The following is a 70,894-nucleotide window of genomic DNA, read 5'->3' as shown; positions in this document are numbered from 1 at the left end:
ATTGAACCCGGCCCTTGTTGCTGCCAACTCTGACGGGCAGAAGGGTTACATTTTTGGGGGCTCGTCCGGGATAGCCTGGGTCAGTACCCCTCGCAAGCACCTGTTGAGTGATCCACTACATTGGGAAACAATTTATATTTTTTTTGTTTTGTTTGTGCTTATATTTTGAGGAAATTACTGTTTGTATAATGGCTAATATGTCAGGTTTGTTGGGCCCTGGCTCAGCAGCTTCTAGCTCAGGGACTGCAGCCTCGGCTGATGATTGGACAAAAGCTCTGGGGCAAATATTGGAAAAGGTTGTGCTGCCCCATGCTGAGTCAGACTCTTGTCGTAAGTTAAGATTATTTGCTGGGGAGGAGGAGTTTGAACCCTGGTTAGAGCATACCACTGAAATGCTGCAAGAGTGGGCCGTACCAGATGCAGAAAAGCGAAGATGCCTTATAGAGAGCCTTGGCGGCCCAGCATTAGATGTGATTCGCACCCTGAAGCTCATTGACCCTGGGGTCAGTGTGAAGGACTGCCTAGAGGCCCTTGAACACAACTTTGGGAGCGTAGAGGGCCCTGAAGACAGCTACTGTAAGTTCCTTAATTCCCGACAACAAAAGGGCGAGAAGGCTTCAGCCTACATACAGAGACTGGAGAGACTGCTTCAGAGAGCTGTCATGAGGGGAGCAGTGACTGCTGAGCAGATGGATCAGACCAGACTGGCTCAAATTGTAAGAGGAACTCAGTATCAGAACCCGATTCTACTTCATCTCCAGCTAAGAGAACGACAGGAACATCCCCCAAGTTACTCCCAGCTGATAAAAGAGGTCCGAGAGGAGGAAGAAAGGCAGGCTGCCAGTGAGTTTTGGGAAGCCCAAACATCGGAGCCAGGCAGCACAACACCACTGCAAACGGCCAGTGTACTGATGGTGAGCACCAGAGAGGAACTTGCCCAACAAATGCAGGTCCTGACGGAACGGATAGCTGAGCTGCAAAGTACCGTTGACCGAGTTAAGACTTCCAGGAATAAGAAGCCTCAAACTGTGGCGATTGAGAAGCCCGCACTTAGAGCCACCATCCCCCCCAGGCGAAGGGGAAAAGGTCAATTCTTCTGCTACCGATGTGGTCAGGATGGACACAGTGCTGCCAAGTGCCGTAATGAAGAAAACCCCTCCTTAGTGTATGGAAAGCTGAGGATCAGTTGGGAGAGATCCGGTAGCTGCCAGAGGGTCTGGGGACGGGGACCCCCCAGGTCTGCAGGATTTGAAGATTCCCCCAGAAAAGACTGTCCAGCTGGGATCCCTGCAGGACTGATAGGGCCTCGAGCAGAGGTCACGGTGAGGATTGAAGGGGTGGAGTGTAAAGCAGTGCTTGACACTGGATCTCAAGTGACTATTATATTTCAGTCATTCTACCAACAGATGCTTAGGCACCTGCCTATACAGCCACTGACTGGCCTTGGCCTGTGTGGCCTCAGCATGGATGAATACCCCTATCAAGGGTATGTCATAGTGCACCTGGAATTCCCAGAGGAGGTTGCTGGGGTAAGAGAAGAGGTAGACACAGCTGCCTTAATATGCCCTGACCCTAAAGGGACCTCTGATGTGTCTGTGCTGATAGGGACCAACTCCAGTCTCTTCAAGGTACTCGCGGATTACTGCAGAAGGCGGGCTGGGGACCAGTACCTGAATACCCTGATGATCCATACGCTTTGTGCTGAAGCCTATAGGAAAATTGAGAGCGCTAAAAGGGACACATCTGAGCTACCGCTTGGGGCACTGAAGTACGCGGGCACAACCCCCTTAGTAGTGCCTGCAAGGACGGAGCAAGAAGTGCTTGTCATGAGCACCTGGCTGAAAGGCAGTAAAGGGACGTTAGCAATGATAGAGCAGGGAGGAGAGCTCCCTGAAGGAGTGTTGGTCCCCAGTGGAGTCATAACCCTACCTGCTGAAGCCCAGGAAGGGGTGACTATACTGATTGCTAATGAAACGAGTCGTGATGTTGTTGTGAAGCAAGGACAAAAGATAGCAGACCTCTTTGAGCCTGAGTCGATTGTAAAACCCCAGTGTGAAACTCAAGTTCCGACAATAGACCCAGCAAAGTTTGACTTTGGAGATTCACCAGTGTCCGAGGACTGGAAAGATCGCCTGAGGAAGAAACTTTGTGAAAGATCCAAGGTGTTCTCACTGCATGAGTGGGATGTGGGATGTGCAAAAGGAGTAGAGCACAATATCAGACTACATGACTCTCGACCTTTCAGGGAGAGATCTAGGAAGATTGCTCTCTCTGAGATGGAAGATGTGCGACATCATCTTCAGGAGCTGGCTGCGAATGGCATCATTACAGAGTCCTGTAGCCCATACGCCTCACCCATTGTGGTAGTCCGCAAAAAGAATGGGAAAATCCGGATGTGTATTGACTACCGCACCCTAAACAGCCGTACTGTGGTCGACCAGTACACTATGCCTCGAGTGCAAGATGCCTTAGACTGTTTGCTGGGAAGCCAGTGGTTCTCTGTGTTGGATCTTCGAAGTGGATACTACCAGATCCCTCTGGGAGAAGAAGATAAGGAGAAGACAGCCTTCATCTGCCCATTAGGGTTTTATCAGTTCGAACGCATGCCCCAAGGGATTTCTGGAGCACCTGCCACCTTTCAACGTCTCATGGAGAAAGTTGTGGGAGACATGAATTTACTGCAAGTGTTAGTTTATTTGGATGACCTGATTGTGTTTGGAAGAACCTTAGAGGAGCATGAAGAAAGACTTCTTAAAGTGCTTGATAGGTTGGAGGATTATGGTCTGAAGCTTTCAATTGACAAATGCCAGTTCTGCAGAACCTCAGTGAAGTATGTGGGTCACATTGTGTCCCAAGAAGGTGTGAGTACTGATCCTGATAAAATAGAAGCACTCACTACATGGCCACGTCCAAATAACTACAGAGAACTCAAGACCTTTCTTGGATTTAGTGGCTACTACCGCAGATTTGTGAAAAACTATGCTACGATTGTAAAGCCTCTGAATGATCTTACCAGGGGACATCATTCCAGCAAGAACAAATCTAAGTCCAAGAATAAGGGGAGGTCCCCAAAGCCTCCTGTGCAGAGACACAATGGCCCCTTTGCACCATTTGGGCCACGGTGGGATGAGAGATGTGAAAGGGCTTTTCGAGAAATCATTACTTGCCTAACTCATGCTCCAGTCCTAGTTTTTGCTGACCCAAGCAAACCATTTATCCTGCATACTGATGCCAGTTTGGAGGGTCTGGGAGCAGTCCTGTACCAGGAAGTGGAAGGCAAATGTAAACCTGTAGCCTTTGCCAGCCGAGGATTGTCTGATAGTGAAACTCGCTATCCCACCCACAAGCTGGAATTTTTGGCCTTGAAATGGGCCATCACTGAGAAATTTCGAGACTACTTGTATGGTGCTCAGTTCCAGGTGTGGACAGACAACAATCCACTGACTTATGTGTTAACAAGTGCTAAGCTGGATGCTACAGGGCAGAGATGGGTGGCTGCCTTGGCTAGCTATGAGTTCAGCATTCAGTACCGATCAGGGAGAAGCAATGTAGATGCAGATGCATTGTCCAGGCGTCCGCAGGCTCCAGAAGTTGCTGTGATACCCACAGATGGAGTGAGAGCTATCTGCAGTGTGAGTCGCCGAGAGCCAGAGGCCCGTGAGGGCTTTCAGGGATGTGTTGCAGAAGCTGTGGGCCTGCCCCCTGAATGCATGCCTTCTGCTTCAGTGAACTATATTGCATTAGACCAATCTCCTTTGCCCATGCTCAATGCGGCTGACTGGCAAGAAGCCCAGCGGCAAGATATTGACATTCGTGATACACTACTTGCCAAAAGGGAGGGGCGAAGCCCAGCTGCGGTTGTCCCACCTAACCCGGAGGGTAAACTACTATTGAGAGAATGGACCAAACTAAAACTGATTCAGGGAGTGCTACACCGAATGACCACTGACCCTTTACAAAAACAACGAGCACAACTAGTACTGCCAAAAAAGTACAGAGCCCTGGCCATGAGGGCCCTGCATGATGACTTTGGGCATTTAGGGATGGAGAGGACCCTGGAACTTATTCGTAGTAGGTTCTATTGGCCCCGAATGGCTGAAGATGTTCACAGGAAATGTGAGACTTGCGCTCGATGTGTTCAAAGGAAAACTCTGCCCACGAGGGCTGCATATCTCAAGAACATCACCAGCAACAAACCTTTGGAGTTGGTATGCATTGATTTCTTGTCTGTAGAGGTAGACAAGAGGAATGTTGGAAACATTCTAGTAGTGACTGACCATTTTACACGGTATGCACAAGCATATCCCACACGTGATCAGAGGTCCACCACCGTTGCTCGAGTATTGTGGGACAAATATTTCTCAGTCTATGGATTCCCGGCTCGGATACACTCTGATCAGGGGCGGGATTTTGAGAGTCACCTTCTGAAGGAGGTGCTGAAGATAGCAGGAATTAAAAAGTCTAGGACAACGCCTTATCACCCCCAAGGTGATCCTCAGCCAGAGAGGTTCAATCGAACCCTATTAGATATGTTGGGAACTTTGCGACCAGAGCAGAAGGCAACCTGGAGCCAGCATGTCACATTTCTGGTGCATGCCTACAATGCCACAAAGAACGATGCTACGGGAGTCACCCCATATCTCTTGATGTTTGGGCGAGAACCAAGATTACCCATAGACTTGTGCTTTGGTGTATCAGAGGATGGAGATAGCTATGAAACTCATCAGCAATATGTATCCCGACTAAGAGAAAAGCTGCGGGATGCTTATCGCTTAGCTACCGCTGCGGCTCGGAAGAACGCAGACCGCAACAAACATCGATATGATGCTAGAGTGCGTTCGCAGGAGCTCCAGCCGGGGGACAGAGTCCTGCTGCGAAATTTGGGTATTGCTGGCAAACACAAGATAGCTGACAGATGGAAGGCAATACCTTACCTGGTGATGGAAAAGCTGGGAGATCTGCCGGTCTACAAGATCAAACCTGAAGACGGTCCAGGGCAAATAAAGAGGGTGCATAGAAACCTTTTGCTCCCTGTGGGGGAATTGGTAAGCACCCCTTATGAGATGGGCCACGGCAGGGCCGCCGGGCAGAACAGAGGTGCTAGACCAAAGCCGCCATCCAACACAGACAGTGGGCCCCCTGCAGCTAACTTACCCCTATTCTGCACATCTGAGAGTGAGTCTGAGGAGGAAGACACAACCCTGGTGTATCCTGGGATGGAGACAAGATTTCAGTCTCGATCAGCTGAACCAAACGAGAGTTTTCCCTCTTCCGCCCTAAACCCAATGGCGGAACTATTTAGGCCCCTTTCTGATACCCCGGTGCTGCTGATGAGACCCCCCTGTGATGACACACACAGGTTACTGGACAATGGGGACAGACAGGTAGAGGATGTCCTGGGCACCTTGGACCCTCCAGCGTTAGAACTAGGAGTGCAGGGGCCTACGCCAGTAGCCGAGGGACCCTCCAGGGAAGCCTCTCCATCCGTCACTCAAGAGGACGTTCCCCCTACCTCGGCAACAGAGATTCTCAATAGACGAGACAGGGTGATAAGACCAGTGAAACGGTTAACTTATGATGCACCTGGGGTGACTAGTGAGGAGCCAATACATTTAGCACACAGGCTTGTGGAAGCTAAAGTGGGCTTCCTGAGGCCCTTTGGAGGAAACCAATGAGTTGGTATAAAGGGAGTGTGATTTGTCGGGACGACAAAGTCTCGGCTGGGGGGAGGATGTAAGCAGTGTCAGGATGAGCTCCACCCTGACATCTGGTGGTGAGGTGTGGCAAGTTGTGGAAAAGAACTTCAGGGGCCGATGTCATTTGCATAGGCACACCCACCACGCCTAGAATGAGACCATAGCTGCTCAAATGGTCACTTTGGCTGCTGTGGGATCCCCAGCGTCTCTGTTATTGGGGCAGGAAGAATAAATTGTTATTACCCTGATTATGGGAACTGTGCTTGGAACTGTACGTGGCCTTTTGTTATGATGGAGGGATTCACCATCAACTAAGTAGCACTCACTAGGCAAGGGTCATGGGTTCCAAAACTGTGTGAATAGAGAGAGGCTGGGGACAAGTATTAATACTTGGTGGCATGGGCCCCTTGGTGAGGGCCTTCCATGTTAATTGCACTTCCTCCTCTCTCCACTGTGGAATATCAGAGCTAATTTTGATTTCATTAGAAGTCTAGTTATAGGCTGCTGAGCTCACTTTGGGCTGACAGTGCACCAGCACTGGGGCTCCCCTACTACAAGCTGAATTCACCTAAGAGCTGAAATCACTGAGTGTTGTGTTAAGTAGTGGGGGAGCCTGAAGATATATTGTGGAGCAGTTTGCGGCACGGCTGGTGAAGCAGTTCGACGCGGAGCAGTGTGTGGATGGCAGGAGCTGCTTGTGGGTCGTGGAGCTGAGCGAAGGAGATCGTGGGGCAGCTGGCGGAGCGGAGCGCAGCTGAGCGAAGGAGTTCGTGGGGCAGCTGGTGGAGCGGAGCGCAGCTGAGCGAAGGAGTTCGTGGGGTGGCTGGCGGAGCGGAGCGCAGCGGAGCGAAGGAGTTTGTGGGGCGGCTGGCGGAGCGGAGCGCCGCTATGGAGCTATGGGGCGGTCAGCTTCAGATCATGTAAGGTGCCTCTTACCCCCGTCCCATTTCCACCCAGGTTGGGAGGTAAAGCTCCGCAGATAAACTTTCGAACTCTGGGGCTGCCCTGACCAGGGACAGAGACTTTTGGGGCATTGGACTTTTGGGACTTTGGGTGATTTGGGGTTGCTGGACTCAAGAACCAAAGGGAAAAGGGCATGCCCCAATTTGCCTGGGGTGGGTTTTTTTTTGCTCATGGGTTGTGTTATGAATCCTGTTGGTGGTGTTTCCCCAATATAATGCCACATTGTTTCTCTCTGTTATTAAAAGACTTTTGCTACACTCAGGCTATGTGCTTGCGAGAGGGGAAGTATTGCGTCTTGGAGGCGCCCAGCGGGGGTGGTATATATTTGTCCCAGGTCACTGGGTGGGGGCTCGAGCCGGTTTGCATTGTGTTATTGGAATGGGATCCCCTAGATATTGAACCCGGCCCTTGTTGCTGCCAACTCTGACGGGCAGAAGGGTTACACTTGGGGCCAGCAACTCTGGAGGGGAGGCTTCTGCCAAAGGTAACCGGTTTTCTTTAATTCTGTGTGATTTCTCTGTAAGAAGGGGAAAGCCTTGCACTGAGATTAGACAATTTTGGCCTGTCCTAATTGGGAGCAGCCCCAGGGAGACAGCCTAACCCAGTGGTGAGTGTGTTACAAGTTTCTCTCACTGCCTAGCCACAGAGGCTGTGGCTTGTTACAGCCGACGATGTCAGAGGCTTGGTTCTTTAGTTCATGAAAGGGCAGCTGATGTTTTCAGCTCTGGAGGTCCCCAGTTCAGTCCCCAATGTATCAGCCCTGATTCCAGTTGCCGGCACGTCTCAGAAAGGGCCCCAAGGGTGCAGAGCAGGGGGCTGACACCAGCTGACCAGGTGCTAGGGCTGGACACCCACGGGCAAAGAGGCAGCCGTGAGGAAGATCCTCACAGGAGCGGGGCCAGGCAGGATCACATGAGGTCTCTAACCAGTAAGACCAGGGTCAGTCAAAGGCCTCCCCCTGGCTTGTCCAGGATGTGTCATTGCTGGGTGAAATTCCCCAACATTGCTGGGTGAAATTTCCCCCCCCCCACCCCAGTGTGTGTGGTGTGGGGGGGAAGCACTCAACAAAGACCCCTCCAGCCAGGCAGGGAGTGAGGCTTGTCTTGTGCATTTGTTCCCATACTCAGCCCCATGGCACGTGATCTCTCACCCTGCTCTCTCCCATGTTCCAGGACCTGCTGTTCTGCTCTGGGTCTGGATCCTGCGCTCCACCCTGGTCCTGCTCCTCGTGACGTCTGCCCTGATCATCCCCTGCATCATGGAGAAAAGAGCCGTCGCTCAGCCTGACCAGGAGCGACAGGAGAGGCCTGCGGGGAAGGGCAGGGGAGAGCCCCCATATATTGAGGGGAATGGTGGGGAGGAGGAGAAAGAAGAGGAGGCTGGAGGTTCTGGGGGCCCGTGATGGTCCCTGGGGGGACCCGGGGCAGTGAGGCACTTCACTACCAGCTGCTCCTGGCATGAGGAAGCCTTGTCTGTGCCCGCCAGGGATCAGCTTTCCGACTCCCCTGGCTACAGGCCACACAAGCTGTGCCCTCTAGGCCTCGTGGGGTGGCCTCTCTCTAGGTTGGCAATAGGCACACTCCAGCCCCCAGCCCTCCAAGCGTCCTGCTGCAGCACCCAGCCCCTGTCCCGCAGGGCACTCACAGCAGTCACAGATCCGCTGCTCCCAAAGGAACAGGGCCCCCAGCTGACCAGCTCCACCTCCAATCACTGCCCTGATCAACACACAGCCCTAGATCCCTTCATAGTGACACCAAGGACAAGTGATTTCACAGAGTGTAGAGATTCGAGGGGTAGCAAGGAGAGGGGTTGGAAAGAAATGGTTCCATGGCCAATAAAATCAAACCACCTTGACTAGAGCCTAGACTCACTGAACGAGATTCTTTTCTGTCTGGTAGAGCAACGCTCACCCCACAGTCCTTCCGGGGTTTTACTCCAGGCTTGGCTGTGATCTCCTGTTCCTGAGACTGTCAGCCACCTCCTGGGTGAAAGGGAGCTCTTGTCCCCTCTCCTCTTTCTTTCTAGGTTCAGACCATTGTCTCTTCCCAGAGGAGGTGTCTCTTCGCAGACTTACCCTCGGGGTCCTTTGTCCTAGGCTTGGTCTACACTATCAGTGTATGTCAGTCTAACTACATCGATCAAGGGTGTGGAAAATCCACATCCCTGAGCTACGCAGTTATACTGACCTATCCCACAGTGCAGACAGCACTGTGTCGACAGGAGGGCTTCTCCCTTTGGCCCAGCTCCCACCTCTCGTGGAGGTGGAGTACCTACGCTGAGCTCTCTCATAGGTAGCGTCTTCTCTAAGCAGCACTGTAAGTGTAGCCAAGCCCTTTGTAGATTCTCAGGCCTGCACCTGGCCCAGACAGTGAATATAGCCTGTCTCCACGGCTGGGCTTTGTTCTGTGTGCTGATTGGCTCAGCCGAAGGGATTGCCATGGTGCAGGAGATGAGCTTTTCTTCAACACTTCTGGAGCCTAATCTCTCACTTTTCACATCTCTCTTAAGCTATGTCCCATACAAACACCCTGCAGCAATGAAGATGCCCAGTGCGCTACGGACTCTTGGTAGAGACCTCTGAGGCCACCCTTTGGTGAGCTATTGTGCATATATCTCACCCAGGGGATCCCATAAAACTCTGTGCACCCCTCTGCCCTCGGTCAGTTGGCACCAAGAAGTTCCTGGGTCACCGGGGCAGACCAGGGGGGCTGGGATTAGAGAGGGGTCTGTGGGCTGCGTAACTGTGCAGCGATGTGTCCATGAGACTCGGGGCCGGGGGAGAAACTCACTAATGAGACTAGATGGGGGGGGGGGTAACTGATAAACATGGGGCAACAAGGAGTAGCTCCAAGAAGCAGCCCGCAGGCGCTCCTCTGTGGTGAGATCTGAACTTTATCTGAGGGCGTCTTCACTGGCAACGTTAAAGCGCTCTAAAAACCCACCTCCACGCAGGGAATAGCACGGAGGAGCACGGCTCCCAGCGCTGGTGCACTGTCTACACTGGCACTTCACAGCGCTGAAACTTGCAGGGCTCAGGGGGGTGTTTTTTCACACCCCTGAGTGAGAAACTTGCAGCGCTGTAAAGTGCCAGTGTAGACAAGCCCTTAAAGACAGAGCCCTGAACGGTGAGTGTGACTGAGTGCCTTTCTTAAAGGGACATGCACTGTTTCTGAGATTTCCCCAGCAGCCAGCTCACATTGTCTGTCTCTCGCTCTCTCTCTCTCACACACACACACACAGTCTCTTTCACACTCACCTCCCAACACATACTCCTATTATTGTTGTTGTTACTTCTTCGTACTTCCTGTAATGCACATATATTCTCTGTAATTTTATTCTTTCAAAGTGTGTGATTTTAGTGTTTTGACTGGTTTGTGCATTTCATATTTTTCATTTCTCTTCCCCTTAAATTTAATGCTTTGAGTAGTGAGTTCTAAAAGGCCTAACCTGTCCTGGCTGGAGTAATTATCCCTATGGTAACTTTTTAAAAATATATATTCTATCTAGTTTTTTTGTTTCTACTGATGGCACACATAGGCACATACCTCGGTGCACATAACAAAATTTATTCTGCACATGGATGGAAAAAATTAGAGGGAACATTGCTATGGCAGCTCCCGCTCTCTGTGCCCATGTCCTGGAGAGACTGCGAGGAGACTACGTAAAATGGCCCTCCCGCACACACCTCAGTCCATGCTCTTCAGTCACACTGCTCTGTGTGTGTGTGTAAATACAGAGGAACCCCACGGCTTGCAACAGTGTCATTCTGGGATCATGCTCCTGTCCCCAGGACAGAGTCCGGCCCCGTGTGTGAGCAGTGACACATTCACTTCATAAGGGTTTAATTTTCATTCCTGCAGGCCTGGCCTGGGGAGAGGGAGCCGGATCCAGCAGGAGAGAGCTGTGGGCCTGACCCAAAGGGTGCTGTTTGCTTGCCCTCCCTGGGGCTGTGTGTCTATAAATACTGCTAGGACCGAGGGGATGGGGTTGGGGTTGGGGGAGGAGACACTCCTGTGCTGGGAACAGGGACCACAGCCTGCAACCACAGCCCACGCTCTGTGCTCATCTCAAGCACAGTGCGGGGCTCTGTTTAGAACTAGGCTTGGATGGATGAGATTGTTATTGGTAAATATCAGTAAACATCAAGTTCCCTGCATGCACACAAACCCACAAGAAAATATTTCCATCGATAATAATCATACATTTGCAGATAAGCAAAATAAGAGAAATGCTGCTCGAGACATTGTTAGAGGTTGATTTTGGGATATTTACTGTATATTTTGACATGTGATTATGCCAATTTGTGTCTTAATGGTTAGAAAGCTTTAACTTTTTGCATCTCAACATCTACTGCCATTAAATAATTATTGTCTGACCCCCCCTTTAATTCCCTCCACTGTGAAATATAAATCAATAAATATAAAAACGTTGCTGAAAACCCATGATTTTAACCAGTAGTGGACATTTAAACTGATAACAAAAATTTAAAAACCCTTAAAAATCAACATTGACATTGTCAAAATTATAAAGAAAAAAAATTAAAAATTGAGTTCTACGAAGCCTATTTATAATCCAGGGCTGGGACCTGCGGGAGCCACCCTGGGGCATCCTCCAGAAACAGACACAGCACATATTATGGGGTCAGTCGTGACTCAGCCACACACACACCCCAACTGGTGTCCCAGCACTTCCATTGTGATCTGCCCATGTGATTTCAAACACCACATTTATCTTTGGCCTTTCCTCCTTGTTCTGGTGGTAACAGCTAGGGAGCAATTGCCGTAGCATGTCTTTCACCCGCTAGGACTCACAACCACCTCTCGAGAATGGGAATCTTGAAGGAGGCTTCCCCAACACTAGCATGATTACAGGCTTCAGCACTGTCTTCAGCAGATCAAAGGACAGCTGGTGACACCAGAGCCCTTTTAACTGATGGCCTGGCTGACTGGTTAAGGCGATGGACTGCTAATCCGTTGTGCTCTGTATGGCTGCATTCGAACCCCCCTTGTGGTCATTGGCCTTTGCTTCTTATCTTGGCCATGGCCAGGTTATTCCTCCATTGCTCTTCTGGTCCTTCCTGCCAAAGCAACTCTTACAATAAACAGCAGAAGAAAAACTTCCAACAAAACGGATGCCATAGCATGGCTTGTACTAAGCGGAACTTGAATCTTGCTTGAAAGACTGGGATTGCCAAGGCTGATTCCCCACTCTGGCACAAGGTGGGGGCCCGATAGGATTCAAAAAATTAATACTGGCCACTCCAGGCTTGTATTCAACTCCCAAGGTTACAGCTTCTCTCTGACCTTGGATGGATAGATGCTGCCACCACCCAAGTGCAGAACCCCTTTGAGAGCCCAGGAAGGCGCACTTGTGAATTCCTTCCTCTGGGGTACCCTCAAGCCCTTTCACCCCCACCCACTCCGGAGAAGAGTTGAGAAAGAAAACAAAGGAAATTAGTTGTTGCCCCCAGCTAATTAAACAACATGCACAAACCTCTTAGGACACCAAAAATTCAATCCTGTTCTTAAAAAAAGTACATTTTATTAGAAACAAAAAGAAAGAAAATACATCTGGAACTTAGGCTTTTGCTAGATTTTAAAAGAGCAATTCCAAAAATTAAGCACCCAAAATAGCTTTCTTGGGGGTTCAGCTTAAAGGTTACAAGCAAACAAAAGCACCTGGGGTTAGCACAGAGGAGTCCACTAGCCATAAGAAATAAACAGAAATAAACCTAATTGTGTCTTTCTAAACATTCCTGATCTACTTACACATCTGGGGGTTCCAAATAAGTTGTTCTAGGTATGATCTGATGCTCTCTGATCATATCTGGCTTAAAGCTTCTCATAGCATAACTGCTCCTCGTCCCCCTCTTTCCTGGAGAACAACATCAGACGTTTTTTCCCCATTTTAAAAAGTTCTAGCCTTCCCATTGGCTCTTTTGGTCAGGTGCCCACTCCCTTTCCTTTACCTGGGGGACTTTTTAAGCCTTTACAGGTAAAGCAAGCAGAGAACAGCCACCAAGAGGGACTTTATAGGTAACTGGCTGTCTGGGCGTCCATAAAAAGGAGCTCCCCCCACCTTCATTTATCACAAGGACTCTTACTAGATATCTCTGCACCACTGCAGGCTTTAATGGCTATGTCTTGTATTCCTGACTTTGGCTGATCAAAGGACAGCTGGTGGCAATGGGGTCCTTTCGCATGATGAGTTAGCCAAGTCATTAAAGCAATGGACTGGTAATCTCGTGTGTTTTGAATGTGTGGGTACAAATCTGTCCTTTGTTTTAACTCCATCTTTTGGCTGTGATGGCTATTGGGTCCTTCCTCCATTCCTCTTCTGCCCCTTCCTGCCAAAGCAACTCTTACAGTGACCAAACGAAGAACAGCTCCCAACAAAGTGGTTGTTTTTTTTGTCAGTGGGGACTCATGCAGGAATCCTCTACACCCTGCCATGCCTAGTAACATGCATTTGCCTCCCCCAGGTATTTCCCCAGAGCCCCATGTAACTTTGTTTGTCTGGCGAGTTCTTTGAAATAGTCCTTTGAAGCTCATAATGCTTCTGGAGGTTTACACTGGCCACGCCTCCCCCCTAGAGAAATTTTGTACGACCCCCAATAATACAGAAACTTTGCATTTTTAATACAATGGACTCCAAAGTGACTTACCCTTAATTCAGGTAGGTTCGCCCAGGATGTGCCAGGACATTGCCAGATCTGTCCCGCACCCTAAACGCTAACATTCCCTGAGAGGGGTGCTTGTATCCCACAATGCACTGCAAAAAGCCCACACAAGACAACGTGCCTGATGGTGGCATGAGGGATGCTGGGATGACGACCCCGGAGCCACACACCTCTTGCCGATGCAGCCTGTTGCTGTGGAAACGCCCAGCGCTGGTAAAGGCGATGAAGTGTGCACACGCGCTAGTGCCCTGGCAGTGCTGGCACCAGCAATGTTCCCATGAACACTTTTTGTGTATCAACAAAAGGGGTCAGAGCGGACGGCGTGCAGTAAAATACTGCTCCCTGAAGATGAAGCGAGGAGGAGAGAAGAGGTGTTGTGTAGTCTAGGACAGATGTGTACAGTCCAAAGGCTGTTCTGTTCCTTGTGCTTCTCCTGAGATGATTCCCTGCACAGGAGGAGATGCTCCCCTGCTGGCCTGTTCTAGCATCATAGAATATCAGGGTTGGAAGGGACCTCAGGAGGTCATCTCGTCCAACCCCTGCTCAAAGCAGGGCCAAACCCCACTTTTTGCCCCAGATCCCTAAATGGCTCCCTCAAGGATTGAACTCACAATCCTGGGTTTAGCAGACCAATGCTCAAACTACTGAGCTATCCCTCCCCCCCGCCCCCCCAGCTGAGTGAATGCAGCTCCCCAGAAGGGAAACAAGCTCCATCACTTCGTGTCTTCACTGCACTCTCTGAGAGGAGCCATACGTTCGCCTCGGCTCAATTCAGCTGCAGTGTAGCACTCCCAAGGGAACCAGAAAAGGCTTGAAGCTCTTGTTTGTTTTGTGGATACTAAGTTTAATAAGACTCCACTATTCAAACCGCCCCTGCTCCAGGAGCGTAAGATTTGGTGAGCCCAGACAGGAGAGGCTGAATTGCAATGATCTGATCTCTCCAAGAGAGGAACCCACCAAACTGCTGCAGACTGCTCCAGAGAAAGCTGCCAGGGAAGACTTCATTGGTTGCAAGTGCTATGGCTGGGAGAGAGTTAAAAGACCAGTAGTGGAGGTAGGAGGACTCTGATACCAGCTAAAGGATGAGCATTTAAGAGAAGTCTGTGACTCCCTGGGCATTTCTGGGACACATTACAGTGAAACTGCAGCCAAAAGCTCTTTGACCTTACCCAAATATATCAGAATTCATTTCAATAGTGAAGAGCCAAACCTGCTGGAAAATCAGGGATTGTCTTACATTGCTGGCATTAAGAGAGAAGATTTTACAAGCCATTGGTACAGCAAAAGAGGAGCAAAAGATCTGTCAATCCCATCCCAGAAAAGAAAACCAGTGTTAAAGAAAGACTTTAAAATAACAGGACAGTTTAGGAACTCCCTGCAAAAGGACAGGCTAAACCAAAGCAGTTTGGCTTATCAAATTGCAAATGGTGTTCCCAAGGGGACCACTGAGACAGAGATAATGGAAACTGTAATCAGGGCAGTTTGCCCAGGATTGAGCTTCAGGAGCTAGCTGGAGTGAAAAACTAAGCTGAGCCTGCCAAAATTGTGTACCCCCTTTCCCAGATCATTAATGAATATGCTGAACAGCACCGGTCCCAGTACAGATCATAGAATCATAGAATCATAGAATATCAGGGTTGGAAGGGACCTCAGGAGGTCATCTAGTCCAACCCCCTGCTCAAAAGCAGGACCCATCCCCAATTAAATCATCCCAGCCAGGGCTTTGTCAAGCCTGACCTTAAAAACTTCTAAGGAAGGAGATTCCACCACCTCCCTAGGCAATGCGTTCCAGTGTTTCACCACCCTCCTAGTGAAAAAGTTTTTCCTAATATCCAACCTAAACCTCCCCCACTGCAACTTGAGACCATTACTCCTTGTCCTGTCCTCTTCCACCACCGAGAATAATCTAGAACCATCCTCTCTGGAATCACCTCTCAGGTAGTTGAAAGCAGCTATCAAATCCCCCCTCATTCTTCTCTTCCGCAGACTAAACAATCCCAGTTCCCTCAGCCTCTCCTCATAAGTCATGTGTTCCAGACCCCTAATCATTTTTGTTGCCCTTCGCTGGACTCTTTCCAATTTATCCACATCCTTCTTGTAGTGTGGGGCCCAAAACTGGACACAGTGCTCCAGATGAGGCCTCACCAATGTCGAATAGAGGGGGACGATCACGTCCCTTGATCCGCTCGCTATGCCCCTACTTATACATCCCAAAATGCCATTGGCCTTCTTGGCAACAAGGGCACACTGCTGACTCCTATCCAGCTTCTCGTCCACTGTCACCCCTAGGTCCTTTTCCGCAGAACTGCTGCCTAGTCATTCGGTCCCTAGTCTGTAGCTGTGCATTGGGTTCTTCCGTCCTAAGTGCAGGACCCTGCACTTATCCTTATTGAATCTCATCAGATTTCTTTTGGCCCAATCCTCCAATTTGTCTAGGTCCCACTGTATCCTATCCCTGCCCTCCAGTGTATCTACCACTCCTCCCAGTTTAGTATCATCCGCAAATTTGCTGAGAGTGCAATCCACAGCATCCTCCAGATCATTTATGACGATATTGAACAAAACCGGCCCCAGGACCGACCCCTGGGGCACTCCACTTGACACCGGCTGCCAACTAGACATGGAGCCATTGATCACTACCCATTGAGCCCGACAATCTAGCCAGCTTTCTACCCACCTTGTAGTTCATTCATCCAGCCCGTACTTCTTTAACTTGCTGACAAGAATACTGTGGGAGACCGTGTCAAAAGCTTTGCTAAAGTCAAGAAACAATACATCCACTGCTTTCCCTTCATCCACAGAACCAGTAATCTCATCATAGAAGGCAATTAGATTAGTCAGGCATGACCTTCCCTTGGTGAATCCATGCTGACTGTTCCTGATCACTTTCCTCTCATGTAAGTGCTTCAGGATTGATTCTTTGAGGACCTGCTCCATGATTTTTCCGGGGACTGAAGTGAGGCTGACTGGCCTGTAGTTCCCAGGATCCTCCTTCTTCCCTTTTTTAAAGATTGGCACTACATTAACCTTTTTCCAGTCATCCGGGACTTCCCCGGTTCGCCATGAGTTTTCAAAGATAATGGCCAATGGCTCTGCAATCACAGCCGCCAGTTCCTTTAGCACTCTCGGATGCAACTCGTCCGGCCCCATGGACTTGTGCACGTCCAGCTTTTCTAAATAGTCCCTAACCACCTCTTTCTCCACAGAGGGCTGGCCATCTATTCCCCATGTTGTGATGCCCAGCGCAGCAGTCTGGGAGCTGACCTTGTTCGTGAAGACAGAGGCAAAAAAAGCATTAAGTACATTAGCTTTTTCCATATCCTCTGTCACTAGGTTGCCTCCCTCATTCATTAAGGGGCCCACACTTTCCTTGGCTTTCTTCTTGTTGCCAACATACCTGAAGAAACCCTTCTTGTTACTCTTAACATCTCTCGCTAGCTGCAGCTCCAGGTGCGATTTGGCTCTCCTAATTTCATTCCTACATGCCCGAGCAATATTTTTATACTCTTCCCTGGTCATATGTCCAACCTTCCACTTCTTGTAAGCTTCTTTTTTATGCTTAAGATCTGCTAGGATTTCACCGTTAAGCCAAGCTGGTCGCCTGCCATATTTACTGTTCTTTCGACACATCGGGATGGTTTGTCCCTGTAACCTCAACAGGGATTCCTTGAAATACAGCCAGCTCTCCTGGGGACCTTGCTATTTACCTCTCTCCACTCCGAAAACTGACCATTTATTTATTTAGTAGACTAAATCTGCGATGCACAATCCTTCACAGTTAACAGAGATAATAATGTGCTAACCTACATCTCCACCACTGCCAGGCTGAACCCCATAGTGCACTGGTGGGTTGCAGAATTAGCTGACTTTAACTTCATACAGTAGAAAACCTGAGTTCTGAACATCAGAGTTATGAACTGACCAGCCAACCATGCACCTTATTTGGAACCTGAAGTTCACAATCAGGCAGCAGCAACAGAGAGAGAAAAAACAAATACACTACAGTAGTGTATTAAACATAAATTGCTAAAAAAATAAAGGGAAAGCAGGATTTTTCTTCTGCATAGTAAAGTTTCAAAGCTCTATTAAGTCAATGCTCAGGTGTAAACTTTTGAAAGAACAACCATAACATTTTGTTCAGCATTACGAACATTTCAGAGTAACGAACAACCTCCTTTCCCAAGGTGTTCGTAACTCTGAGGTTCTACTGCAGTTAAATATCATCTAGGGAAATCTAATGCTTTATCAGGAATTCCCCTTGATATTGAGAGGATGCACAGAATACACAGAAGAGACGAACACAGGTGTTGTTAAAGCAGTCAAACTCCTTGGATATACAAACTGATGGCAAGGTGTCCAGGTTAGCAGTTATTACTACCAATCCTTTGACAGTAAAAGTCTCCTTCATGGGCATTACATCCACCATAAAACTTATTCCAGGAGAAGACATTTTGGCACCTCAGAAGAAAGATCCAGCTATTGCTAAAATGCTTCCGTATAAGTTTTTGGGGCACAAACCAAATACCAAGAGAACACAGGAGGATGTTGTACATCGAACATTGTGTCACTAGAGTTTGTATGTGCACCAAGCAAAAGAAACCTCACCAGCGTACCAGATTTCATCTAACTACCATAGTTACAACAAGTACCAGGGGGTAGGCGTGTTAGTCTGTATCCACAAAAACAACAAGGAGTCTGGTGGCACCTTACTTCCTTAGTTACAACAGAAGCATTTGTACTTTTATCCATAGGCTTCTTCCATCTAGGAAGAATCAAAGAAAGATTTGAATACATCTGAGCCTCGGTGGATCACTTTACTTGGTTTGTCAAAGTCTACCCTACCACCAAAAACTCAGGAAAGACAGTGACAGACAAGATCTTCAATTAGTTTGTTTTGAGATTTGATTTCCCCAAAAGAATCCATCGTCAATAAGGAGCAGAGTTTGAAAATAGTTTCTTTTCCAAAGGGTAGAGTACTACAGTAAGATTTAAACTTCTCCCATAACCCCATACCACCCACAGGGCAATGGGCAAGTAGAAAGGCTGAATCGAATTCTGCTGGCTACATGGATAACCTTGCCAGAAGAACAAAAATCAGACTGGAAGGACTCCCTTAATAAGACCATAAGACCATCAATGCCTATAACTGTACACAAAATGATGCTATGAGTTCCCACCCTTCTATTTATTATCTTGAAGATAATCACATTTGTCTATTGTCATTGCATTTGCTCTACCTATGAACTCTGAATCTGCACCTAGGAACCATAAAGAATATGCTGAGAGACAGAAACAGCAATTGAAAGACGTTTATGAACTGGCCTCAATATGTTCTCAAAACTCTGCTATTCGTGGTAAGAATCATTATGGTCAGAAAGTGTATGGTGCTGCCCTCTGGCCAGGGGACAGGAGTACTTGTCAGGAAGGGGACCAGGCAAACTAACATCCTATTGGGAAGATAAAATTCATGTTAGAACATGAAAGGAAAGGGGAGAGTTCACAGAGTAAAGGCAGAGGGTGGAGAAGGAGGTGATAGAGTTTGTCACCACAAGTTTTGGCTTCTCTGGGTTTTCTTGCCCTTGGATATGACACTGTGCTGCACAGCACCACTGCAGAAGATACAGAGATCAAGGTAAATCAGCAAAACTGGAAATCTAAGGGCGAGTCTCTGCTAGAAACGCTACAGTGGCACAGATGCACCGATGCAGCTGCTCCACTGTAGCGCATCTGGTGAAGATGCTCTATGCTGATGGGAGAGCGCTCTCCTGTCAGCATAATAAGTCCACCCCTGCGAGAGCTATGTTGGCGGGAGAGCACTGTCTACACAGGGGGTTAAGGTCGGTATAACTATGTCACTCAGAGGGTGTGGATTAATCACACCCCTGAGTGATGTGAGTGATACTGAAGTAGGCTGTAGTGTAGACCAAGCCTCAATAAGGACAGAATTTGGACTCCAGTGATTCTGACAGTGAGAGCGAAGACAAACAACATGGTACCCATGGCATGGTGACTCTGAATTCAGAGGCAGAAACATTCCTTCCACAGCTGGGAAATGGGGATGTTGTTGATCTTGTAAACTTGAAGACAGATGACTAGTCTGATGTGACATCCACATCGGCCAATGAAAGACATGAATGGCAAAATGTGACCATGGACCCGGAAACCATCAGTGCACAAGAGGACAGATCTCGAGAACAATCCATTGTCACCTGAGGTCCTCTGACTAGAGAGGGAAGAGCCCCCCAGACACTGACCTATGAACTTACTCATCAGTGTCTAATTCCAGCTACTGGTGAATGCACCATGGCTTTATCCTTGTGTTTACATGCTGTACCTAGTACCTATTCCTGTATCTTATCCTGCATTCTCTCCAAGATTAATGTAAATGAAGAGACATTGGCTTCTGGTTTGGATATTGCTCTAGAAAAGGGGTCGATAGCGCTACATAGTTAGTTTTATGTTTCTTGAGTAGACGTTTTTTATGTCTAATGACTTTGTCTTACATGGTTATACCGCTTACCATGTGGGAGCTGGTATTTCATAAGATTTGAGGATCTCTGGGAATGTAAACTGTTCAGAACTGGCTATTTGGTTGGGCGATGGAACAACCCTTGACACTGACATTTTCTGCTTAATGTGAATTAAACCAAAGAGAGATGCAAAAGTTTCCAGATCTGATGAAAAAGGAGCAAGACAAAAGCTCATCTGAGACTGAAAGCACGAGCTTGTGGAAGTCGTAGGTGTCTGCTAATAAGAGCAGACAAATGGCTGGACGGAATGTTTTATATTTTGTTAATGGGAATATTTGGGGGATATTATATTTCCACAGGAGGAGTGTAGCACTGATACGGGAATGTCAGGGTTCTACATACCTGCATCCTGTATCTCTAAGGCTGTGTCCTGTCCCTTTAAGGGTTTGGAGATCTGCTAGCGAGGCTAAAGAGGAACAGTGGGGATGCAAGCTGCACCCCCAGGAGGGTTTCTGTCATTCTCCAGGGGGACCCAGCGGGTTGCAGCCTGCGTTTGTTTGGGGAGTTGGACATTAAGTTTAATAAAATTCCATTTTTAAAACCATCCCTGGTCTGGCAGTGTAACACATGCTCTGACCACCAGACCCCTACAGTCCCAGATCCAGCAGAGTTGGGGGTAACAGCTTGCACCCAGATTCTGGTCTGGTCAGGTTGGTGGAATTAACACAGCTCATCCCCCCAGTTCCCCTGGCTGTCCCCTGTGCAGCACAGAGACGTGGGCAGCAGTTGATGGGGATGTGGTTTGTTGGGAGTGGCAGGGACCTTGGTTTGCTCTCCCTGAGCATCACAGGCTCCCTGTGCCTGCCGCCCCCTGCTCAGTTCCTCATTTGAGCTCCTGGGGCATCAGGCTCCATGGAGCTGGGGACTGGGGTATTTGGAGCAGCACTGAGGGGTCCCTCGCTGTCCCATCATGTGGTGTGAGCTCACTGCCCTTTTTCTCCATGAGTGCCAGCTTGGGGCGAGGGTCTGAGGCCAGCACTTGTGTCAGTGGGGCAGGATCGGAGACAAGGGTGAGTTGGCTGTTCAGGCAGCGTGAGAGGCTGGGTGCTGAGTACCAAAGGGGCCAGAGGGCTGGGGGAACGTTTGCCTTAATAATGGGGAGCTGAGTCAGGGAAAAGAGGAGCTGAGACCTGAACCTTCACTCCAAAATGGAAACAATATCCTGCACCCTGATCGGGTTGCCCGGGGTCAAGCCAGAGTCACTCATCGCCTGCAAAGGCAACAGGGCTAGATTCTGATCTCAGCTCCCCTCAGGTTTCAGAGTAACAGCCGTGTTAGTCTGTATTCACAAAAAGAAAAGGAGTACTTGTGGCACCTTAGAGACTAGCCAATTTATTTGAGCATAAGCTTTCGTGAGCTACAGCTCACTTCATCGGATGAAGTGAGCTGTAGCTCACGAAAGCTTATGCTCAAATAAATTGGCTAGTCTCTAAGGTGCCACAAGTCCTCCTTTTCTTTTAGCTCCCCTCAGGTCATTCTGGAGTCCCTGAGGGCTGCAGTTAGATCAGGGGCTACATTCGCATCTTTCATCCCAGAGTAAATAAAAATAAATATTGCAACCTAGTCAGGGTAATTGGATATTAGACCTTGTTTTGACCGATGAAAATGTGACTAGGGTTGTCAGGTACCCAATTTTCAACCAGAAAGTCCGGTCAAAAAGGGGACTTGGCAGTGTCCAGTCAGATGTACTGACCAGACACCAATAGTCTGGTTACTGCGGGCGGGAAGGGAGAGGTGCCGGATCATCAACCCGAGCCAGACCCCGCTCAGCTGGGGCCGCCTCCTACTTGCATCTGGGCAGGCAGGAGACTTCATGTCAGGCTGCAGCTCTGTGACAGAGGGATCCCAGTGGGAGTAGAGAAGGGAAGTGGAGAGGAGAGGAGCCAGCTACAAGGAAGGGGGAGGAGAGAGAGCAGCGAGGGGCGGGATGGGGAGGAGAGGAGCGAACAGGGGTAGGGGCTTGAGGGAAAGGATGGGGCAGGGGCGGGGTCTTGTGAAAAGCGGTGGGAAAGGGACAGGGACTTTGGGAAAGAGGCAGGGAAGGGAGGTCCGGTTGTCTGCAAATAGAAAGTTGGCAACCCTAAATGTGACCAATGCTGGGGCGTGGTTTAAGATGTATCAGATGCCCCCAAAACACAAAATTCAGCAAATTGTGAAAGTGGCTTCTTCAGCTAAACCCCCATCCTGGTTATCAGTGGAAGTGAAAGCAGAAATAACAAATAATAATATTAAACAACTAGGAAATGGGGAACTTCATCTCAATAGGTGCAACTGAGGAGTTAGGAATTGTAGACACTTGATAAGAAAAATCTAACAATATCAATGAAAAATCAATGGCATTTTAGGATAAGGACAATAAGGAGTTCTTGAAACATATGGAAAACAAAATATCCTAGCAATCAGTTTTAGTGCAGTTGGAGATGAGGATGGTACAAATGTAAATCATGATGCAGAAAAAGGGAAGTATTACAAATATTTTTGTTCTGTATTTGGGAAGAAGTGGAATGACGTACCCATATCCTACAGTAATAGTGAAATACTTTCTATTCCAGTTGCACCTAGCGAGGATGTTAAACATCAACTATTAGAATTCAACACTTTTTAAAGGTATAACAAGATGCATTGGCTGGAAGTTGAAGCCAAACAAATTCAGACTGAAAATACAGCAACAATTTGTTAAGAGAGAGAGTAATTAACACTGGAACAATGGACCAAAGGACGTACTGGAGTCTCCATCCAAAGACAGGCGACATGACAAACTTTGGATTGGATACCACACAGTCATTTTACAAGGATGAACATGGGGGTGTAGGATGTTCCCCCGAGGTACAGAGCATCACCCCCCACACACACCAGCTCGTGCTGCCATGGCTCAGCAGGGTTGGGAAGAACAATTCTGCCCCCGATGGCCTGAGGGGCAGCTCCATCGGTAGGGGCAGGAGCCACCCAGGGGATATATAGGGCAGAGAACGCTCTGGAAATTCTGGGAGGATTCTGGGGGCTCTTCAGAGACTGGGGTGCTGGGAGACACTCCCCCCCCAGGCTGAGGAGTGGTGATGGAGGGGGGGTGGAGAAAAATCCTTCTGGTGACCCAGCAGGGCCCAGGAGAGCTGGGGAGAAGGTCCGAGGGGGCAGATGGGATCCAGAACTATAGGGTCCATCCCTACAGAGATGGGATCAGCTACTGGGGAGGGGGTGAGAGCTGGGGGAGGGAGCCGGGTGTTGTATAGAGTGGGGGACCCTACTGCAGGGACTGAGGCAACAGAGAACTGAAGCTCCAGAGAGAGACCAGGACAGACAGCCCGGGGTTGGGGGAGCAGTAAATGACTTTATTTCAGTGCCAGGGGCCAGACCTCATGTCTCCATGCACAGGGGGCCGGTCACTCTATCTCAGGAGCTGGGATTCTGCAGTGTCGGTGCCCATCCAGGAAGGGCTGTCTTCGGCTCTTCTTTGCCCCATCCCATTCCCAAGTGGGTGCTGGGTCGTGCTCACACATTGGCCGAGGTGGCTGTTTTCCCTGGAGGTGACAGATTGGCTGCATGTGCACGGAAAGCCACATGTTGGGCTGGACGGTGCTGGGCTCAGGCCAGCAGATCCCTTCTGGTATCAGATTTCAGAGTAGCAGCCGTGTTAGTCGGTATCCGCAAAAAGAAAAGGAGGACTTGTGGCACCTTAGAGACTAACAAATTTATTTGAGCATAAGCTTTCGTGAGCTACAGCTCACTTCATCGGATGCTTATGCTTAAATAAATTTGTTAGTCTCTGAGGTGCCACAAGTCCTCCTTTTCTTTTTTCTGGTATCAGAGCGATTCCTGAGTCTGGGGAGAAATGGCCCCAGCATTAACATGTCCCCGAGGTGTCTCCTGTCCCCTTCTCCCTGCACCCAGATCCCCTGCCCCACGCTCCCCCCAGCAGACAGGACAGTGGGCTGAACAGACCCAGTATGGCCATTCTTATGATCAGGGAATCTCGCTCTGCTCCACCCCCCTAGTCTGACATTGGCTCCGGGGCATACTCAAGGATCCGGCTCATCCCCTGAGGTCGGGAAGCAAATGCTCTGGCTAAGGAAGCACTAACGGCCTTCCCTCATCTTCTCAGGTCATATCCCCAACAGGGAGCAGGAGGAGCAGGGAATCTGGCAGGGAAGGGGTTATTTATTGAAGGGGCCCTATACAGCGCCCAGCCCCCCACACCCCACCCTGGGCTTCCCACAAACATAGGCAGCACCTTCCCTGCATGGGGCTCTGCTACAGCCCTGCTTCCCCACCCCCTGGGGCCCTGGCAGGTGCTCCCTTAGCTGGTGACACAGGGGCTGGTGTGCTCGGTGCCGGGGGTCGAGGGTTTGCTCCCAGGGCTCTGGCTGTTGAGTTGGGAGCACCATGGAATAAATGTGAGATTCCCTGAAGCAGGGATTTCCTGGGCGAAGGGAGAGTGGTTTTTCTGCCCTGTGGAGCCCTCCAAGCAGATAGGGCTCTTCCCCCAGAGAGATCTTCATCCCTGCATGGCTGGATCCAGGCTCCCCTGTAAGCACAGAGAGACAGCGGGTTAGAGGGGCCAGTGTCACCCCACAGGCCCAAGCCCCCTGACTGGGATGGGATTGAGGGGAGGGGAGGACAAGACAGCTGCCCAGGGTGGGTAGGTTTCCAGGGGCTGGAGAGGTGGGAGCTGCTGGCCAGAAAGAGACCTAGTGTCTGTGTGCACTGCCCCCACCCCCCCCCCACCCGCCACCACAGACCTACCCACTTGGGGCACTCAGAGTGGGGTAGGGCCAGGCATTGGGGTGGCTCCAGCTCACAGTGGGAAGGGGCATTTCTGGACATCACACACCCTTCATAGCAGCCTCAGTGTGGAGGAGACACCCTGGTCTGACTCCTCCCCCCACTGACAGGTGGTACAGGAGCTGGGCCAGCTGCCCAAGGGTTATGTGCAGATGAGGTACCCCCATGTTCAGAGGGGCTTGGCAGACTTGGGGGGCCTTGTCCTGGGGTGGGGGAAGGGATAAGAGAGGGGGGTCATGTCACCGGGAGTCTCCTTCCAGCAGTAACCAGCCTCGGCCATGATCAGCACCAGGGCCAGCAGAACCCCGGAGACCAGACCCAGACGGAGGATGTTGCCCCAGGTGAAATCCAGGCGCCTCGTCAGGGCTGTGAAAGGACAGCACAGGTCTGTGGAGTTCTTGGAAGTATCAGGGCTGGATTCTGAACTCAGCTCCTCCACGGTTAATCCAGAGTCACCCTCTGACAGCAATGGGTTGAGGGCCGGATTCTGATCCATTACCCCTGGATCTAGCTACCCATCTAGCTATTTAATAAAGGATAGATGGAAGAGGCCAGCTGGGCAGCCTCTGAGCCCCAACTCCTCTGTGCGCCCCCAGAACAGGAACAGACCTGAAAGACCTCTCTGCTCTGCAGCTAACCCTGGGGTCAGGGATCCCGCCTCTGCCTCCCTCAGATCTAGAGTTGCCCCTTTAATCTGTGATTCCACAGAGTCCCTTTCCCATACTATGTAAGAGCAAAGGTCCATCTAGCCCAGTAACCTGTCTTCGGACAGTGGCCAATGCCAGGTGCCCCAGAAGGAATGAACAGAACAGGTAATCAACAAGTGACCCATCCCATGTCACCCATTCCCAGCTTCTGGCAAACAGAGGCTAGGGACACCATTCCTGCCCATCTTGGCTAATAGCCATGGATGGACCTATTCTCCATCAATTTATCTAGGGGGTTTTTTTGGAACCCTGTTATAGTCTTGACCTTCACAACATCGTCTGGCAAAGAATTCCACAGGTTGACTATGTGTTGTGTGAAGAAGTACTTCCTTTTGTTTGTTTTAAACCCGCTGCCTACTAATTTCATTTGGTGACCCCTGGTTCTTGTGTTATGAGAAGGAGTAAGTAACACTGCCTTATTTACTTTCTCCACACCAGTCATGATTTTACAGACCTCTACCATTCCCCCCCCCCCCGGGTTAGTTGTCTCTTTTCCAAGCTGAAAAGTCCCTGTCTTATTAATCTTCCCTCTTATGGAACTGTTCCATATCCCACAATCATTTTTGTTTCCCTTTTCTGTACCTTTTCCAATTCCAGCATATCTTTTTTGATATGGGGCAACGACATCTGCACACAGTATTCAAGATGTGGGCATATTATGGATTTGTAGAGGGGCAGTATGATATTTTCTGTCTTATTATCTATCCCTTTCTTAATGATTCCCGAAATTCTGTTCACATTTTTGACTGCTGCTGCACATTGAGTGGATATTTTCAAAGAACTATCCATAATGACTCTACGATCTCTTTCCTGAATGATAACAGTTAATTTAGACCCCACCATTTTATATGTATAGTTTGGATTATGTTTTCCAATGAGCATTACTTTGCATTTCTCAACATGGAATTTCATCTGCCATTTTGTTGCCCACACACCCAGTTTTGTGAGATCCCTTTGTAACTCTTAATGGTCCGCTTGGGACTTAACTATCTTGAGTCGTTTTGTGTCATCTTCAAATTTTGCCACCTCACTGTTTACCCCTTTTCCCAAATCATTTATGAATATATTGAATAATATTGGTCCCAGTACACATCCCTGGGAGACACCACTATTTACTCTCTCCATTCTGATAATTGACCATTTATTCCTACCCTTTGTTTCCTATCTCTTAACCAGTTACTGATCCAGGAGAGGACCTTCCCTCTTATCCCATGAGAACTTACTTTGCTTAAAAGCCGTTGGTGATGGAACTTGTGAAAGGCTTTCTCAAAATCTAATTACACTATACCCACTGGATCACTCTTGTCCACATGCTTGTGGACCCCTTCAAAGCATTCTAGTAGATTCCTGAGGCATGATTTCCCCACTCAGGTACCTGTCTGTGTGGTCCCTGGGCTGATTGGATACGGTGATGTTTCAAGCCCAGTGAGGTTGTTTTCACCTGTAGGTTTAGAATGAGAGCCTGTCAGGGCAGGGGATGAAATGGGTAATCAGGGGGAGCTAAGAGGTAAAAAAAGCGACTCAGCAATTGGGTCCCTCCCCCCTCGACTCAGCCTTTATGGTCACTCTAACCTCCAGGGGGTTAGTGGATTTTATCAGCTGGGGAAGGGACTGGTTCTGCAGCTGCTGGCCCTGACTTCTCTGGGCATACTCTGATAGGGAGCATTCCCCTGGGAAAGGCCTCACTGTTCTGCAGCTTGCCCTGGGGGCAGCGTTCCCCCTTCCCTCTGCCTTACATCAACAGCTGCTGCTGCAGCTTCCCCCGGCTGCATGACAAATCCACTGATTTCCTGATCCCACACTGGGCATCCCCTCTGTAAGGCCCCAGGCAGATCCTGGCTGTGAGCATCTCCTTGGGGCATAGACTCTGTGAAGGCTGGGCTGGGTACAGGGCTGAGAGCGGGGACTCCAAACCAGGCCCCTCACCTCTCATCACCAGCTCCACAGGGTCACTGGGATCTGACCAGATGAAGGCTTGTGATGTGCTCCCATACCGTCAGGTGTAGCTCCTGCTGTCATCCTGTATAACACTGCGGATGGGAAACGCAGTCATGTCTGCAGGACTTTCCATGTGATGCAGCGTGGCGTGGTCTCCTCCTTTGTACAGAACAACCCTCAGCCCTGGTACCTACACTCACACTGGATGGTCACGGTGCACCCCATGGCCATTACCTCCCTGGGGCTCACAGAGATGGAGGGATTGGGATAGAACTCTGCATGCACGAAGACACAGGACTTCTATGGGGGAGACATATACCCTTGCTCCTCAGTCTGTCTGTCTGTCATTTGATCTCTCTGTGCCCAGCCCTAGGGCATTCAGCTGCCTCCCCTTGTCTAATGTTCCCCGCGTTATAAACCCAGCAACAGCACAGGTCTGTGGAGTTCTTGGAAGTATCTGGACTGGATTCTGATCTCAGTTCTGCCAGTATAAATCTGGAGTTACCTCGTGACTGCAGTGGGGTCAGAGATGGGTTCTGATCCATTGCCCCATATCTATCTATCTACCTACCTACCTACCTACCTACCTATCTATTGATCTATTAATGAATGCAACTCTGACAAGGTAGGAGCTGGCTGGGCAGCCCCTAAGTCCCGACTCCTCTATGCATCCCCAGATCAGGAGCAGCCAAGGAAAGCATCCCCCTATGAAAGGCCTCCCTGCTCTGCGGCACTCCCAGGGGCAGGGATCCTCCCTCTCCTCCCCAGATCTATAAGGTATCCCCTTAGTCTGTGATTCCACAAAGTCCCCATTGAGACCCCACTTTACCTGTGTGTGTGGTCCCCGGGCTGGCTGGAGTCGGTGATGTTTCAAGCCCACTGGAGTAGTTTCTACCTGTGTGAGTACAATGAGAGTCTGTTGGGGCAGGGGGTGAAATGGGCACCCGGGGGAGTGACAAGATGGAAACAATGACTCAGCAATGGGGACCCTCCCCCCCACAGCTCAGGATTTATGGTCCCTGTAATATTCAGGGGGTTAGTGGATATTATCAGCTGGGGAGGGTGCCGTGCCGGTGCTGCAGTGGCTGGGCCCTGACTTCTCTGTGTTTCCCCAGAGAAGGAGCATTCCCCTGGGAAGCTCTGCAGCTCTCCATGGGGGCAGGGATCCCCCTTCTCTCCCCCAGATCTATAAGGTACCCCATTAATCTGTGATTCCAGAGAGTCCCCATCAAGGCCCCACTTTACCTGTGTGTGTGGTCCCCGGGCTGGCTGGAGTCGGTGATGTTTCAAGCCCACTGGAGTTGTTTCTTCCTGTGGGATTAGAATGAGAGTCTGTTGGGGCAGGGGGTGAAATGGGCACCCAGGGGGAGTGACAAGGTGGAAACAATGACTCAGCAATTGGGACTCTCCCCCCACAGCTCAAGATTTATGGCCACTGTAATCTCCAGGGGGGGTGCAGTGCCAATGCTGTAGTCACCGGGGCCTGACTTCTGTGTGTGTCCCCAGAGAAGGAGCATCCTCCTGGGAAGCTCTGCAGCTCCCCCGGGGGAAGGGTTCCCCCCTGCCTCTGCCAAATCAACAGCTATTGCTCCCCCTTAATTGGACAAGTCACCCATCATATTATCTCATGCCTAGCTTGGCATCCCCTTGGATACAGGGATAAGGAAATGTTGTTGGCCTCATTGGATGTGTGATGCATTTGAATGCATTGCGCAGAGTGTTCAATCTGTTTATGTGAAATTGCAGTTATAGGTTCTTATGTAAGCGGGCTCTGAATGAACTTTCCCAACACCTAGTGATGAGCTGGGGAGAAGACATCAGGAACTGACCATGTTTGAATAGACACACCCACTCTGCCTAGGTGAGCAACATGATGGGGCTGCTTTGCCCAAATGATCACTTTTGTCTGGTGTTGGATTGCAAATCACTTTGTTATTGCGGAGGCAGAGGTAATAAAGTGTGGTTATCCTCTTGTGAATCAAAGGGAGCAGAACTGGCCTTGGTGTGCCATGAACGAGGGGGTCACTCTCAAGTTAACTGCATTCAATAAGCAGGAGGTAGGGGTGCCAAAGGCCAGTGGAGATGTGAGAGGGTATTTGTGCCCATCTGGCTTTACGTGCCATTTGACTCTGCACTGTTTAACGACAGAGCTTCTTAAGGCCCAGTTGAGAGTCTCTTGGTTTGGATCACTCGAGCTGACATCACTGATAGCCCAGTCTAAATATGAAGCCTTAGGTCCGTTGTGGGACAGTGTCTCTGGTGAACGAGGTTGCCTCGCTAACTGCTGGAATCACTGAGGATTGGAATTGCTGAGAGCTGAGTTAAGTGGTGGAACTTCAAAACATCCCAGAGGTTGCAGTGGAGAGGGCCGTGGCAGGGTGACTGATGGCAGAGCGCCGGAGAGTGGCAGAGGGAACACTGGGGGGTGGCTGGCGGTGCAGTCAATGATTGTGGAGTGGCCGGCTGTGGAGTGAACAAAGGCAGACAGCGATGAAGAGTGAACAGCGGCACAGCGACGGCTGCTGAATCACTGCTCAGTGCTGCCCCACCCCCTGGGGTGGGAGGTTAACTCACGCAAACACACCTCCAAACACTGGGTTTTCACTGACCAAGGAGAACTGTGAGTGGGATGCGGTGGAGGGAGAGAGGACTGGCGTGTTAAAGGGACATTTGTTTGTCGGACTGTCACATTGCAAGGTGAGAGACTGAGGAAACGGATGCTGCCAATGTACTCTGGGGTGGGTGTTTTATTCATGGTCAGATGTTTTCAAATCATGCTTGTGGTGTTTTCCCAAGTAATGCCAGGTTCCTTTCCCCTTTTATTAAAAGTTTTCTCTTCTATACATGTACTTAGTGCTTGTGAGAGGAGACGTACTGGCTCTTAGAGGTACCAAGTGGGGGGTGTAATTTTTTTCAAATTACTGGGTGGGGACTCGAGCTGTTTCTGTGTTGTGTTGTCAAAAGGAACCCAGCCCTGGTTGCTGCTGACTCCCCCCGGCAGAAGGGTTACACCTAAGCAGTTGCTTATGTTGAATTTGCAGTTATCTAGGGGTTACGGTTTTTCTCTATGCAGTGCAGAATCAGTCACTGTGCGCACATGTCTGTGTTTCTAATCCATGACTATGTTAGGCCCACAATACACAGTGTGACTAGAGGCCAGCAGCACTGGATGTAATATTCCCTAAGAGATGTGGTCACCTTAAGATGAACCTAATTCGCTCCGTCAGTGTGGTGGTGTGATCCCTCCTTCTTGGGTTTTGGAAAATTGTGATTCTTTTCCTCTGGTGTTTGGAGAAACACTTGATAGTGATCAACGGGGATTTTGGTTTTGCTCAGTGATTATTTGGTCTGAGAGAAGCTAGATTAAGGGCTGAGCCTTCGCTATTGTTGGACAGAATTGCTGTCCAGACAGTGCAGAAACGGCAGCAGCAGCTGGAGCTCTGCACTACCCAGTGAAATCACTGAGGTTTGTCTGCAGACTCAGGCTTGTGCTTCGGCCCTAACAATGGCTGTGTAGACATTCCTCCTCAGGCTCCGAAACCTGGGCTCCGCTCCCAGTAGGAACAACTACATGGCTATATTTAGTACCATAATGAGAGCCCCAGTCTGTAGACCTGGGCTTTGAGATTTGTGGCTGCTGGTATTTTTTGCAACGTAGCCATAACCTAAGAGCTGAGAACACTTGGGGCTGGAGCAGTGCAGAAACTTCAGAAGGTGACAGCAGTGTGCAGTGGCAGAGTGGGCAGTGACCGGAGTGGGCAGAGGCATCATTTGATTTTCCTGCATTCCTCCCCTAAGGCTGGAGCTGAATGCACCTAACGGCACCCCTAGACCCTAGGACTTCACTTATGGTGGACAGCAAACTAAGAGTGCAGTGTCATGGACAGAAAGGGGAATGGTGTGTTAACGGGACATTTGTCCGCTGGTCTTTCAGAAAGGGGGAAACTGAGGCAAAGCCACTGCTCCACCTGGGGCCAGGGATTTACTTGTTGTTTGCATACGTTTGAGTCATTGTTGTCATGTTTTCTCAAATTAATGCCATTCTTCCTTCTCCCCTTAATAAAATATTTCTTTTGTCGCACACAGACTCAGTGCTTGCAAGACAGGAAGTATTGCTTCTTAGAAACACCCAGGGCTGGTGTTTAGTTTTCCCAGATTTCTGGGTGGGACCTCAAGCCAGTGTTGTGTTGTAATTTTGAGAGGAACCCCTATATATTGAAGCCAGAGCTTGTTGCTGCCCACAGCAACTGGAAGAAGGGTTACATATGTATTGCAGAGGAGTTTAATCTCCTCCTTTGTACAGAGCAACCCTTATGCCCTGGCACCAACTCTTTCAGAGGATGGTCACAGCTCCTGCCAGGGCCATCATCCGCCCTGGGGCTCACAGAGATGGTGGGTTTTGCACAGAGCTCTGCATGCACAAAGACACAGGACACAAACCCTGCCCCTCAGTCTGTCATTCTGTCCCACAGAGGGGTATTCTGGTGCCTCCCCTTGTCTAATGTCCTCTCGGCAATAAATCCAGTGACAACACAGGTCTGTGGAGTTCTTGGAACTGGCGGTCTTGGGTTCTGATCTCATCTCCCCGAGGGTAAAACGAGAGAAACCCGCTGAGTGCAATGGGGTGAGGGCCAGATTCTGATACATTACCCTGAATCTATCTATCTATCTATCTATCTATCTATCTATCTATCTATCTATCTAATGAACACGGTTCTGATAAGGCAGCTGCTGGCTGGGGAGCCTCCTCTGTACAGCCTCAGATCAGGGTAAGCCTGGGGAATTTAGGAAAGACCTCCCTGCTCTGCAGCTAGCCCCTCCATCCCAAATCTAAAGGTGCACCTTTAATCTGAGATTCCACAGAGTCCCCATCCCAGCCCCAGTACCTGTCCATGTGGTCCCTGGGCTGGATGGAGCTGGTAATGTTTCAAGCCCAGTGGGGTGGCAGCTTGGGAAAGACAGGGCCGCACCTTCCTGTGGGCCACCGACTCGGCCGTGCCCTGTGCCATCCTGCTGGAACTGGTCACGGCCTTGGACATGGAGCTGCTGAAGGCCAAGGAGCAGGTGAGAGCTTCCCAGGTTGGGGGTTCTACTCTTGTCTTGGGGAAAGGAATGGAGTCTAGTGTGCAAAACCGGGGGGGATGGGAGCCGGGACTCCTGGGTTCTATCGCTAGCTCTGCTGCTGTCCTGGGTGCAGTCCTCTCACCTGTCCAGCAGTGCCAGGTGTTGAGTGAGCCCCGTGTCTCTCCCCAGGGCTCTGAGGTGACGCTGCAGCTGCTGTTCCTGGACGGCGAGGAGGCCTTCCGGGAGTGGAGTGAGAGGGATTCCCTGTACGGGGCTGTCCATGGCCAAGGCTCAGCACCAGCCGGGCACCAGCCAGCTCCAGGCTATGGTGAGAGCCGCCCGCCTGCCCCTCTGAGGAGTTCTGCATGGGGGATCTTTCAGGCTGGAGGGAGATGGTGGGGATGCCTGTCCGGGGTAGGTGGGGGGCTAAATCTCTCTGCACTGGATCTTGTACCAATCCCTACCTCAGATCCTCCTGGGGTGACTGGGCCCCTACAGATTTAACCCCTCGTTGCCTCCTTGCAGAGCCTGTTTGTCTTGCTGGACCTGCTGGGGGCCCGCCACCCGACCATCCAGAACCACTTCCCCTTCACCGCCTCCTGGTTCGACCGGCTCGTCGGCATCAGTACCAAACCTTCCTTTCTTCCAGGGGTGGGAGGGGGCTTGCCCCCCCAGGCACCTGTAGTGGGACAGCTACCTCCTCCCCCGCCCCCAAGTCCTGATGGTCCTGCGTCTGTCTGACAATGAATAAAGGTGCCTGGGTTCTAGCCCCAGCTCTGGGAGGGGAGTGGGGTCTAGTGGTTAGAGCAGGGGGGCTGGGAACCAGGACTCCTGGGCTCTATCCCCAGCTGTGAGACAGAGCTGGGAGTTGGGGATTCAGTCCCCAGGGCTGTTGACCTGGCATCTTTCACCAACACTTTATTTCCCTCAAACACGACTTGTCAGATTTGAAATCCCCCCTCCCTCCCCAGCAGGGTTTCCATGTCCTCAGGGAGCTCTGTTGTGAGCGGCCAGGTGTAGCCCCCTCTGGGGCTCGTTCTGCCGTGCCCCCAGCCTGGCAGGTCCCAGGAACCAGCCCATTCCTCACTTTCTTCTCTGTGTCGCCCAGAGAAGCGTCTGCACCGGCTGGGCCTGCTGCAGTCCCACCCCCGGGAGCAGACGTACTTTCAGAGGGAGCCTGTCTATGGGCCTGTCGAAGATGACCACGTCCCCTTCCTTCGCAAAGGTACCTGTCCTGCCCCATGCTACCGGACATCCAGGTGCAGAGTAGTGTGGGATGGAGAGCTGGGGAGGCCTCCCCGGGGGAGCCAGGGCAGAAGGTGTGCAGACAAAGTGTGGTGAGACTCCCCCAGGCTCCCACACAAGCCTGGCCTCATGAGTGGAGCAAGGGACTGAGACCTGGGTTCAGATCCTGGCTTTGCCGCTGCCCTGCTGGGTGACTTTGCTGCTGTCTTCCTCAGTTTCCCCATCTGTGAAGTGGGGGGAATCATTTTGACCCCCTTTGTAAAGTGCTTTGGGATCCCCTGAGGACAAGGGCTATGCAAGAGCTAGGTGTTATTTACAGGGGTAAAATGCTTTATAGATGATGTTTGCCTGCCTGGCACACTTCACCCCAGAGGTGGCTGCATTTTGAACTTAGGCTCTGGGATCCTTGGGAGTGAAAGACTTTATAAACACATCGTTGCTATCTAGCCACTTGGCCCTGACTCGCTTGATGTCTCTGGCCAATCTGGTTCCCATAATGCACCTGGCCAGCTGCTCGTTGCTAGGTCAGGGGAGCACACGGCTCCTAGATGTAAGGTCAGGTCGTGTCTGAGGGCCTGGCTCCATCTACTGAGACAGTGTGCGGGTTTAGAATGTCGCCCGTCGCCCGCTAGTGGCTGGGCCACATGGGGATAATAGTCTACTACTGCTGACAATAGTGGAATTACTCTTGTAGCCCCAGCAGTAGAGGCTGGTGCTTGCAGTGATGCAGATCCTGGGTTGGATCCCTGCTGACTATCCATGTATCTGTCTGGCCGCAGGAGTGCCGGTGCTGCACGTCATCGCCACCCCTTTCCCAATGGTCTGGCACACGATGGAGGACACGGAGCAGAACCTGCACTGCCCGACTGTGGAGAACCTCTGCAAGATCCTGGCTGCCTTCCTGGCCGAGTACCTGTGGCTGTGACTACCCAGAGCCTCCCCTGGCGAGGGAACCAACCCCTCCCTGGGCCTCGCAGGGTTCTTCGCCCCTCCTAGGTCGAGCTCCATGGGGCCAGCAGCCAAAACACCCTAGGGACCAGGCAAGGTGGCTTGGGGGGCCCGGGCTGTGGCAGCCCCACAGGGTCTTGGGGAGGTGTTACAATGCTGGGAGGATGGGAAAGGAGATTGTGCTGAGTCTGTTCCGGGGCTGCAGCAGGGCTGTGGCCGGCCCAGGAGTGAAACCTCTTGCTTGAGCCCCTTGAGCCCCTTCCTGGGCTTTACACGCCCTCCAGAGCTCCAGCCGCCAGGGCCTGGACTAGCCTCTTCCCAACGGGGAGCCTGGATCCCAGTTGGTAGCATCCCCCGGGGGCCACGGCTCAGAAGCAGGAATAACTGGGCTAAACCTGGACTGTGCCAGGGGCAGGACACCGGGGGCTGCGGGGGGCCAGACCTGCACTCTCTGCAGCGCGGCCTCCAGCTGCCAGCCCACCAGGGGTTGCTCCTGTTTATGGGGCCCGTCCAACCCTGGGGTGCTGGGCTCCCAGCCTTGCTCGGGGGCTGCTCCACAGTGACTCTTGTAACAAAGAGCTGCCCTGTCAGTGCTGCTGCCCCCTTCCCACATGCTGGGCAGCCCTGGGCACTGTGGGGCTGGGACACTGCTCCTGGCATGGCTGTTCCCTCCGCTCCGGCCCCTCCTGCCAGTCTCCAGCCGCAGCCCCAGCTCCCATCAGCAGGCACAAACCCCAGCTCCCCTCCCCTTCCTTCAGCTCAGGGCTGCCGGGCCTGACTGTGTGTGACCCATGCGGAACCAGCACCCCCTTGGTTTCGCTCCACCTCCTCCCTCTGGATTGAGAGGCAGCACAGCCTAGCGGGCAGAGCACTTGACTGCACCCATGGGATCTGTTCCACGCTCTGCCACTAACTGGCCCTGTGAGTTTGGGTAAAACCCTTTTCCCCTCCCTGTGCCTCAGTTTCCCCTCCCATCCTTTGTCTAATTAGACTGTGAGCTCTTTAGGGCAGGGACTGCCTGTCTCATGTTCTGTGTGTATAGCACCTAGCCCAAGGGGGCCTCTTAGTGCTAATCTGACAGACCATAATCACACCCTCTCAGCTCGCCCAGCCCAGCCCAGCAGCAGGGTGGTGGTGGTTATGGTTTAACAGGAGATGAAATGATTCCCGGCGCTTCAACTTTTCATGTGCTGGAAGCTGGTTTATTGTCACTGCTCAGTAGCTCCCAAGCAAAGCAAGCGCTAAGCCACAGGGGCACTGGGTTAAAGGCAAATTGCATTTGAATTAAAAACCCCTTTGTGGGACTCTGTGACCCACCCGACAGGTACTTCCCAGGCACCTGCTGTGTGAAGATCCAAACACTTTGCCCCCCTCGGTGAGAGAGGCTCGCGGGAATGGATTGTCGGGGTGAAAGGGTCGAGGGCTGAAAGCTTTGAGAGGCAGACCCTGCGGGGGCCAGGCAGAGCCGAGTGTCAGGGCTTGGAGACACTTGGGTTCCCTTTGTGGGGGGGTTAAATAGCGACCGATTTCTGGGGGATTCCAGATGAAATCTTCGCTGCAGAGCTCGGGGGGGCTGGGGGCAGAGGCGGATTTGACTCTGGAATTGATAATTGCTCAGACGTTTCACACGGGAATGGAGGCGAAGTTTCCTGAGCTGCCCAGGGATTGGCAGGGCCGTCGCCACAGAGCTCGGCTGAGGCTTGGCCCCACCCCCCTGGACGCTGTAAGACCTGGGCCTGGCTGTGTGTGGACCTGGGCTAAGCTGACATGCCCGTTGCGGGTGGGAGCGAGGGACTAGGCCTGGCATCTGCCGAAGAAAGTAGCCTCGGGGAGGCAGGTGGATCCCAGGCACCATTAGAAATCTGAGTCCCCCGGGGGGCGAGGGCAGCAGAGCCCAGGGGAGACGGGAACGTAACCCCAACTCTCAGAGCCCTGCTCTCTGGGCCCTAGGAGGCAGCAGGTGGGCGAGAAGCGGGAGGCTGCCCCCTGCTGGGGGGCAGAGGTGCTCCTCAAGCAGGCAGAAGCTGTGGGCGGGGTCAGTGATGGGCGCAGGGGCTGCCCCGAGGCTGCAGGGACTCAGGCTTCAAACTCAGGCCACTGGCTTATGGCCTCGTAGAGGGCATCCCCAGGGCATTCGGTTGACTTTACGTCATGATGCCCCTTCAGGGTGTAGCTTTCACTCAGGAAGCCCCCGGAGACAGCACATTGGATCAGGCTCTTGGCAGCGGTCAGGGTGGTGTTGTCAGGGGCTGTTTCTGCAGGACACCAGCACCCCCTGTTAATTTCACACGCGCCCCTGGCCCCTCTCTGCTGCTCAGGGGATGTCAATGTGGCCTGAGTAAATAAACACTCTCTAGCCACGTTCTTGATTGGCCATGTCAGTGTCTTTCTCCCCCACCCCACTGCATTTGGTAATGCATCTCCCCGCCTCCACGCACACATTTGCTTCGCCACGCTCCCCCTCCTCCTCCCTTTCCTGACCCTGTTCCCCAGCCCAGTGCCCCACCGTGGTGGAACCAAGAGCAGCTGTGAACTTCCTAGTTCCCCTGGGGGCCTAGCAGGGAAATCTGTACAGACGGGAACCACGTACTGGAGAAGCTGCCCAGAAAGCTGATTCCCAGTGACTTATCGTTCCAGTTCTTGGCATGGGCCCCCATGGTGCTCCAACCTCTGCCCTCGTAGACTCTGTCATCTTCGCCAATCAGGAAGCTGCAGGCAGAGCGCACTGTGAGACCTGCACAGGCATGTCGGCCGCACCCTCCCCTCCCCATTGCTCTCGGCAGCTCCCCCAGGGTCGTCGCTGGCCGGCCCGGGTTTGAACCTGGGACCATCAGAGCTAGAAGCTCAATCCTCTGCCATGGAGCTAAAGACCCACTGAGGAAAAGGACTGGAATGGAGGGGCCCTAACCTGTATTGCACTCTTTGGCCATTAGGTGGCGCTGTGTGTAATACCCCTTATGGAAGGCACCAAGGGCCCCACCTGGACAGAGCTGGGGGTCGAGTGAGGGCTGTAGCGGGCCCAGATGTGGGGCAGGAGAACAGCGCTGGGAGCCTCTGCCCTGCTGGAAATTCCCAGCTGGGTTTCCATCTCCCGACATCACCATCTCAAAGCATTTCACGGAGCAAAATCTCTGGCCAGGTTTTCGTTGCAGGGCGTCAGGCTGGCTGCAGGGAAACGTGTCAATAACGCCGGCATGGGGCGGTGTCACAGAGGCCTTTGCTGGCCCCCACCCCACCCCATTGCCACGGCTCCAGCCCCACACACAAATGCTGTAGGAGTGTAACTGTCCCAGGCTAGTTAACACATTACAGCCCCGGTGGGGGGACAATCCTCGGTGCTTACGGTGACAGCACTGCCGAGAACACATGTTAAAGCAATCAGCGAACCCACCCGCCTGCTAATGGGCTTACCAGGGATCCCTCCCCTGACTCCAGCCAGGGCTCCGGCCGGGGTGCAGCCCATCAAACCCACCCACGGGCTTTCCAGTGCTTCCAAGCTCAGCACAGCTTCTGCTGCAAACACGACCCCTGGGAATCTGTGAGTGCCGCAGGCCGGTCCCTCGATCTGGGAACAGGTCATTCGCAGCCAGTGTCTCGCTTCCCAGGGCGTCGCTTCGAAAGGCTGGGGGCAGAGGTGGGAATTTGCATCACCACCCTGGCTGGTCGGTCGTTTAACAAGTGTCCTGTGATGGTCCTGACCCTCCCCAGGGTTTGCTGGAGTCACGTCTCCCCCAGAAGAATCACGTCCCATCCCCCCAGACTCCAGACCCATTTGCATTTGTAATACAATGAACTCCGGAAATACCCACACTTCGTCCAACCTGCTTTGTGCAGGTTTCCCCCTACAGAACTGGGTGGAACCAGGTGCTGTCCGGCACCCTTGGGGAACCCATTGACTTAGTGCCTGGGCAGGTTTCTCCTCTGCCTGTCATTTCTGCTATGGCCTGTCACAATGTCACGTTTTGACGTTGCATTTAAGAAGCATTCTGCCATCACGCCAGCACCCGGCCTTCACAAACCCGTCCGGTCGGCTGGCAGCCTCCTACCCCAGTTCTCTCTAGAGCCCCTGGGCCGATCTCTCCCACGCCCCTCCTTACTTGGGGTGCCCCCAAACCTTTTCCTTCCAGCACGCAGTTCATTTTCTTAACTTCCGACACGGCTCAGCTGCATTATTAACGATGAGGCTTGTCCTGCTCCATCACATCCTCCAGGTCCTCCTTGCACTCAGCCGGCTTCCCCGGTGCTCCCAGTGTCACCGCAGCCAATTGCTCCTGTGCTGGCCGATGAGCACTTCCATCATCCTCCGCCCGTTTCTGACAACCCCACGTCTGCACCGTCTCCTCAGCTCCTTCCCCTCGCCCGCCTTCCCCTTTCCTTGCGGCGCTTGCCAGCCGCCCGTTGACTTCCCCATTCTGCGGCTTCCCTTTCTGAACATTTTCTGTCACTTCCTTAAGCTTCTGATTAAAAGCCTCGCGCGCCCGATGCTGAGCTGCCGCTCTGGGTCACGCTTTCCCCTCCACTCTCTGGTCAGCCTCAGAGACAAGCAGCGCACACGTGTGATCCCACGGGCCGGTCGGCCGCTGTGCGGCCCCAGATCCTCCATGCATAACAGCACATTTCTTTACAAACAATCCAATCCTTTACTATTTTGGCCATTCTTTGCCCACATTTTACTCTTGATGGAGTTAATGTTTCGCTGGATCTAGTCTTACATCTCTTCTTCAAACTTTTCCCCTCCCCTGTAGGCCCCTAGACCGTCCCAGCCAGAGTCTCCACACACGGCTAGCTCTTTACTCCCGACACAGAGGTTGTTACCCTGCCCGGTCCGGTTTCAGCCGGTAAACTTGGGTTGGAGGATCCCCCAGGGAAGCAGATTTATTACCAATTCAGCTTCGATCTTACTTCCTACTTAAAGAGACCTCAAGGACCCAAGGCCCGGCCAGTATTTATTAGTTATTAGTACAGCGCTCAAACAGAAAGGCAGATCCATTACCAAGTCTGCTGAACCAAATTTTGCAGCTGTTGATGTAAGCGACAGACTGAGCCCCGTGATGTCTTTTGCCACGGCTTGCATACATCCTTGCATTGGGAAAGAGGAAGAGATAAGCTGGAACTAAGTTACCTATAAGTAGTCCAAGCTGTATGCAAGCCGTGGCAAAAGACATCACGGGGATCAGTCTGTCGCCTGCAAAATTTGTGTCTGGTAAATACCATAGACTTCCCAGCACACAATCACACATCTGCTGCTTAAGCATAAACTTTTACCATCACTATGTTATTTATACATTTCCATTTGTTTGTGGTTAGTACATTTCTCGCACAGTTGCGTGGCAACGCAAATAACAGGGCGCTAGGCTACAAATTTTAGCAAACTGGCATTTTTCACAGCCTGTGAGAGTTTAGCAGCATTCCCAAAGTATCTCGGGAGTTCGGGTCACCAGTTGGCCTGAGGTCTGATAGTAATTTGGCCTCTACCAGTCAACAAACCTTTGTACTGGAATAACGGCATCCCCATGGATGGGGTGGGGGGGTGTTGTAATGTTTTAACTAGACTTGTCCAGTTAAAGTCCTCAGGCTTTTGCATACAGACATGGCCGGCCTGTGGAGTGACCTTGGTTAAGTCACATCCCCCTTGTGTGCCTCAGTTTTCCCATCTATAAAGTGGGGATAGTGATGCCAATTTCCTTTGTGAAGGGCGTTGAGATCTGCTGGAGAAAGGGGCTAGCTCAGGGCCAGGTGTTATAACTGGGGAGCAAGAGGATCTGTCGCTGCCCCAGACAGGTCGTGGGAGCTTCGTGGAGCGGAGAGATGGTGGCAGACATGGGTAGCAGAGGGCGCTGTGCTGGGCTCCAGTGGGGCAGGTTGGTGGCAGAAGGGGAGGTGTCTCCAAAATCCAGCAACGCACCCAACAGCCACGTGCCCTGATGCCTGACCCCATTGTCATCGCCCCCAGCACGGCCCCCAGCACCTCTCTCATGTGTGTCGGGGGGGAGGGGATTTCTGCTTGGGCCGCCCCCACGCGCTGGTGCTTAAACTCCAAAAGGAAGCTTACAAGCAGTGGAAATTTGGACAGATGACTAGGGAGGAGTATAAAAATATTGCTTGGGTATGCAGGGGTGTAATCAGGAAGGCCACGGCACAACTGGAGTTGCAGCTAGCAAGGGATGTGAAGGGTAACAAGAAGGGTTTATACAGGTATGTTAGCAACAAGAAGAAGGTCAGGGAATGTGTGAGCCCCTTACTGAAAGTGGGAGGCAGCCTAGTGGCACATGATGTGCAAGAAGGTGAAGTACTCAATGCTTTATTTGCCTCAGTCTTCACAGACAAGGTCAGCTCCCAGACTGCGGCACTGGGCAACACAGTATGGGGAGGAGGTGAGCAGCCCTCAGTGGTGAAAGAACAGGTTAAGGACTATTTAGAAAAGCTGGACGTGCACAAGCTCCTGGGTCCAGATCTAATGCATCCAAGGGTGCTGAGGGACTTGGCTGATGTGATTGCAGAGACATTGGCCATTATCTTTGAAAACTCATGGTGATCGGGGGAGGTCCCGGACGATTGGAAAAAGACAAATATAGTGCCCATCTTTAAAAAAGGGAAAAAGAAGAACCCGGGGAATTACAGCCTGGTCAGCCTCACTTCAGTCCCCGGCAAATTCATGGAGCAGGTCCACAAGGGATCCATTTTGAACCACTTGGAGAAGAGGAAGGTGATAAGGAACAGCCAACGTGGATTCACCAAGGGCAAGTCATGCCGTCTATGATGAGATAACTAGCTCTGTAGATATGGGGAAAGTGGTGGTTGCGATATGGCAAAGCTTTTGATACGGTCTCCCAAAGTATTACTGCCAACAAGTTAAAAAAGTATGCATTGGATGAATGGACTATAAGGTGGATGGAAAACTGGCTAGATTGTCGGACTCAATGGGTAGTGATCAACAGCTTGATGTCTAGTTGGAAGCCGGTATCAAGCGGAGTGCCCCAGGGGTCGGTCCTGTGGCCGGTTTTGTTCAACATCTTTATCAATGATCTGGATAATGGGATTAATTGCACCTTCAGCAAATTCACAGATGACACTAAGTTGGGGGAAGATGTAGATATACTGGAGGGTAGGGATAGGGTCCAGAGTGACCTAGACAAATTGGAGGATTGGGCCAAAAGAAATCTGATGAGGTTCAACAAGGACAAGTGCAGAGTCCTGCACTTAGGACGGAAGAATCCCAGGCACTGCTACAGGCTGGGGACCGATTGACTAAGCGGCAGTTCTGCAGAAAAGGACCTGGGGATTAGAGTGGACGAGAAGCTGGATATGAGTAGCAGAGTGCCCTTGTTGCCAAGAAGGCCAAAGGCATATTGGGCTGCATTAATAGGAGTGTTGCCAGCAGATCGAGGGACGAGATTATTCCCCTCTATTTGGCACTGGTGAGGCCACATCTGGAGTATTGCGTCCAGTTTTGATCCCCCCACTGCAGAAGGGATGTGGACAAATTGGAGAGAGTCCAGCAGAGGGCAATGAAAATGATTAGGGGGCTGGGGCACATGACGCACGAGAAGAGGCTGAGGGAACTGGGGTTATTTAGTCTGCAGAAGAGAAAAGTGAGGGGGGGTTTGATAGCAGCCTTCAACTACCTGAAGGGGGGCTCCAAAGAGGATGGAGCTCGGCTGTTCTCAGTGGTGGCAGATGACAGAAGAAGGAGCAATGGTCTCAGGTTGCCGTGGGGGAGGTCTAGGTTGGATATTAGGAAACACTATTTCACTAGGAGGTTGGTGAAGCACTGGAATGGGTTCCCTAGGGAGGTGGTGGAATCTCCATCCTTAGAAGTTTTTAAGGCCTGGCTTGAAAATGCCCTGGCTGGGATTATTTATTTTTGGGTTGGTCCTGGTTTGAGCAGGGGGTTGGACTAGATACCTCCTGAGGTCCCTTCCAACCCTGATATTCTGTGATTCTATGAAATGCAAGTGGTGCAAAATAATAGCGAGATGGTGCCCTGGCGATGCAAATCCAAGGCAGCATCCACACTGGGGCGGTCAATCTGAGCCAGGGGTGGTGGGTTTTGTGATATGGTGACATATCCAGGTAGGGGTTTCCTATCCCTTTTCCAGGGCTGGGATAGAACCCAGGAATCCTGGCTCCCAGCCCCCCGTTCTAACCACTAGACCCCACTGTCATGGGGCCTCCTGGTGATACTCTGGAACTGCTTCAGACGAAGCCAGTCAGGACTCTGGGGAAGTCTCCTTTCTGTGAGCAGCCGGTCTTCAGGACACAAAGCTCACACAACTTCCACCTTCCTGGGTCTGACCTCGGAGCATTCAGCATCCTCTGCCCCTCCGTGCACTTCCCACGGGGAAGCCAGAGGGTCCTGCACCCCAACTTCACAGTCAGACTTGACTCTCAGCCAGCCAGTAAAACAGAGGTTTATTAGACGACAGGAACATGGTCTAACACAGAGCTTGTAGGTGCAGAGAACAGGAGCCCTCAGCTGGGTTCATTTTGGGCGGCAGTGAGCCAGAGAACCACATCTGCACTTCACTCAATGTCCCCAGCCAGCCCCAAAGTGAAACTATCTCCAGCCTCCGCCCTGCTCTGGGCTTTGTCCCTTTCCCCGGGCCAGGAGGTCACCTGATTCCTTTGTTCTCCAACCCTTTCGCTCTCACCTTGCAGGGGGGAAGGGCCCAGGCCATCAGTTGCCAGGAAACAGGGTGTCGGCCATTCTCTGTGTCCAGACCCCTGCACACACCTGCCCTCTAGGGCTCTGCAATGATCAGACACCCTTACCCCACCACCTAGATACTTAAGAACTGCCTAGGGGAAACTGAGGCACCCCCACAATATTCAGAGGAAACATTAAGAACAGTCCCACTTCATCACACCCACTCCCCTCCCAGGGCTGGTGATAGAACCCAACGGTCCCAAGCTGCCAGGTGCTTTGGCCATGGGGTGTAAAACGGTCCCGTCTCTGCTTCCTCTCCCACCGCTGCAACGACGCAGAAGCTGCTTTAATAGCAGCCTCCCCCGCCGCACGCCCAACTGAGTCTCAGGCCTTGCTAACGCTCAGTGCCACGGCACCCCAGGAGATGATTGCTGCGGGGGTGTCAGCCCAGGGGGAGGTAGTGACTCCGAGAAGCGGGGAGAGCAGCAGCACCGTAGATGAGGGAGGTCTGGCAATGCCAGTGGCTGCCTGGGGTCTGGCAGCCCTGGTACTCAGAGCAGATTGTCAAAGGCCAAACCCCTCTCACCACCGGCTCTGTAGCTCCCCCTTGCTTTCAGTCTGTCTTAGGCACCATCCTGGCCCTCATCCCCCTGGCATTCGAGCACTGCCCAATCTCGATTGCATTTATTCTAACTGCCCCCTGCAGGGCAGGGCCTGGCTGCTACCCCCACTGTACAGACAGGGAACCACAGCACAGAGGGAATAATGGACTAGCCCGAAGCCAAACAGAGCATCTGTGGCAGAGCTGGGAAATGAACATGGGTCTCCTGGGTCCCAGGCTGGTACCTTCTCTTCCAACCTCCTGCCCCCTTCGTCCCTGGTTCAGTGGGAGCTGTGGGAGTTCTCTGGGGTACAGGAGCTGTCTGGTGCCCAGATGGAGCTACGTTGCCTATTGCACAGATCTCGCTTTTCCCGAACATTGAAAATGCTGCTACAACCATACCAGGGCCCGCCAGGATCCTTGCAAGCTGGTCAGTGCTAAGCTGTGAACTGTGCTAGGTAGGGAAGATGAAACAGATCTTCCCTCACTAGCGGAGCTCTGTGTTACTGGGGACTCACTGCTGGCTCAACGCAACCAGCCCTCCTCAAATGGAGCCTATAAATCCTCCAGCCCTGCTGTTCTCCTTTGTATTTCTGTAGTGCCCAGGGGCCTCAGTCCCGGATCAGGGCCCCGCGGTGCTAGACATTGTACAGACACAGCCCTATTCCCCCCACACTGGGTCTTCTGAATGGCCCCTGCTTAGGGGGGGGGCTCCTTTCCTCACCCAGTGTCTCCTGCTAGCAGAGATGCTCTGAGAGACGTCTACACTCCGGGCCTCTGGGCTTCCCGGGCTGGGAGGCAAGCGTGGCTGTCTCCGGGCAATTCTGCTGACTCTCCAGCAGCTGCACGGCAGGTGTCCGAAGGCACCTCTAGTCCTCTCCAGAGCTCAGGGGGACAGTCCTGGCATCGGACTGTCCTGGGGAATGGAACAATGGCTCCAGGCAGTCGGAGAATGCCTGTTCCCCTGGCAACCTCAGTGCCATTCCCTCTGGAAGTGATGGTGTCAGCGAAGGTGCTGGAGGTGGTCAGGCCTCGTGGTTGGAGCTGGACTCAGGAGGCCAGGGCGTGGGTGGAGCGAGGCTGGAGCGAGAGCAGGGCTGGAGAAGGACAAGGAGCAGGGCTGGAGCAGCCTAAGACTGTTGCCAATGTCAGGCAGGAGAGAGCCCAGCACAGGACGGACCCAGGGCCTGACAGATGGCTCCAGGGGGGGCTTGGCTCCCGGCCCCGCTGGGTATTGACATGCCAGGCACCCCAGGGCATTATCACCAGCCCGTTCCCAGTCTTGGCATGGCAGTACATTTCCTTCCCAGTCCCTGTCCCCTGCCATTAAACCAGGAACTCCACGCTGGGGATGGGCACCTGGCAGCACGCAGCTGCCTGAGAACACACAGGCCAGGGTGCAGGGCGAGGGCTCCAGAGAGAAACGGCAGGAGGGCAATGCTGGGAACCGTGTGCTCAGGGACTGCCATCAAAAAGGCACGTCTGCCACCTCCCTCTCAAGTCCTTCGCACCTGCATACTGCCAGGGGAACATCCCATTTCTACTGAGGCCTCAGGGACAGGATTTATGATGAACCGGCTGGAGTTGATCCCCACCCCCGCCCGCCGTGTTGCACCCCAACGGCTAGCTGGGGATCCAAACTGACACTCCCCGGTTTGAGCCCCTGCCTAGCCAGGCCCTGTTCCCTCCCCCCAGGCAGTTGTTGGTCCTGAACTCCTGCAGGCAGCCATGACACACAGGTGCTTGGGGGCTTGAGAGAAGGGCTATCACCAGCTGAATGACCCCTGCCTGTACGGTGGGGAATGAGGCCACTTTGCCACCAGGTGGCCCCCAAGTCCTGTGCTATGCTGAGTCTGGGGAGATGGGCAGGTTCAGCCTCATTAGAAGGGATCGGCCAGACAGAAAGGCAGAATCGGGTCCCCGCACAGAGCCCCTCTACTACCTGCCTGTGTCCTAACCACCAGGACAGTGGCCAATCCCACCTTCAGGTCAGGTTCCAGCGTCGGGCCCTGTCCATACCCACAGCGCGTGGCACCCAGCATGCGCTGATAGACTCCGGTACATGCAGTAAGTTCACAGACACTAGAAACTGCCTAACACCAGGCTGGGGGCTGGGGATGTGTAGGGTACAGAGCACAGCACCCCCTAAGGCCGGGCAGGAGGGCTGGGAGATGCATATGATACAGAGCACAGCGCCCTCTAACACCTGGCAGGGGGGCTGAGAGAAGGGGGGTGTAGGGTACAGAGCACAGCGCCCCCTAATGCCGGCCAGGGGGCCTGGAAGCTGGGGGAATATGTAGGATCCAGAGCACAGCATCCCCTAACACCAGGCTGGGGGGCAGGGAGAGGGGGGATATGTGGGGTACAGAGCACAGCGCCCCCTAACACCAGGACACGAGGTCTTGTCCATCTCAGGGCGGAAATGATCACACCCTTCGAATGGGGGATCTGCCACGGGCACTGGCAGGAGCGCGCTGCTTTACATTAAGGTTCTTTGGCTGATGGGCGAACCTCACCCCGCCCTGCGTTTCGAGTGTGAACAGCTGTCGATGGAAACCCAGACAGCAGAGATGGAGCAGGACTAACCGGGGTCACTGGGTCTCGCCCTCACCCCGTGTCTACACTGTACGAGGGTGGGAAATAGCAGGTGCCTTTTCTTGCCCTGATACGATTTTGGAGATGCCGACGCTTGCGACAGCTTTCTCCCTGTGTGGGTTGTGGGATCCAGGGGAGCCGTCTGTGTGCTCTGTACAGGACAAGGCGTGTAGATCATTTATACCTCAATGGATCACAGTAAATACAGTTATTTAATATATCAAATAAAAGCAGAACAATACATCAAAAAGCATCAAAATGAAACAGAGGATTGCTATGTACAGGGGGGATTGCTATGTACACGGGGGATTGCTATGTACAGAGGGGTTTGCACGTGACTAGTTAACTGCTCGAGAGCTTTCATCACCGTGTACTTTCTGACAGGTTTCCGCGCCCTGTGTAGGGTTTACGTCCTGCCCTCCGTCCCCGTTTCCGGTCGTGTACGTTTTTGGCGCCGTCGGCCCTTTTGAACATTTCTTTTGTATTGTTTTCTGTGTTTGGCCTGGGGAAGGTTGCGTTCTTGTGTTTTGACATATTTAGAGAAAAAGTATGAACAAGTAGAAAGAAAGGCTGTAAGGGGTTTGCGGCTCCCTCCCCGTCCATCAGGGTGGGAGACCACGCCCCTCACTACGATACTTCCGGGGTACCTTGGTTCAGGGGAAAATTAGCCCAGTGTTAATGGTTCAGGTCTGCAGTCAGGCCGAGCAATGGTAGAGAGTCTGTTTGCCTGGGGCCCTCATTCAGGGCAGGGCTGCAGTCAAGTAGGGGCTCTGGCCTACAGTCAGGCAGGCAGAGCAGCAGAAGGTCCATTTGCCTGGCCCTTGATCAGGGCGGGGCAGCAATCAAGTAGGGGGGCTCTGGCCTACAGTCCGGCAGAGCCGTCGCCGTCTAGGGGAGGTTAGCTCTCTGGTGGGAGAGTCAGCACAACCGTCTGGCGTCCTGATTCAGGCGGGTGCCAGACCAATCAGGCCTCCTGACAACCAGGTGGGGAACCTGCCACTCCTGACGGTGGCGTGGCGGTGGTAAGGGAACCCAGGCCTTCCTGGTCCACTGCGTCCCCACCCAGGGCCCTAAACAGCAGCGGAGTGGTCTGCCACTGGGTCAGCGGGGAAAATCTGATCACAACACGGTAGCCGGCTTGTAGTCAATAATACAGCTGAACCCGATTCGGCTGCCCTGGGCTCCTTCCTACACACCCATTCCATGTGTACATGGGTCCCAGGGTTGTTGTTCGCTTACTGGGGTAGACAGCTAGTGGCAGCCCCACCAGCTCCTTGGAGTCCCCGGCGTCTGGCAGCGCCGGCAGCCCCTCTGGCTCTCTGTCAGGATAGCGCTCTCCATTAGGGGAGCAGGGAAGAGACGTCCTGCTCCTCCAGCAGCTCTCTCCCAACTCAGCTGGAGGGGCGGCCTTTTATAGTTCCGCTTCCTGTCCCGCCCCTCTGCTTCCGGCAGGGTGGCATGCGGTGGGAGACAAGCCTGCTTTCTGCAACCCTCCTGCCCGCAACAACCCACTTCAGCGAGTCCCAAAATCAAATCCACTTACCAGGAGCCTCCTCTCCTCTTTGCGCTTCGCCAACATCCAGGGTAGAAAAGAGCTCCTGGCCGCATGCCTCTCTGACCTCCAAGTCATCTTCTGCCTCTGGGTCCCCCTCCACATCCTCGTCCAAGATTTCCTCCTCCTGGCTCGGTCCACTCTCAACTGACATGCGAGCCACCGAAGTATCCACAGTGGTGTTAGCAATGGAGGTGGGGTCGCCGCGGAGTATCACGTCCAGCTCTTTGGAGAACCGGCAGCTCATAGGCGCAGCACCGGAGTGGCGGTTTGCCTCCCGCACCCTGTGCTCGGCGTTCCGCAGCTCCTTCACTTTGATCCTAAACTGCCGTGTGTCCCGGTCATCGCCCCTTTCTGTCATGCATCGTGAAATCTGTCCGTAGGTGTAATGATGCTGGTTCTGGCGGGACCCAACTGAGAGTGCCAGTTCAGGACAAACTGCTTCAAGCAGGGCAGTTACAGCCGAAGGCTGGGGCTTTTCCACCTCTAAGGCAAACCAAATCAGCCAAACAGAGCAGACTTTGGTCTCACCCCACTGGCTCACCACAAGTCACACAAGCAATTCCCTTAGACACCCCAGTTTCCCAGGATCACCAATTGTTATGGGGACAAATGGTTATGAAAACCAATACCCCAAGAAAAGAAAAAAGGCTCTCTTGATCCCAAAGGACCAAGCCCCAGACCCAGGTCAATATACAAATCAGATCTTGTCCCAAATCACGTTGTTGCCAATCCTTTAGAATCTAAAATCTAAAGGTTTTGTTCATAAAAGGAAAAAGCTATAGATGAGAGCTAGAATTGGTGAAATGGAATCAATGACATACAGTCATGGCCAAGTTCTTGGTTCAGGCTTGCAGCAGCGACAGAATAAACTGCAGGTTCAAATCAAGTCTCTGGAGAACATCCACAGCTGGGATGCGTCTTTCAGTTCTTGGTTCAAAGCTTCAGTGTAGCAAAGTCCCTCCAGAGGGATGAAGCAGGACTGAAGACAAGATGGAGGAGCTGCAGCAGCTTTTTATATTCTCTTGCCATGTGGTCCTTCTTTCTTTGTCCCAAAACAAGCTGTCCATCACGTGGCCTGGAAAAACCTCCGAGTTCTGTCCATAGGCAGGTCCCTGCACACCGTGCTGAGTCCCAAGGCTTGTCTGCCTTCTTTCAATGGATCAGTTGTGTAGCTGATGGTCCTTAATCGGTCATCAAGCAGGCTAGGCATTGCATCCGATGAAGTGAGCTGTAGCTCACGAAAGCTTATGCTCAAATAAATTTGTTAGTCTTTAAGGGCCACAAGTACTCCTTTTGAACTTGTCTGGGGTGTCACCCAGAAGCATAGTACAAGTTTGAACCACAGACAGTACAGAGTCAATACTTATAACTTAAAATACAAAAATGACACAAACATATAGAGAGCATAATCATAACCAGCAAAGCATAACCTTGCCTTAGACACCTTATTGGACCCCCCTTTATACAAGATTTGGTGCCACTACAGGACCTTGGTTGCAACAATGATCTATATGGTCCCAGTTCAAGTCAATAACGTCACAGTAGGTATCATAATTGCTACGTCCGGAGTGCAGCTGGGACTGTACAGCCTCCTCTCCCCAAATGCTGATGAGGTCCAGCAGCTCAGCATAGCTCCAAGCAGGGGGATCGCCTGGTGCGTGGAGCAGGCCTGGCCACCTGGAAAGATGCGCTGCACTCATCACTGAGCAAACAGGAAGAGGACTTTCAAAATGGCAAAGGAGTTTACGGAGTGGGGATGATGGATGGTCACCTGAGGGCCGGGCAGTAGAGTTAAAACCGATGACCAGAGAGGCGAGAGCAGGCATTGTGGGACATCTACCGGAGGCCAATCGCAGCGCCGTAATCGACCTCGGTGTCTACACTGGCACCGCAGCCTGTAGCCCCGGTGCAGAAAGTTTTTTAAACTGTGCAGGGCTTTTTTTAAAGTGCTGCAACTGCCCTGTTTCCGCGCCCTGAGTGGCGTGGCCGTGCGTACACCTCACCAGTTGTAGCGCAGAAAGCTGCTTTACCGCGCTGCAACTTGCCAGCGTAGACAGGACCTAAGGAAACAGTGCCGTGACTTTAAACCTCCTGTTCACCGGAAAAAAACATGGATGTGTTTTGGAGTGGAATAAAAATGCACCTTTTAAAAATGCCGTAACAGTTTTAACACATGATGAAAGTTATATTAAGCTTATTAAACATTTTAGATTTTTGTTGCATTATCAGACTGCTTTTGTTCTTAAATGTTTGCAGCCCAAGGGCTGAGACATAAATGCATGCTTCTGTGTTTGTTTTGGGTCTAGAGGCTGTATTAAAAGTAATGCTTTATAAAAGCAAAAAGGCTTTTTCATTTGTACTTTGTGTTTCTAAGAAGACAAAAAGCATTTTAGTAATAAGTTTGACAGGGGCATTTTTGAATTAGCCAGTTTGTTTTCCAAAGATGTCTAGTTACCATTAAGCAAAAGCCAAGGCCGTAAAGTTAATTAAAGGAAACAGGCATGTAGATTTCAAAGCCTCCTGGTTACAGAAATGGGAATGGCCATATCACCATTTACAAAATCTTTTTCTTAACTCTTTAAATAAACTTACTATATAAAAGAATACAAAAAGAGACCCAAACCAAAACAGCTTTACCTTTAAATTGTAAAGAAAGCTTTAAAAATCAGGGTACAGTTAAAACCCTCATGTTTTTAAGGTTTGGATTTAGACAAAGAAGAAGAAAAAGCAGCTGATGTGAAAAAGTTCTGACAGAGATAAGGGGCTTGTTCTGTTCCCAACATACACACACATACGTTCTTCTTCTTTTCTCATGTTTTTTTGAAATGTAAACCAGGACAAACAAGTTTGTTTTAGGCCTGTCATAGAAAATCTGCATGAAGCAGGATTTAAAAATAGCTGCCTTCCCCTGTTTAGCTCGCATGTCCTGTGACCAAAGTTGTTTCACTATAAAGATGGCCAGAACATGTATGAATTTAAAACAAACAAGAACCCACAGCAGAGTGCTTTTCAAAAGACACCCTTTGAACTTATTAAGAGTGTAAAATAAAGAAGCATCTCAGGGTTAAAACCACAGGCAGTTTACAAAAGTAATTTCTTAAAGTTAAATTAAGTTTTTATTGACTTAGAGATTTTAGTATGATTTTTTGTTGCATTATCAGACTGTCTTTGTTTCTAAATGTTTGCAGTCCGTGTGCTGAGACCCAGGTACAAGCTCTTTTTTAACTGTTTAAATGGACTTAATATATCAAAGAATGCAAAAAGAGAAAGTTGGTTTTTTTGGTTACCTTGAAATTATAAAGAAAACTTTAAAAATCAGGGTATAGTTAAAAACCTCACCTTTTGAAAGTATGGATTTCTACAAAACACAAGAAAAAGCAACTTATGTGAACCAGTTAGCTTTTTTTTTTAAACCAGAGATAAGGTATTTGTCGCCCCCCCCCGCTCCCCCCCCACATTTTTCTTTCCTAGTGATTTTTTAAGTGTAAACGAAAGGCCAAATTTGACCTATTTGAAGCAGGCCCTTCTGCTTTTAAATTTTTTTTGCAGGAAAGGCAGAGGATTAAAACTAAATGTAAACCTAAGGGGCTGCCAAGTTTTACTGAACACTAGTAAGATCAACACCTGTTTACAGGAACGTTAATGGTAAAGGGAAAGCAATATTACCATTCACAATCTATTTAACACATTTGTAACCCTTGAAATGAACTCCCTTGTTCTGTAGTGAAATAAAGAGGCCCCTTTGTAACACAAACTGGTTTAAGCTCTTAAGAAGGAGTCTACACTGCCCACGTGAAATCGCTGCTGCGACAACGCTTTAAGGTGGCAGTGTCCTCGCGGCTCTAGCTCAGGAGGGTGTTTTTTCACACCCCTGAGCGGTGCAAGTTTCAGCGCTGTAAGTGGCAGTGTAGACAAGCCCTAACTGAACTGTGGAATTTTAAAACAGGGAACACTCTCTAAAAACCCCCAAAATTATTTTTGTTGTTTGTCAGCCCCAGTGGGAAAAGTCCCATAAAATTTAAAAGGCCTTAAAGCCAATGGGGTTATCTATCTATCTATCTATCTATCTATCTATCTATCTATCTATCGATCGATCGATCGATCGATCGATCTAGTGGGAAAGGTGCTTGGGGCCTGTTTTATTAGATAAGAATAAGGCAGTTAAAGGGGGTGGGTAGTGAGGGGAGGGGCGGGGAGGGGAGGGAGAGGGCTCTTGTTCAAAAATCTTGGGTTGATAGGATTGGTTCAGGAAAATGCATTGTATGATGCAGCTGTAGAACAGTTTCTGATTGGTCCGCCCGAGAGGCAGAGATAACCATGCTGGGGGCTGTGAGCCTTGGGAGCTCCCTCTTTCCCCGGGGGCAGCCGCAAGGGAAGAATTAGTAGGGGAAGCAAAAGTGGATGGGAACCTGGGAGGCAGTGACCATGAGATGGTCGAGTTCAGGATCCTGAAACAAGGAAGAAAGGAAAGCAGCAGAATGCGGACCCTGGACTTGAGAAAAGCAGACTTTGACTCCCTCAGGGAACTGGTGGGCAAGATCCCCTGGAAGAATGACATGAGGGGGAAAGGAGTCCAGGAGAGCTGGCTGTATTTTAAAGAATCCTTATTGAGGTTACAGGGACAAACCGTCCCGATGTGTAGAAAGAATAGTAAATATGGCAGGCGACCAGCTTGGCTTAACAGTGAAATCCTTGCTAACCTTAAATACAAAAAAGAAGCTTACAAGAAGTGGAAGATTGGACAAATGACCAGGGAGGAGACAAAAATATTGCTCGGGCATGCAGGAGTGAAATCAGGAAGGCCAAATCACACCTGGAGTTGCAGCTAGCAAGAGATGTTAAGAGTAACAAGAAGGGTTTCTTCAGGTATGTTAGCAACAAGAAGAAAGTCAAGGAAAGTGTGGGCCCCTTACTGAATGAGGGAGGCAACCTAGTGACAGAGGATGTGGAAAAAGCTAATGTACTCAATGCTTTTTTTGCCTCTGTCTTCACGAACAAGATCAGCTCCTAGACTACTGCACTGGGCAGCACAGCATGGGGAGGAGGTGACCAGCCCTCTGTGGAGAAAGAAGTGGTTCGGGACTATTTAGCAAAGCTGGACGAGCACAAGTCCATGGGGCCGGATGCGTTGCATCCGAGAGTCCTAAAGGAGTTGGCGGATGTGATTGCAGAATCATTGGCCATTATCTTTGAAAACTCATGGCGATCGGGGGAAGTCCCGGACGACTGGAAAAAGGCTAATGTAGTGCCCATCTTTAAAAAAGGGAAGAAGGAGGATCCTGGGAACTACAGGCCGGTCAGCCTCACCTCAGTCCCTAGAAAAATCGTGGAGCAGGTCCTCAAGGAATCAATTCTGAAGCACTTAGAGGAGAGGAAAGTGATCAGGAACAGTCAGCATGGATTCACCAAGGGCAAATAATGCCTGACTAATCTAATTGCCTTCTATGACGCGATAACTGGCTCTGTGGATGAGGGGAAAGCGGTGGACGTGTTGTTCCTTGACTTTAGCAAAGCTTTTGACACGGTCTCCCACAGTATTCTTGCCAGCAAGTTAAAGAAGTATGGGCTGGATGAATGGACTATAAGGTGGATAGAAAGCTGGCTAGATTGTCAGGATCAACGGGTAGTGCTCAATGGCTCCATGTCTACTTGGCAGCTGGTATCAAGTGGAGTTCCCCAAGGGTCGGTCCTGGGGCCGGTTTTGTTCAATGTCTTCATAAATGATCTGGAGGATGGTGTGGATTGCACCTCAGCAAGTTTGCAGATGACACTAAACTGGGAGGAGAGGTAGATACGCTGGAGGGTAGGGATAGGCTACAGAAGGCCCTAGACAAATTGGAGGATTGGGCCAAAAGAACTCTGATGAGGTTCAGCAAGGACAAGTGCAGAGTCCTGCACTTAGGATGGAAGAATCCAATGCACCGCTACAGACTAAGGACCGAATGGCTCGGCAGGAGTTCTGCAGAAAAGGACCTAGGGGTTACAGTGGACGAGAAGCTCGATATCAGTCAACAGTGTGCCTTTGTTGCCAAGAAGGCCAATGGCATTTTGGGATGTATAAGTACGGGCATTGCCAGCAGATGGAGGGACGTGATCGTTTCCCTCTATTCGACACTGGTGAGGCCTCATCTGGAGTACTGTGTTCAGTTTTGGGCCCCACACTACAAGAAGGATGTGGAAAAATTGGAAAGAGTCCAGCGGAGGGCAACAAAAATGATTAGGGGACTGGAACACATGACTTTTGAGGAGAGGCAGAGGGAACTTGGGATGTTTAGTCTACGGAAGAGAAGAATGAGGGGGGATTTGATAGCTGCTTTCAACTACCTGAAAGGGGGTTCCAAAGAGGATGGCTCTAGACTGTTCTCAGTGGTAGCAGATGACAGAACAAGGAGTAATGGTCTCAAGTTGCAGCGGGGGAGATTTAGGTTGGATATTAGGAAAAACTTTTTCACTAGGAGGGTGGTGAAACACTGGAATGTGTTACCTAGGGAGGTGGTGGAATCTCCTTCCTTAGAAGTTTTTAAGGTCAGGCTTGACAAAGCCCTGGCTGGGATGATTTAGTCAGGGATTGGTCCTGCTTTGAGCAGGGGGTTGGACTAGATGACCTCCTGAGGTCCCTTCCAACCCTGATATTCTATGATTCTATGAAGGGTAAGTTCTCTTCCCCCTCCCCTCCGCCCCCTGCAGCTTGCTATACTTTCCTTGTATAATGACAGGTTTCAGAGTAGCAGCCGTGTTAATCTGTATTCGCAAAAAGAAAAGGAGGACTTGTGGCACCTTCGAGACCAACGCATTGGATGCTCATGAAAGCTTCTGCTCAGATAAATTTGTTAGTCTCTAAGGTGCCACAAGGACTCCTTTTCTTTATACTTTCCTTGTCTCACTAACCAAAAAGGATCTCTTCCTGTTTTCTATATTCTCCTTCTCTCACTAACCAAAAAAAGGATCTTTCTCTCTTTTGCACAGCTCTGTGTTCTGCTTAGTAACAGAAAAGGATCTTTCTCTCTCTTTCTGTTTTCTGTACTTTACACAGCCCTGTGTCACTGACACAGGATCTCTAGCTCATTTTTCGGCCGTGTGATTTCTTTCACCCGACCTTCTCAACCTTCCTTTAGAGTTTCCTCTTTTCTTTAATGAGCCTTTGCTTTTTAAAATTGATTTCAATTTTTTTACTCTTATTATTTTTTAGTCCCAACAACAATAACCTTTTACCACGTTCTTACTAATCTATAAAACATACTCCTCTCTCTTGTTGCTTTCTATAGTTTCCCCTCTTCCTTCTATTTAAAATCACCTTTCTTTCCTTTTTTCTTCTAAGGCTAAGCAATCTTTCTTTTTTTAAAACTCCTTTCCTTTAAAACTCCTTTAAGGCCTCTGTCATGAGGGGGCGTGGTCTCCTGCCCTGGCAGCCTGGGAGGGAGCCGCGAACACCCCCTGGTGGGCAGAACCGGGACACCCATGGCAGCAGAGGGGCGGGCAGGAAGCGGCACTATAAAAGGCTGGGCCTCCAGCTCAGATGGGAGAGAGCTGCCAGATGAGCAGCACCTCTCTTCCGCGCTGTGGAAGCACGGACCGAACAGAGAGCGCTATCCTGACAGAGACCCAGAGGGGCTGCCAGATGCCAGGGACACTGAGAAGCTGGTGGGGCTGCCACTCACTGTCCTCCCCCAGAGCTCGCTGTTGCCAGCAGGGAAAGGGCTGGGGGGAGTCCTCCTCTCTGGCCCCTATCCCGGAGCAGCCTGCCTGCACCCCAAACTCATCCCCAGCCCTGCCCCACCCCAGAGCCCACACCCCCAGCCAGAGCTTTCACCTCTCCACCACACCCTCAATCCTCGCCCTGAGCCTCTCCAACACCCCAAACACCTTATCGCCAGTTCTAGCCAGAGCCCTCATCCCCCCATACCCCAACCCTCTGCACCAGCCGAGAGCCCCCTCCAACACCACAAACCCCTCATCTCCAGCCCTAGACAGAGCCCCATCCCCCCACACCCCAACCCTCTGCCCCAGAACTGAGCCCCCTCCAACACCACAAACCCCTCATCTCCAGCCGTAGACATAGCCCTCATCCCCCCACACCCCAGCCCTCTGCCCCAGCCCTGAGCCCCTTCCAACACCACAAACACCTTATCCCCAGTCCTAGCCAGAGCCCTCATCCCCCCATACCCCAACCCTCTGCCCCAGCCCTGAGCCCCTTCCAACACCACAAACCCCTCATCTCCAGCCCTAGACATAGCCCTCATCCCCCCAACCCCCAACCCCAGCCCTGAGCCCCTTCCAACACCACAAACCCCTCATCTCCAGCCCTTGACAGGGCCCTCATCTCCCTACATTCCAACCGTCTGCCCCAGCCTTGAGCCTCTCTAACCCCCCAAACCTCCCAGCCCCAAACAGAACTCTCACCCCCTACACCCTGACTCTTGCCCTGAGCCCCTCCCAAACCCCTCAGCCCTGCACCCCCTCCCTCTGCACCCCCTCCCATCCCCAAACTCCCTCCCAGAGCCTGCAGCCTGCACCCCAATACTCTGCCTAAGCCTAGGGCCTGCACCCCAGACGTCCTTCCTCACCCAAACTCCCTCCCGGAGCCTTGGGCAGGGGGGTGAAGTAGGGGAAGGTTCTAGGCACCACCAAAATTTCTACAAACCTGCCACCCCTGAACCCATGTACACACGGAATGGGCGTGTAGCAAGGAGCCCAGGGCAGCCGAACTGGGTTCAGCTGTGTTATTGACTACAAGCCGGCCAGTGTGTTGCTGTTGGATTTTCCCCACTGACGCAGTGGCGGACCGCTCCACGGCTGTTAGGGCCCTGGGATGGGACGCAGTGGAGCGAGAGGGCCTGGGTTCCCCGACCACCAGCACCCCATCGTCAGGAGTAGCAGCCTCCCCACTTGGTTGTCAGGAGACCTGATTGGTCTGGCACCCGCCTGAATCAGGACGCCAGACGGTTGTGCTGACTCTCCCACCAGAGAGCTAACCTCCCCCAGACTGCAACGGCTCTGCCGGACTGTAGGCCAGAGCCCCCCTACTTGATTGCTGCCCTGCCCTGATCAAGGGCCAGGCAAATGGACCTTCTGCTGCTCTGCCTGCCTGACTGTAGGCCAGAGCCCCTACTCGACAGCAGCCCTGTCCTGAATGAGGGCCCCGGGCAAACAGACTCTCTACCGTTGTTCGGCCTGACTGCAGGCCAGAACCATGAACACTGAGCTATTTCCCCTGAACCAAGGTACCCCGGAAGTATCGTAGCGAGGGGTGTGGTCTCCCGCCCAGACGGATGGGGAGGGAGCCGCGAACCCCCTACAGCCTCTCTTTCTACTCGTTCATACTTTTTCTCTAAATATGTCAAAACACAGCAGGCTGTTAGGGCCCTGGGCGGGGACGCAGTGGAGCGGGAGGACCTGGGTTCCCCTATCCCCGCCACCCCACCGTCAGGAGTGGCAGCCTACTTGGTTGCTGCCCTGCCCTGATCAAGGGCCAGGCAAATGGACCTTCTGCTGCTCTGCCTGCCTGACTGTAGCACAAGCACGCAACCTTCCCCCAGCCAAACTCAGAAAAATAATACAAAAGAAATGTTCAAAAGGGCTAATGGTGCCAAAAATGTACACGAACGGAAACGGGGACGGAGGGCGGGACGTAAACTCTACATGGGGCATGGAAACCTGTCAAAAAGTACATGGTGATAGAAGCTATTGAGCGGTTAACTACTCACGTGGCTGGGCAGGGCAGGCGGCCAATGGAGAGAAAGCTATGGTGCGGCATGATGTGTTCCACCCTGCTCCAGGCGGGCTCTGGTGCACCAAACCCCGAGAGTAGGGAGGCTGGCTTTTACTGGGGCAGCTGGGCAACTTCAACGACTGGGTTCTCCCTTGTATGCGTCAGTCTCATCCTGTGCAAGAGTGTCCGTAGGCTGGCGCGGGCTGGACGGTGTTTCTTGCAGGCCTTGAGGATCAGCATGGTTTGCAAAGCCAGGCACCTGACAGAGGACTTGCTGTCGTGCTGCAAGCCTTTGAGGACTAAGATTGAAAGGAAGGAAATGGAGGTCAGAGCCATGGTGTTCTGGAAAGCCCTGGCAGAGCAAGCCAGCGCTGTACCTCTCAGCCCGCGACAAGAAGGCAGCAGGCTGGGAGGCGGGAGGCAGGGGACAAGCAGGAACAACCACCAACCCTCACTAAACATCCCCACTGCCCTCCACGCAGGGGGAGCCCCCAGACACAGGCAAGAAGTCACAATGAACCCCATTCACTCAAAAAGAAAAGGAGTACTTATGGCACCTTAGAGACTAACCAATTTATCTGAGCATCAGCTTTCATGAGCTACAGCTCACTTCATCGGATGCATACTGTGGAAACTGCAGAAGACATTATATACACAGAGACCATGAAACCATACCTCCTCCCATCCCACTCTCCTGCTGGTAATAGCTTATCTAAAGTGATCACTCTCCTTACAATGTGTAAGCCCTCTGCACAAACATTCCACACAAAGATGGACTACAAGCCGTCAAGAACACTATCCCCGATAATGTCACGGCTAACCTGGTGGCTGAACTTTGTGACTGTGTCCTTACCCATAACTATTTTACATTTGGGGACAATGTATACCTTCAGATCAGCGGCGCTGCTATGGGTACCCGCATGGCCCCACAGTATGCCAACATTTTTATGGCTGATTTAGAACAACGCTTCCTCAGCTCTCGTCCCCTAACGCCCCTACTCTACTTGCGCTCTATTGATGACATCTTCATCATCTGGACCCATGGAAAAGAAGCCCTTGAGGAATTCCACCATGATTTCAACAATTTCCATCCCACCATCAACCTCAGCCTGGTCCAGTCCACACAAGAGATCCACTTCCTGGACACTACAGTGCTAATAAACAATGGTCACATAAACACCACCCTATACCGGAAACCTACTCAGCGCTATTCCTACCTACATGCCTCCAGCTTTCACCCTGACCACACCACACGATCCATTGTCTACAGCCAAGCTCTGCGATACAACTGCATTTGCTCCAACCCCTCAGACAGAGACAAACACCTACAAGATCTCTATCAAGCATTCTTACAACTACAATACCCACCTGCGGAAGTGAAGAACCAGATTGATAGAACCAGAAGAGTTCCCAGAAGTCACCTACTACAGGACAGGCCCAACAAAGAAAATAACAGAACGCCACTAGCCGTCACCTTCAGCCCCCCAACTAAAACCCCTCCAATGCATTATTAAGGATCTACAACCTATCCTGAAGGATGACCCAACACTCTCACAAATCTTGGGAGACAGGCCAGTCCTTGCCTACAGACAGCCCCCCAACCTGAAGCAAATACTCACCAACAACCACATACCACACAACAGAACCACTAACCCAGGAACCTATCCTTGCAACAAAGCCCATTGCCAACTGTGCCCACATATCTATTCAGGGGACACCATCACAGGGCCTAATCACATCAGCCACACTATCAGAGGCTCGTTCACCTGCACATCCACCAATGTGATAGATGCCATCATGTGCCAGCAATGCCCCTCTGCCATGTACATTGGTCAAACTGGATAGTCTCTATGTAAAAGAATAAATGAACACAAATCAGATGTCAAGAATTATAACATTCATAAACCAGTCGGAGAACACTTCAATCTCTCTGGTCACGCAATTACAGACATGAAGGTCGCTATCTTACAACAAAAAAACTTCAAATCCAGACTCCAGCGAGAAACTGCTGAATTGGAATTCATTTGCAAATTGGATACTATTAATTTAGGCTTAAATAGAGACTGGGAGTGGTTAAGTCATTATGCAAGGTAGCCTATTTCCCCTTGTTTTTTCCTACTCCCCCACCCTCAGACGTTCTGCTTAAACTTGGATTTATGCTGGAAATGGCCCACCTTGATAATCATACACATTGTAAGGAGAGTGGTCAGTTTGGATGAGCTATTACCAGCAGGAGAGTGAGTTTGTGTATGTATGGGGGTGGGGGGGTGAGAAAACCTGGATTTGTGCTGGAAATGGCCCAACTTGATTATCATACACATTGTAAAGAGAGTGGTCACTTTGGATGGGCTATTACCAGCAGGAGAGTGAGTTTGTGGGGCGGGGGGTGGAGGGTGAGAAAACCTGGATTTGTGCTGGAAATGGCCCAACTTGATTATCATACACATTGTAAGGAGAGTGATCATTTTAGATAAGCTATTACCAGCAGGAGAGTGGGATGGGAGGAGGTATTGTTTCATGGTCTCTGTGTATATAATGTCTTCTGCAGTTTCCACAGTATGCATCCGATGAAGTGAGCTGTAGCTCACGAAAGCTTATGCTCAAATAAATTGGTTAGTCTCCAAGGTGCCACAAGTACTCCTTTTCTTTTTGCCAATACAGACTAACACGGCTGTTATTCTGAATCCCATTCACTCACTATTTCTAGGACTGCCCCGTCCCTGCAGTATCTGATGGCCTCATCCCTGCCTGTATTTACGCTCCCCCTTTCCCCCAGTGCACAGATGGGCACTCAAGCCCAGAGAGGGGGAGATTCACAAAGGGGGCTTAGGCATTGTTAGACTACGCCTAACTTCCGGTGCCCTGCTGCCCTCCAGCAAATGCCGAGGAGGGAGCTCAGCCATTCTCTAGCTCTGGTTGGGGCCCAGCTGTGAACCTGCTCTGGGAGTGAGGAGCCTGAGCTATGTCACCCCCCTATCCCCCTTTTCCCCAACAAATGTGGAGGAGACGCTGCTCTGCCCTGCGCAGGCCCAGGGTTCCGGGCACGCAACAGGGAGGTAGATGACCGGACGTCACCTCAGTCTCCTTTGGAGCAGTGGCTTGACAGCAGGCACCCCACTTGGAGGTGACTGCAACAAACCCTGGGCTAGTGAGTGCAAGGGGGGGAGGCAGGACCCCAACTTTGCTGTGTTGCGGGGGCGGGGAGGGGACAATCGTCTGCGAAGGCCAGCCAGCTCAGGCCCAGTTTGGGGATTTGCCAGGCCACAGCTCTGAGGTCAGGGCTAAGTGCCTGGGCACATGCCAACCAGCAGACACCACAGGGTGAGGGGGAAGCTGATCAGGGGTTTGGGGATCTACAGTTTGCAACCCTTTGTGGCTCTCGCCCGAGATCACATTGCTGGCGTCGGAGATTGAACCCAGCCCGCAGCCCTGGGCCATTCGTCCCTCTAGTGCTCAGTGCTCAAAGCAGATACCACTCACTCTTGCAGATGGCCTCCAACTTCTCCTGGCTCTGCTGGTCCAGCTGCCGGGCAGTGAGCCCTACACACACAAACAGCTCGTCACATCCCTGCGTCCCCAGCGAGGGTATCAAAGCGTCTGTCACCCTCCAAGCAGTGGGGCTTTCCCCTGCCCCTCACTGTCCAGGACGCACTCCTGAGTCCCCAGGGGAAAGGGCGAGGCCCCAGGGATGTCTGTGGGGCTGGTTGCCAAAGGAGAGCATAGCGCCTTGAGGTTCCACTACCAAGAGCCCATGGTGGGGTGGGGAGGGGGGGGATGGGGACTGCATGGGGAGCAGTGGGGTTGGAGGGGGCCCATCAGCCGACCAGGGCAGTTTGGGGTGAGCTTGCTCCTGCGGGTTTCTGACACCCCTGAGCCTTCATTCGGCAATCAGGAGCCCAGGGGTTACTTCTCGCTGCTGGAGGGACTGAGGAGAGCCTGGGACTGGATCCAACCCCTCTGCTTAAGGGACCCCTCTGCTCTGTGGTTACCTAGAAACCTGATGGCCGCTTCTCTAATGGGAGCCTGCGGGTTTTCCACAAAGGCCATGGCCTGGCAGAGGAAGGTTTCTGCCCTGTCCTTGTAGCACGCCACCTAGGAGCCAGAACAAGGGAGCACAAGGTTATTAAAGGCCTTTCCATCCTGCAGGCCAGGTTCCAGATCTGTGGAGTGTCCTGCTTTCAGCCCTCCTTCCTGTGCCGGGGGGATCACGCAGAGGGACTACAGCCAGGGCCAGGTGTGGTCCCGGGGCTGGGGCTTGGTGTGGGAATGGAGCCAGGCAATGGAGGGCTCCCTCACCAGGCAGTCACAGCCTCGCCAAAGCTCCTTTTTCTGGACAAGAGCACTGAGCTGGCTCCACCTTAGAAATTCCACCGCACTCCTGAGGGTGTCCCAACACACCTGCAAAACAAGAGGGTCAATGGTTACAGGAGCTGGAAGCCAGGGCCGTCCCTCGGCATACGTGCCTGCGTAGGGCACCATGAAATTTGGGGCACCAAATTGCCCCAAATTTGGTGCCCCAAATTTCATGGTGTCACTAGGCGGCTGCGTGCTGCACATGCAGCAGCCCCAGCCCCAGTGACCCGCCCTATACCTCAGCCAGCCCCGCCGCGGGCTGCACCCACTACAAAGGGCAGGGCCGTCCCGGGGGGGGGCCCAGACAACTCCCTCCGCCCTCCCTCTTCCCCTTCCCCCCTGCTCCATCCCCAGACCGCCCCCATTCCACCTCTTCTCCGCAAGCCTCTTCCCCCAGCGACCCCACACTCACTGGCAGTGGCAGGAAGTGGAGCAACCTGTCCCAGCCCGCTCTACTCCAAAAGGATTGCCCCCCGCACTCACCGGCGGTGGGAAGCGGAGTGCTGTGGCTGGGAGCTGGCAGAGTAGAGTGGGCTGGGGCCAGGCTGCTCTGCTTCCCGCTGCTGTCAGTGAGTGTGTGTGGGGGAGGATCCTTTTCCCCAAACCCCCTCCCTCGAGCGACATGGCTGGATCCGGGGCGAGGGAAGCAAAGCGCGCTACTCCCAGCTCTCCGCTAATCCCCCAGGCCACTCTGGGCCTGTGGGCCCCCCAAAAGTGGCCCCACACAGCTCCTGCCTCCCAGACCCTGGTGGGGGGGAGGGGGAGGCCTGGGACCCCACACAGCCCCACTGTGGGGGGGCTGGATAAGGCACCCAAATGGCTAGGGACAGCCCAGCTGGAAGCCACTAACATAGTTACTGGAGGCCGTGTGTGCTGAACGGTTCCCGGCCCGCGGCTGCTCGCGGAAGGGCAGAGGTGTGGCTAAGGCAATGGCTGGAGACCTGACTCAATTCCCAGCTCTTCCTGCAGGAACTCAGGCAAGTTGCTTCGGCCCAGGGCTACAAAGGGATTTAGGTGCCTAATGCCCATGGGCATTCAATACTTTTGAGGCACTAGGCCTCACGCTGTGCCTTAGTTCCCCACCTCATGGGGGGTAGGAGGGTGAATTCATTACTGCTGGGGGCATTTGGCTCCCAAGTGATGGGGGCCATGAGAGCGAGCGTGTGCACAGGCACCTGGGGCGGGGTGGAGGGGGGGCTTGGGCATGTCATGGCTAGTAAGAGCTGTCCGGGCTGCTTGGCCAAGGGCACATTGGGTCTTGGGCACCATCCGGAGGCTGGGTAGCTTTGCTCCTGGTAGGGGCCATGGCCAGGGTTGTGCTCTTCTCACCAGCACAGCCAGGGGAATGTGCGGAGGCCAGTGGCTGTAGGAGTGGTGAGCTGACCCCTCCGCCCACCCATTCTCTCAGCCTGGCTGCAGGGGGGGAGTGTTAGGTTCAGAGGAGGCAGGGAAGACTTGGCAGTTGGGTGGGGGGTTGTCACAGCACTGAGCACCTGCCCTCTGCCGGCCAGACCTTTTAAAGGAGGGTGTCACATGTTGGCCCCCCCAACAAATTCCTGGTCACTCTGTAACGATCTCAGCTGCAGGCTCCAGCTCGTGGCCTCACCTGGGACACATTGGGACGCTCATCGTGCAGGAGGAGGAGCAGAGGGACCAGGCTCCGGAGGACGTGCTCCTTCATCTTTTTCCTGTTGGGCTCCCTTACAAGCTCCAACAGCTGTTTAAAGAGGGTGATGGAGAGCACCCGGAGTTTGCTGGACTCCTGCAAGAGAGGATGTGGGGAGGAGATGCTGTGACGGTCGTGCCCACCCAGCTGGGTGAGCGCTCACTGTGACAGAGATGTCTGCCCTGCAGGGGGTATTGCTAACTCACCCCCAGTCATACAGGCACAGCTGGGGGCCAGAGTCTCATGGGCATAGCGCCATTGAAGGCAATAGAGATGCAGGTTTCCACCAGCTGAGGGGCTGGCCTGGTAACTTCTTGGCCAGAGAGAGCAGTAAGGTGGGGTGAGACAGCCCCTGGGACCTCACAGCCAGCTCTGGGCACACTGGCATCAGCACCAGCCTGTCAAGCCAAGGGGAAACGCTCAGGGCAGAGCAGCATCAGGACAGGGGCGGCAGAGAGGGAGCGATGAGGAAAGATTCAAAGAGCGAAGGGATATGTGTATTTTGTCCTCCCGCTTTGCATGCCCGACTCACACTGGTGCTGACCCACAGTGACCCTCTAGCGAGGCCAAGGGGGCCAGGCCTGGGGGGCAAATTCCTACACTGGTGTTTGTTCGGGCCACGCACAGGGACCTGCGGGGGAGTTAACCAGGAGCAAGGGGTGGTAAATGTGCAGGAGCTCCCAGATAGGGGGCCTTGGAAGCCATGACTGGAAACCACCCAGCCTCCAGGGGCTTGGGCTTCGGCAAGGGCTGCCCCACTCCTACACATGGGTTTCTTGTTAACTCAGGGTCGGTCCCACTTGGTCACATGATGCCCCCTCGCTGCATGGCAGCTGGCAGAGCCAGACCAGTCCAGTGACCTGGGAGGCCGGGCGAGCTGTGCCCAGCAGGGAGAACCAGGAGCAATAGCTGGGGGCTGTAGGGAGGGGCCACTGCTTTCTGGGAGGTGAGGCTGAGGGTAAGGGGGGGCAGCCTGGGGGGCGGGTTGACTTGAGCTGTTCTGAGAATGGCTGAACCTTTAAATGGTGCCCCCCCAATCAGCAGTTACATGTCGCCTCTGGGCACCAGGTTCTAGAGCAGGCAGTTCTCTGAGTGACGTCTGTTGTAAAAGTGTTCATAAGTTCTTTTAGTCTGTTTATCTGATTTGGCTGCGCTCTCCTGTCTGGCCACTTTGGAGACAGGCTCTTGGAACAGTAGTTCTCAGTTGTCTTTCCATCAGGAGCAGGTGCTGGACTAGATGCAGGAGCTGCTCTTGGTGTTGATCTTTAGCTGGGCCTGTGCCACTGCTTAATAAAGAGCGGCCGGGTCCCAGCAGAGTTCGGGAGGGCTGAGGGTAGGATTTAGCATTGTGAGAGCTGGGGAGGTGGGTGGTCCCTCCAGGAGCCCCACTGGGGCGTTACCCCTGGAAGGCAGTAATGGATGGGTCCCTTTCTCCCGCCCACTTTGCTGGCTCTCGCCGTGCAGTGGGGGACTGAACATCAGTCTGGTGAACACGCTGGCGGGGGCTCGTTTGTGGTTACAAAAGGCCTGGGGAGAACTAGCCCCTCCTTTGATGCTGCCCTGCCATGAGAACGAAGGGGAGAGGAAAGGGCGGTAGCTGCAGAACCTACAGATGGAGCCGTTTCCTTATGGAGCTGAAAGGCCAGCTGTGGGATTCCTGGCCAGGGAGGGGAGGGGCAGGATTTTCACCAGGGTACCATCACTTGTTACCCTGGAAGCCAGCAGGAGCATTGCAGTCCCCTCGCTGCATGCAGGCTCAGGAATGCATGTCCTTCCCCCAAGGGGAGCCTCGTCCCCAGGCTGCCCTGATCCTTGTCAGCAGGCCTGCAGGACACCAGGGTTCCCACCCTTACTGCCATATGCTCTGATGGAGAATGGGGTAGCAGAAGAAGGCGGGAATGGGTTCATGTCATTTACGACAATCCTTTTTCTGGCTAGGGCCATAGCATAGGTCCCGCTAGCCCACCCACCAGCCCCCATTCACACGTCTGTGGCTTGAAGGGTCTCCCGCGGGCCGCCAGGCCTTACATCATGAAAGAACGGCAGGAGTTTCTCAGCCACTTGCAAAGCCATGGGGCTGGCGCTCTGCCTGTCCATGCCGGCGAGGATGTCTCTCAGCACGGTGATGGCATTGGAGATGATGTCCCTGTCTGCCTCATGTAGCTGCTCCACGACGACTGGCAGTTGATGCTGGAGTTTCCCCACCTGTGTGAAAGGAGGAGCTGCTTTACGAAACACCCTCCGGTGACCCAACAAGCCATTTCCAAAACAACGTCTGCCTCCCCTGCAGACAGAGCCACAGGAACTAGGAGCGCAGGGGGTGCTGCAGCACTCCAAGGTTTTTCGCGGGGCTCTGCTCCTGGCCCCACACACAAGGTCCCAGCTGCCGGCCCCGCGCCAACTCCCAGCTGTGGCCCCAGCCTCGGCCCCCTTGCCCCATCCATCTCCCGTCCCCTGGAGCCATGGCCCTGCTCCTGACCCCAGCTCTAGGGGTGGTGGGGTGTGTGGACAGGTGTAAGGGGGTGCTCAGCACCTCCACTATAAAAAGTCTTCTAGCGCCCCGCCTCCAGATGACATGTTAGAGCCTCAAAGCCCTTGCACAGCCCCAGCTAGGATCGCAGGCAGCGGGGCCGGCTACCTGCAACATAAGCAGCTGCTTCCTTGTACCCCCGATCTCAGGGGGTGGTATTTATTAGCAGGTATCATCTGTGGAAACTTCTCTGCCCAATACCTTGACCCCAAACAAATCAAGTGTATTATTGTTATACGGGTTAGAATAGCACCTCCAGCGCCTATCTGCAATCAGGGCGTGTGCTGGGGGCTTTCCAGGCACAGAAAGAGACATTCCCTGGCCTAGAGCTTACAGGCTAGACACACAAAGGAAGGATTTCTATCCCCGTTGTACAGACATGGAACTCAGGCACAGAGAGGCGACGTGACTCACCCATGGTCACCCAGGGAGTCTGGCAGAGCCCGAAACTGAACTTGGGTTCTCCTGAGTCCCGGGCCTTACAGCCCAGCCTCGGAGAGGGAGCTGATTTTGTACACGACTTCTAGGGTTGGTCTGTTACTAAAAGCCAGATTCAATCATTTCTGTATTTGGCTTTTGAACTGTTCAAAGACAGCCCCACAAAACCTCAACCGGGATCAGGGAAAAAAGGTCCAATACAGGCTTACCAGTTCCAGAAGGAAAAATAAAACACAAGCAAGTGAAAACCAGGCTGAGGACATGGAACAATGGGAATGGTGGATAACAAAGAGAATTACAGTCATGCCCTCTCCATGTCTGATCGATTCATCGTCCGGCTTTAATAAACCGGACTGACCTGCTATTCTCAGGGTAAGTAAATTATCATTAGGGAGAGTTGCCTTCAGATGGTCTCCTCTTTGACCAGGCTGCCAGATCTGTGTCTTTAAGTCCCAAGGGTTTTCTCTGCCTTCACTATACTGTGTCTATCACACTTGGTATGAGGTCTGAGCAGCAAAAGGCCCTTCTCGAGCTCTTCAGAGGAGCGAGTGCTGCGGGACAGAGCTGTGACGTCAACAGATAAAATCTACGAGGCTCAAAAAGGGGATTAGTAGGAAAAAATGGTTCCAGTTGAAGCAAAATGGCTCTGTCCGGGCGTCCTGGATCACTGGTGTCACCAGCATTCCCTGGAGGTCTAGAGTCCATAGCTCTGCTGCTACTCTAGTGCTAGGGATCTTTGGATCACACACCCAGAGACGCACCCTGCAGGAGCCAGGCCCTGCCCTGCAGAACAACAGACAAAAGCCCGGCAGGGACTTGCCCAAGGTCACCCAGCAGGTCAGTGGCAGAGCCAGGAAGAGAAACCAGGGCTCCTGACTCAAGGCCAGGGCCAGGTCCCCTGGGAAGCTTTCAATGACCCCAGCCCTGCATCAGCTCCCTGATGAAGGAGTTGCCAAGACTTTGAAGGAAAGAGCTCAAATTCAGAGGGATCATGGTAAATTGGAGGACTGGGCTATAGACAACAAAAGGAAACTCACCAAAGACAAAAGCGAGATGCTACATTTAGAGAAGAAAAAGCAAATGCACAGAAACAGAATGGGGGATAACCAGTTGTACTGCTGAGAAGGATCTGGGAGCTGCGGTGGATCACAGCCTCAGCATGAGGCAGCAAAGCGATGCTGTTGCAAAAAAAAAAAAAAAAAAAAAAGCAAATGCAATCTTAGGTTGCATGAACAGAGGTATAGCCTGCAAGTCATGGGAAGTGATAGTACCACTCTACTCAGTGCTGGTTAGGCCTCAGCTGGAGTACGGTGTCCAGTTTAGGTCACCAATGTCTACAAAAGATGTGGAGAAACTGTAATGGATCCAGAGGCGAGTGACAAAGATGATCAGAGGGATGGAACACACGCCATACGAGCAAAGGTTGAAGGAACTGGCTATGTTTAGTTTGGAAAAGAGGAGATTAAGGGGAGACGTGCTAATGGTCTTCAGATTCTTCGAAGGCTGCCAAAAAAAAGATGGCGATAAGTTGTTCTCTCTTGCCACAGAGGGCAGGATAAGAGGGGATGGGTTCAAACGACAGAACTGCAGATTTAGATTCAATCTCAGGAAAACCTTCCTAACTGTTAGAGTAGGACAATGGGACAGACGACTAGGGAGCTTGTGGAAGCCCCTTTGCTGGAGGTTTATAGAAGGAGGCTGGAGCCATCTGTCTCGGCTGGGATAGACACAACAAATCCTGCATCTTGGCAGGGGGCTGGACAAGCTGACCTTGCGATCCCTTCTCACCCTGCGGTTCTATGAGAGCTGTCCCAGAGCACCAGGAGAGGGTTTCGGCGTGTTCTGCCTCGACTATAGCGCTGGCTAGAGTCACGCTCTCTCTCTTCGGCCCAGTGGCGATACCCAGTGGGAGACTGAGAGATACCCTCAGGCTGTGGACGGGAAACACAGCGCTCCTTCCCTTGCTGCAGGGGCTGGAACTTACGGCCAAGGGGGCGACGCCAGCCTCTTGCTGAGAGATGTCGTGATGCTGGCGCAGCGGACGCTCCTGCAGCCTGTCGAGTAGCTCCCGTAGGACCTTTCCTGCGGTCTTGGGGTGGGATGTCAGCACCCTCCACATCTCCACAGCAACGCTGCAAAGGGAGAGAGCCGATTTCACCTGGCCAGAGCCCTGCCAGCCTCCAGCACCCACCGCCACCCGCACCCTGCTGGGTCTCCCGCCCCCAGCCGGCCCTTTGTTGCCCTCCTGCTGCAGCAAGGGCCCCCACTGCCTGGCGCAGGCTGCATGGGGGCCGGGTCTGAGTGTCAGCCCCGGGGGAGGCCGAGGACTGCCATATGGGGTTTTGCAGGCTGGTCTGTCTCCACGGCATGTCAGCCTGCAAAGCCCTCCAGAATAAGCAGAAGCTCTGCAGGGAGCAGGAGGTCTCTGGAAGGTTCTGCACGCCCCTGTCCCTGGCAGCGGGACCAGTCCGGGGGACCCGGAGCGCAAGCGGCAGCAGCCCCAGCCCCGTACCTGTCACATGACAGCGAGCAGCCCAGCAGGGTTGTGACCACCTCCTTGCTGTACTGGTTGCCCAGCACGACAAGGGCCTTGAGCAGCTGCTGCTGGGCCAGCGGCTCGCTGATGGAATCCAGGTTGTGGTACATGCTCGTCACAGCCTCTGACACCTGGAAGGGAAATGGGGAGATGGGAGCCTTGGCTTCCTCGCGCTGCTATTGATCTGGGGTGCCAGGGACCTGCCCTACCTGAGAGCCATCTGCCCTCCCACATCCTCTTCTCCAGCTCCAGGCCTAGAACACAGGGCCAATTCCCGGCCTATCGATTCATAGACTGCAAGACCACAAGCGGCCATGGAGATCACCTAGACTGACCCCCGCATTGCACAGGACCTGCCCCCCAGTAATGCCGAGCGCCCAGAGACAGAGTCTCCCACGGATGGGCTCCCCCAGCAGGCTGTTCTCACTGCAGCTCTTACCCTCTCCAAGCTTGGGCTGGGGACCCACAGGATCACATGCAGCATGTGCCTGGCTGCCACCGAGTCATGGACGCTGGTGTCTCTCATGCCCTCGATAGCAGTGAGGAGGAAGTCCATGCGCTCGGATGGGTTGAAGTACTTCCCAAACATCTGAAACAAACCTGCCAGTGAAACCCCTTTTGCTGCCCAGTGCGGTTCCAGTCGGACCGAGCAGCCAGGACTGGCCCAGCCAGGCGTGCAGGCAAAGCCCGCTCTGCCGGGACAGGGCTGGGTTACTGCACCTGGGATGCACAGTACCCAGCCAGCAATCAGGAGCTGTTGTGCATGACACAGGCCAGCGTGGCAGTGCACGGGGGCACAATAGTGCACAGCATGGATACACTCTCTAGTGCTCAGCAGGGCCTGGCACTGGTGCGTGGACACAATGATGCCTTGGAGAGCATTAATCTCTGCGGAAGCTCCCACCACACCTGACAAGGAGCTGGGATCAGGTTTGGATGAGACCCAGTGCATCTTGGGATGTGGCATGTAGGGAGGAATATTGGCCCGCAATAGTAGAAGCCTTGCCAGCAGATTGAGGGAAGTGATTATTCCCCTCTATTCGGCACTGGTGAGGTCACATCTGGCCCCCCACAAGAGAAAGGATGTGGACAAATCGGAGAGAGTCCAGCAGAGCGTAACGAAAATGATTAGAGGGCTGAAGCACATGAATTATGAGGAGAGACTGAGGGAACTGGGCTTATTTAGTCTGCAGAAGAGAAGAGTGAGGGGGGATTTGATAGCAGCCTTCAACTACCTGCGGGGGTCCGGGGGGCGGGTTCCAAAGAGGCTGGAGCTCGTCTGTTCTCAGTGGTGGTAGGTGACAGAACAAGCATCAATGGTCTCAAGTTGCAGTGGGGGAGGTCCAGGTTGGATATGAGGAAAGACTATTTCACTAGGAGAGTGGTGAAGCACTGGAAAGGGTTACCTAGGGAGGTGGGGAATCTTCATCCTTCGAGATTTTTAAGGTCAGGCTTGACAAAGCCCTGGCTGGGATGATGTAGTTGGGGTTGGATTAGATACCTCCTGAGGTCTATGATTCTATGAGGTGGAGTGGGCCATAGGCAGGGCTCCAGCCCAGCTGGATGGGGTCAGTCACATGCCTGGGTCTGTCCCTTCCCCCTGACTCCTAGGGTCTTAATTTCTCTCTCCTGATAACTCTGGGCACAACAATCCCAGGAAGCATTGAAAGTAGTTACCATGGCGATATTGCTGGTGTTGGTGAACCAGGTGACCC

At 52.3% G+C, this 70,894-nt stretch overlaps 1 protein-coding gene and 1 pseudogene across 1 annotated transcript; one reads left to right on the top strand and one right to left on the bottom strand.

Annotated features, from left to right (window-relative positions):
* Positions 1-29,301: 29,301 nt before the first annotated feature.
* On the top strand, positions 29,302-34,526 carry LOC144279301 (glutaminyl-peptide cyclotransferase-like protein; annotated as a pseudogene).
* Positions 34,527-36,625: 2,099 nt separating this feature from the next.
* LOC144278795 (peptidoglycan recognition protein 1-like) lies at positions 36,626-38,688 on the bottom strand. The gene is made up of 4 exons (XM_077840146.1): positions 38,664-38,688; positions 37,961-38,171; positions 37,140-37,258; positions 36,626-36,804 (listed from the first exon to the last, which is right to left on the bottom strand). Exons 1-4 carry the CDS (start codon positions 38,686-38,688, stop codon positions 36,626-36,628), a joined length of 534 nt encoding a protein of 177 aa, XP_077696272.1.
* Positions 38,689-70,894: the final 32,206 nt, after the last annotated feature.

The sequence above is a fragment of the Eretmochelys imbricata genome, chromosome 23, assembly GCF_965152235.1.
Source record: "Eretmochelys imbricata isolate rEreImb1 chromosome 23, rEreImb1.hap1, whole genome shotgun sequence".
Classification (NCBI taxonomy): Eukaryota; Metazoa; Chordata; order Testudines; family Cheloniidae; genus Eretmochelys; species Eretmochelys imbricata.
The sequence above is the reverse complement of the archived record's forward strand: the minus strand, read 5'-3'. Positions and strand labels throughout refer to the sequence as shown.

Coding starts and splice junctions, on each gene's coding strand:
- LOC144278795 (XM_077840146.1), bottom strand. CDS start 38,688: ATGAACTGCGTGCTGGAAGGAAAAG. Junction 37,259..37,960: donor AGTCAGGGGAGGGATCCCTG/GTAAGCCCATTA, acceptor CTCTGCCTGCAG/CTTCCTGATTGGCGAAGATG. Junction 36,805..37,139: donor CTTTCTGGGCAGCTTCTCCA/GTACGTGGTTCC, acceptor GGTGTCCTGCAG/AAACAGCCCCTGACAACACC.